Source organism: Vulpes lagopus, chromosome X (assembly GCF_018345385.1).
Source record: "Vulpes lagopus strain Blue_001 chromosome X, ASM1834538v1, whole genome shotgun sequence".
Lineage (NCBI taxonomy): Eukaryota > Metazoa > Chordata > Mammalia > Carnivora > Canidae > Vulpes > Vulpes lagopus.
Genome location: NC_054848.1, coordinates 98,502,753 through 98,574,841, shown reverse-complemented (window position 1 = coordinate 98,574,841; position 72,089 = coordinate 98,502,753). Strand labels below are relative to the sequence as shown.

Genomic DNA, 72,089 nt, shown 5'->3' with positions numbered 1-72,089 from the left:
AAAAACACAATGGTCTAAAATCTTTGGGATGCAGTAAAAGCTGTTCTAAAAAGGTTTATAGCAATAGAGACTTACCTCAAGAAGCAAGAAAATTTTCAAAGAAGCAACCTAACCTTATACCTAACAGAGCTAGAAAAAGAACAATGCACATTCAAAACTTATAGAAATATATATGTATGTATTATATATACATAAATATATATACATAAATATATATACATAAAATATATACATAAATATATATAAATATATGTGTATATATACATAAAGTTATATATATATTATATATATAATATATATATATATAAAACTGAGGATGAAGAGCTAAGATGGTGGCATAAAATTCTTTCTGAATACTCAAGAATTTGACCTGAGTACTGACAGAACAAACTGCCTAACTAGAAGGAGAAAAGGCATCATATTTAGGAAGGTATGAAAGGCAGAGATATGGTTTTGGGGGAGAAATGGATCCCTGATGCTGTGGAAGAGAGGAAGCCTTGGTCACAGAGAGGTGATAGTGTAGCACAAAGGGGTATGCACAAGGAGAGTACTTCCCCAAACCCACTGGCTGGTAAAAATGAGAGGGGCTGATTTTTGTGTTTTGGGAGCCAATGGAGCTCAAAGACTGCAGTTTTAAATATTGGTGGGCTTGGCTATGATAGGCCTTGAGGGTGCTACCCTACTCCTGGAAAGAAGGCAGGAAAAAAAAAAACCCAGGGCAAAAGGTACAATCTGAGGATCACTTAAGGCACATGGGTGAGAGACCGTTAACTCTTTTAGGAATGCATTTATGAGAGGTAGCATTCACAGAGATGTCTCTCCTGGGACAAAAGACCTGGGGGCACCATTTCCCTCCTCTGCCCCTCAGCATAGGCAGACACACCTGCTGAGGGCAGTTAACCTGGATACTGGCTGTTTAGCTTGCTTTGCTCCAAATCTCATGCTTCTGCATTCTGATGTGACTACCCTTCTCAGTCAAACTTGCATCAGTCCCAGTGAGGTGAGACCCTCTCTCAGACGACCAGCACAGGACCATATCACAGCATGTCCCTAAAGTTTGGAGTTTTAAAAGTCGGCAGGCTTGGCTGGGATACAGCCCATAGTGCACTGAGCTGCTCCAAGCAGGTAAGCACCTGGAGACAAACAGTGTGAAAATGGTGTTCTGAAAAATGCTTGAGATGCAAGAGAAGACATTATTCGCACTTATAGGAGTGCTTTCCTGAGAACAGCAAACACAGAGATCCATCTCCGGGGACAATGGAGCTAGCTGTTGCCCATTTCCCTCCTCTTCACTCTGCCCTCAGGATAAACCAACTTCAGTAAACAGCACAACACCAACATTGGCTGTTTAACCTGCTGACAACTAGTCCCGGCCCCCTGCGCTTTGCTGGTACTGCATTTCTCAGGCAAGGACCAGTAGAAACCCCTCACACACCATGTCTACTGACCAAAGTTCTCCAAGGCTTCAGTTTTAGTGGAAGTAGCACCAGGTCTCATTTAATAAGCAGAACAGAGCACACCCAGATAAAACCCATCACACTCTGGCCAAGGTCCAAACACTGCCTACTGCAGGTAAGGAGAGCCTTTGCAGATCACTGGCCTAAAGGGATAAGGGAGTCAAAACACAGCAAGAAAGTGCACATAGTGCATACCAGAGATAATCCCTAAAGAACCAGACCCTGGAGGCTATATGACCTCTTCCTCATACAGCTATTACTTGCAAGACCAAGAAACATAATGAAATGTTCTAACACAGAAAAAGACAGAGATTTAGACAAAATGCTAAGATGGAAGAACTCATCCCAAAAGGAAGAACAAAAAAGCCATGACCAGAGATCTAACTAAAACAGATTTAAGTAATATGCCTGATGGAGAATTTAAAGAAATAATAATAAGGATATTCACTGGGCTTCAGGAAAATCATAAAATACATTTTGGAGATCATTACTGCAGAGATAAAAGAATTAAAAATGAATCAATCAGAAATTAAAAACTCCAAAACTGAAATTTGAATCTGATCAGATCCATGTATCCTTGTATTGACCAAGGATGGAAGAAGCAGAAGAATGATTAAGTGATATAGAAGATAGAATAATAGAAAATAATAAAGCTGAAAAAAAGAGAAAGATAATAATTATGAAACATGAGAATAGACTTAGGGAACTCAGTGACTCCATCAAATGTAAAAAGAAGAAGGAGGGAGAGAAAAGAGGGTATAAGAATTATTTGAAGGAATAATAGATGAAAATTTCTCTAAAAAAAAAAGAAAAAGAAAACTTCTCTAATCTGGGGAATGAAATAGACATTCAAATCCAGGAAGCACAGTGAATTACCATCAAAATCAACAAAAGAGGGCCAACACCAAAACATATTATAATTGAATTTGCAAAATAGAGTGATACAGAAAAAATCCTAAAAGCAGAAAGACAAAAGAAATCCCTAACTTACAAGAGAAAACTCTTAAGGTTAGTTGCAGATCTATCCACAGAAACGTGGGAATCCAGAAGAAAGTGACATGATATATTCAATTTTCTAAATGGGATAAGTTCGCAGTCAAGAATACTCTATCCAGGGATCCCTGGGTGGCGCAGCGGTTTGGCGCCTGCCTTTGGCCCAGGGCGCGATCCTGGAGACCCGGGATCGAGTCCCACGTCGGGCTCCCGGTGCATGGAGCCTGCTTCTCCCTCTGCCTGTGTCTCTGCCTCTCTCTCTCTCTGTGACTATCATAAATAAAAAAAAAAAAAAAAGAATACTCTATCCAGCAAGGCTCTCATCCAGGAGAAAAGGAGAGATAGAGTTTCCCAGACAAGCAAATATGAAAAGAGTTCAGGATCCCTAAATCAGACCTGCAAGAAATATTGAAGGGGACTCCTTGAATGGGAAAAAAAGACCAAAAGTGGCAAAGACTGGGAGGGAACAGAGAAAACATCTAGAAACAACAATAAAAGAAGTAATAAAATGGTACTGAATGCATATCTATCAGTAATTAACTTTAAAAATAAATGGACTAAATATGCCAATCAAAAGGCATAACGTGTCAGAATGGATAACAAAGCAAGACACATCTATATGCTACCCACAAGAGACTCATTTTAAACCTAAAGTTAGTTTTGTTGACTTTATCCTTTGCTGTGCAAAAGCTTCTTATCTTGATGAAGTCCCAATAGTTCATTTTTGCTTTTGTTTCTTTTGCCTTTGTGGATGTATCTTGCAAGAAGTTACTGTGGCCAAGTTCAAAAAGGGTGTTGCCTGTGTTCTCCTCTAGGATTTTGATGGAATCTTGTCTCACATTTAGATCTCTCATCCATTTTGAGTTTATCTTTGTGTATGGTGAAAGAGAGTGGTCCAGTTTCATTCTTCTGCATGTGGATGTCCAATTTTCCCAGCACCATTTATTGAAGAGACTGTCCTTTTTCCAGTGGATAGTCTTTCCTCCTTTATCGAATATTAGATGACCGTACATTTCAGGGTCCACTTCTGGGTTCTCTATTCTGTTCCATTGATCTATGTGTCTGTTTTTGTGCCAGTACCACACTGTCTTGATGACCACAGCTTTGTAGTACAACCTGAAATCTGGCATTGTGATGCCCCCAGCTATGGTTTTCTTTTTTAAAATTCCCCTGGCTATTCGGGGTCTTTTCTGATTCCACACAAATCTTAAAATAATTTGTTCTAACTCTCTGAAGAAAGTCCATGGTATTTTGATAGGGATTGCATTAAACGTATAAACTGCCCTGGGTAACATTGACATTTTTACAATATTAATTCTGCCAATCCATGTCAACAAAACTAAAAGACAACCTACAGAATGGGAGAAGATATTTGCAAATGACATATCAGATAAAGGGCTAGTTTCCAAAATCTATAAAGAACTTATTAAACTCAACACCAAAGAAACAAACAATCCAATCATGAAATGGGCAAAAGACATGAAGAGAAATCTCACAGAGGAAGACATGGACATGGCCAACAAGCACATGAGAAAATGCTCTGCATCACTTGCCATCAGGGAAATACAAATCAAAACCACAATGAGATACCACCTCACACCAGTGAGAATGGGGAAAATTAACAAGGCAGGAAACCACAAATGTTGGAGAGGATGCGGAGAAAAGGGAACCCTCTTACACTGTTGGTGGGAATGTGAACTGGTGCAGCCACTCTGGAAAACTGTGTGGAGGTTCCTCAAAGAGTTAAAAATAGACCTGCCCTACGACCCAGCAATTGCACTGTTGGGGATTTACCCCAAAGATTCAGATGCAATGAAACGTCGGGACACCTGCACCCCGATGTTTCTATCAGCAATGGCCACAATAGCCAGACTGTGGAAGGAGCCTCGGTGTCCATCGAAAGATGAATGGATAAAGAAGATGTGGTTTATGTATACAATGGAATATTACTCAGCAATTAGAAACGACAAATACCCACCATTTGCTTCTACGTGGATGGAACTGGAGGGTATTATGCTGAGTGAAATAAGTCAATCGGAGAAGGACAAACAGTGTATGTTCTCATTCATTTGGGGAATATGAATAATAGTGAAAGGGAATATAAAGGAAGGGAGAAGAAATGTTGGGAAATATCAGGAAGGGAGACAGAACATAAAGACTCCTAACTCTGGGAAATGAACTAGGGGTGGTGGAAGGGGAGGAGGGCGGGTGTTGGAGGGGAATGGGTGACGGGCACTGAGGTGGACACTTGACGGGATGAGCACTGGGTGTTTTTCTGTATGTTGGTAAATTGAACACCAATAAAAGTTAATAAAAAAAATAAATAAATAAACCTAAAGTTACCTGCAGATTGAAAGTGAAGGATGATGGAGTACCGTTTATCATGCAAATGAATGTCAAAAGAAAGCCATAGTAGCAATACTTATATCAGGCAAACTAGATTTTAAACCAAACACTGAAACAAGAGATGAAGAAGTATACAATAGAATAATAAAAGGGACAATTCAACAAGAATATCTAACAATTGTCAATACTTATGCTCTCAACTTGGGAGCAGTCACATATAGAAAACAAATAACAAACATAATGTAACTAATAGATAATAATACAAAATAGTATAAGACTTTAACATCCCACTTGCATCAATAAACAGATTAAGCAGAAAATCAACAGGGAAACAATGGCTTTGAAAGACACACTGGAGCAGTTGGAGTTAACAGATAAATTCAGAACATTTCATCCTAAAGCAGTAGAATGCACATTTTTGCAAGTGTGCATGGGACATTCTCCGCAATAGATCAAATACTGGGTCACAAATCAGGTCTTAACTGGTACAAAAAGATTGCAACCATATCATCCATATTTTTCGGACACAATACGATGAAACTTGAAGTCAATCACAAGAAGACATTTGAAAGGACCACAAATACATGGAGGTTAAAGAATAATATAAATATAATATAATATATATAAATATATATAAAATATATAAAATATATATATAAAATATATAAAATAATATAAATATAAATATAAAGAATGAATGAATCATCCAGAAAATCAAAGAAACAATAACAAAAAGCATGGAAACAAATGAAACCGAAAACATACTGGTCCAAAGCAAAAGCAAAAACAGTAGTAAGAGAAGTATATAGCAATACAGGCCTTCCTCATGAAACAAGAAAAATCTCAAATTTAACCTTACTCCTAAGAGAGCTAAAATAAGAACCAAAAATGAAGCCTGAAGCAAGCAGAAAAAGAGAAATAATAAAGATTGGAGCAGAAATAAATGTTATAAAGAAAAACAAAAAAGCAAAAACAAAACAAAAACCAAAAAGAGCAGACTAGATCAATGAAATGAAGAGTTGGTTCTTTGAAAAAAATTAATAAAATTTATAAACCTCTAGCAAGACTTACCAAAGATAAAAGAGAAGGGACCCAAAATAACTAAAATTACAAATGATAAAGGAGAAATGTCAATCAATAACACAGAAATACAAATAAATAGAATATTATGAAAAATTATATGTCAACAAATTGGACAATCTGGAAGAAATAGATACATTTTTAGAAATATATTAACCACCAAAACTGAAACTGGAAGAAATAGAAAATATGAACAGACTTATAACCAGCAAATAAGTTGAAAAATTAATTTTAAAATCTCCCAATAAACAAAAGTCCAGGGCCAGATGACTTTCAGGGGAATTATAACAACCATTTAAAGGAGAGTTAATATATTTTCTTCTCAAACTGTTCCAAAAAATAAGACTGGAAATAAAACTTCCAAATTCATTCACAAGGCAGTATCACCCTGATTCTAAAACCAGAGAAGATTACACTAAAATAGAGAATTACAGACCAATATCCCTGATGAACATGAAAGCAATAATTCTCAACAAAACACCAGCAAATTGGATCCAGCAGTACAATAAAAAAAATCATTCACCATGATTAAATGGGATTTATTCTTTGGCTGCAAGGCTGTTTCAATATTCATAAATCAATCAACATTATATTCCATGTTAATAATACAAAGGTTAAGAACTATGTAGTCCTTTCAGTAGATGCAGGAAAAGAATTTGAGAATGTATAGCATCCATTCCTATAAAATACTCAACAAACTAGGGATAGAGGGAACATACCTCAACATCATAAAGGCCATATATGAAAAACTAACAGCTAGTATCATCCTCAATACTGAAAAACTGAGAGCTTTTCCTGTAATGTCAGGCACAATACAGCAATATCCAATCTAAGCATTGTTATTTAGCATCATTCTGGAAGCCTTAGTAATCAGACAAGAAACAAAAGACATTCAAATCATCAAGGAAGAAGGAAAACATTCAATATTTTCAGATGGCATGATACTCTATATAGAAAACCCAAAGACTCCACCAAAAAATTGCTAGAACTAATAAATGAATTCTGTAAAGTAGCAAGGTACAAAATTAACATACAAAAATATGTTGCATTTCTGTACACCCATAATGAAGTAACAGGAAGAGAAATCAAAGAATCAATCCCATTTACAAATGCACCAAACACTATAAAATACCTAGAAATAAACCTAACCAAAAAGCTTAAATATCTATATTCTGAAAATATAGAATACTGATAAAGAAATTGATGACACAAAGAAATGGAAAAACATTCCATGCTCATGGATTAGGAGAACAAATATTTGTTAAAATGTGTATATTACCCAAAGCAATCTACAGATCCCTATTTGATAGGGATCCCCATCAAAACACCAAGATTTTTCACAGAGCTAGAATAAACCATCCTAACATTAATAAGGAAACACAAAAGACCCCAAATAGTCAAAGTGACTTTGAAAATGAAGAGCAAAGCTAGAGGCATCACAATTCCAGAGATCAAGTCATATTAAAAAGCTGTAGTAATCAAGACAATATGGTACTGGCACAAAAATAGACAGATCAATGGAACAGAAAATAAATCCCAGAAATGAACCCAGTACTATATGGTCAACTAATCCTTGACAAAGCAGGAAAGAATATCCAATGAGAAAAAAAAGTTTCCTCAGCAAATGGTGTTGGAAAAACTGGACAGCAACATTCAAAGGAATGAAAGTGGACCACTTTCTCACACCATGAATAAAAATAAATTCCAAACAGTTGAAAGTTCTACATATGAGACAGGAAGCCATTAAATTCCTAGAGGTGAACACAGGCCATAACCTCCTTGACATCCGTCTTAAGGAACTTCTTGCTAGATATGTCTCCTGAGGCAAAGGAACAAGAACAAACAAACAAACAAACTACTGGGATTTCATCAGGATAAATAGTTTCTGCAGGTGAAGAAAAAAAAAAAAAAAAAACCTAAATGGTAACCTGTGGAATGGGAGAAGATATTTGCAAACAACATATCTGATATAGGGTTAGTAACCAAAATATATAAAGAACTTATAAAACTCAATGCCTCAAAACCAAATAATCCAATTTAAAAATGGGAAGAAGACATGAATAGACATTTCTCCAAAGAAGACATCCAGGTGGCTAACAGACCTATGAAAGGATGTTCAACCTGATCACTCATCATCAGGGAAATGCAAATCAAAAACATCATGAGATATCATCTCACATCTGTCATAATGACTAACAACAGGAAACAAGTGTTTGCAAGGATGTGGAGAAAGGGAAACCCTCTTACACAGTTGATGGAATGCAAAGTGATACAGCCACTCAGAGAAATGGAATAGAGGTTCCTCAAAATGTTAAAAATTAAATACCTGCGATCCAGCAATTGCAGTACTAAGTATTTACCCAAAGGATACAAAAATACTGATTCAAAGGTATACATGCACTCTGATGTTTATAAACAGCATTATCAACAATAGCCAAATTATCGAAGGAGCCCAACTCTTGATTGACAAATGGATAAGAAGATGTGATATATATATATATAAAGCAATCTTAGACATAAAATGAATTAAATCTTGTCATTTGCAATGATGTGGATGGAGCTACAGGGTATTATGTTAAGTGAAATAAGTCAGAGAAAGACAAATATATGAGTTCACTCATGTGTGGAATTAGGAAACAAAACCAATGAACATGGGGGGAAATAAAATAGAGGCAAACCAGGAAACAGAATCTTTACTAAAGAGAATAAACTGATGGTTACTGGAGGGGAGGTGGGCAGGGGAATGGGTTAAATAGGTAATGGGTATTAAGAAGGGCACTTGTGATAAACACTGGTGTTGTATATACAAAATGAATCAGTAGATTTTACACCAGAAACCAGTATTACACTCCATGTTAACTAACTGAAATTTAAAAAGAAATTTGGTGGAACTTAAAAAAAATAAGTAACATAAAACTTGTACCTTCATAAAAAACAAATATGCTAATTTTCCAAAGTTATTACTATCTCTCTAAATTAGACCTAGTTTACCTTTATGGTGTCCTTATCTTTACTATAAACATGAGTATAGGTTTATCTACTCTTTTTTGACAGCTCATAATTTAAATTTCCCATTTTTGTCTTTGAGAACTAAGCCATGCCATGATCCAGGTTATAACATAATCAGGGCAAGTTTCAGCTTCCTTCCACTTCGACTGCAACTTGTTTTTCTCTGATTTTTACCTCATAATAAAATAAATTTTTCTGTAAGTCTCTATATGCAGGGTATTCAACATACAGAAGCTTTATTTTTCCCTCAGAAGGGAATTATCTAGATGTCCAACAACACTTTCTCCTCACATGCCAAGTTTAGAGAAAACAGTACTGCCTTCAAATCAACATTTAGGTCAAAAGCCCCAAAGAGAGGAAATTTTGTTATGAGTACAAGTACAAGGACACAAATTAATTGAAATCAAGGAATATATTAAAGTAAGCATTGTGGTAAATGCACTTTCTTTTCTGTTGTTAGCTAAATGCATTAGAACAACAACAAAAATGATGACCTTCATTGATAAGACTGAACTGAAGTAAAAATGCTTTCATTTCCTTTTCACCTTGAAGGTTGATTTTTATCAAAGCACTTAAATGCATTTGTAAATGATGTCTATAGACAGGGTGAACTTTTGCTTTCATTTTTTTCATATCTCAGCTTTACTGGTCAATTTGGTGATACATAGATAGATGATAGATAGATAGATAGATAGATAGATAGATAGATAGATAGATAGATGATAGATAGACAGATAGATGATAGATAATTTTCACCTAGCACTTTTTTTATTAGTTTTAATATTTAATTAAAAAATAATTTAACTAGTAAACCACAGTTCCATTATTTAATAAGGCATAGATGTGTTAGTGTTTGGGTAGTGTATATAACTATAAAAATGTGTACTCTCTACTGGATTGTGTTAATATATTCATTTTTATATAAAGCTTTCCATTTAATTAATTTTAAATATTTATTTTAATTTTAAATATGCTATTTATCATAGATTTTGCTGATACCCAATCCAACATAATTTGGTTATTATTTTTTTCCAGCATAATTTAGTTCTTTTAGTGTGTGACTAGTGATAACAATAACTAATTTCTTGTGTACTTGCTATGGCTAGACATTGTACTAGGTACTATATTTGCATTACACCATTTAATCTTCACAAAAATCCTGTAAGGTAGATTATATTCAATAATCTCATTTTCCATGAGAAAAACTGAAACTCAGAGAAGTTAGGTAGCTTGTACATGGTCATATAGCCAGCTAGTAAGTAGTAGAGATAGACTGAAACTCAAATTAATCTATTGCCAAAATCTGAGTAGAAATAGTTGGAGGCAGAGAATGGTTGTTTTGATACTTACTGACTGATTCATCAAATATTTATTGAGCATCTAACTCTAGAGTAGCATTGTGTGTGCAAAAGTAATGTAAGTAAAACTATGATTACACAGGGTTGCATATCTCTCAGGTTTCATAAGCACAAGATAGGTAAAGAAATTTCTTTTTGTTGTTGTTAATGCTTCTGAGTAAAGATCTGTGCTGGGTGTTTATATACACCATCTCACTGGAAGCTTAGGAACACCTTTAGGCAGCTATTTTTATCCTCCTCTTATAACTGAGGAAGTAGTGACTCAGAGGAGTTAATAAACTTGTTTTCAGCCACATGGCTCATAAATGCACATATAGGATTTAACTTATTCCTAACTAATTATTATAAACCAACCACTTTCCATGTATATGTCATGCAGCTGATAGTTTTTTGATGCTAGCACTACAGAATCATGTATTTTGAAAACATCTTCATGATAATCAAGTTTAATTCCTTCATAGCACAGTCAGTACTCAAAGCTCCTAATGCTCAGATTAGGGGTAGATCCCTGGCACTGAACTTTTTCTCTACACCAGGCCCTTATATGTTTGATCTATTACTATTCAAGATTGTTGAGTGGAATGTTCTCTACCAACTTGGCTTGTTTGTAATCTACAGTTTGCCTTGATGTTTCCCACAAATGAATATATAAACATTATTTTGCATGTCATGGATCTATTTCATTGTGAAAGTTCATGGAAATCCAAGTTAGCATGGGGTGAGATTCCCTTCAATGTAATCAGAGTAGTATTTTCAGAATTTGCTTATAATGACAGTCAATTGATTTTGTTTTCTCTCTTTATTTGATATAAATTAATAGAAAACTTTTCCTGAAGGTCATATTGTTTCTTACTTGCTTGTAGCTTGCAAAAAATTATCTTATAAAATAAGTTCAGGATTTAAAAAAATACAAACAACTGGGGCACCTGGGTGGTCTAGTCAGTTGAGCATCTGACTTGGCTTTGGCTAAGTCTAGAAGCAAACCTATACCAATACGGTCAATTAATCTATGACAACGGAGTCAAGAATATGCATTGGAAATAGTGAAGCTAAATAAAACTGCACTGTTACATGAAACAGAATGAAACTGGAGCACTTTCATACACCATACACAAAAATAAACTAGAAATAAACACCTAACTGTGAAACCTGAAATTAAAGAAGTACTAAAAGAAAGCATAGGCAGTAATCTTTTGGACATCAGCCTTAACAACATGTTTATGAATATATCTCCTCATGGACACCTGGCTGGCTCAGCAGTTAATCATCTGTCTTTCACTCAGGGAGGGATCCTGGGGTCCCAGGATCGAGTCTCGAATCCGGCTTCCTGCATGAAGCTTGCTTCTCCCTCTGCCTGTGTCTGCCTCTCTCTCTCTCTCTGTTTCTCTCTCTCTCTCTCATGAATAAATAAATAAAATCTTTAAAAAATTATATGTCTCCTCAGGCAAGGGAAACAAAAGTAAATGTTAAACTATTGGGACTACCCCCAAAATAAAAAGTTTTTGCACAGCAAAGGAAATCATTGGCAAAACTAAAGGCAACCTATGAATGGGAGAAAATATTTGCAATGATGTATCCAATAAGGGTTTAATATTGAAAATATATAAAGAACCTACCCAATTCAGTGCACACATAAAAGTCCAATTTAAAAATGAGAAGAAGATCAGCATATTTTTTCCAAAGAAATACAGATGGCCAACAGGCACACATGAAAAGGTGCTCAACATCACAAATCATTAGGGAAATGTTAGTCAAAACCACAATGAGACATCATTTCATATACCAACCAGAATAGCTAGAACAAAAAATACAAGAAATAAATGTTGGCAAGGAAATGGAAAAAAGAGAAACCTCACACACTGTTGATGAGAATGTGAATTGGTGCAACCACTGTGGAAAACAGTATGGGAGCACCTCAAAAATGTAAAATAGAAATATCATATGACCAAGTAATTCCACTACTGGGTATTTACCAAAAGAAAACAAAAACACGTTTGTAAAGATATATGCACCCCTATGTTTATTGCAACACTATTTACGATAGCCAAGATACAGAAGCAACCCAGGTGTCTATTGATATGTGTGTAATCTAAAAAACAAACAAAAAAAAAGAACAAGCAAAAATATACTCTTAAATAAAGAGAACAGATGTGACTGCCAGAAGGGAGTGAAGGGGGGGGGGATGGGCAAAACAAACAAAAGGAATTAAGGGGTAAAACTTCCAGTTATAAAATAAGTCACAGGGATGAAAAGTACAGCATAGGGAATGTAGTTATATATGTTATATATAGCTATAATGTTATATGGTGACAAATGATGACTACTCTTGTCATGGTGAGCATTGAGTAATGTATAGAATTTTTTTTTTTTTTTTTTTTAATTTATGATAGTCACAGAGAGAGAGAGAGAGAGGCAGAGACACAGGCGGAGGGAGAAGCAGGCTCCATGCACCGGGAGCCTGATGTGGGATTCGATCCCGGGTCTCCAGGATCGCGCCCTGAGCCAAAGGCAGGCGCCAAACCGCTGCGCCACCCAGGGATCCCTGTATAGAATTATTAAATCAACAATTATACACCTGAAATTAATATAACATTGTATGTTAATTATACTTAAAAAAAAGGAAATGAATTTAATGTTATCATTTAAATCCTAAACTTGAGGCAAACAGGGGTGAATCTAACATTTTATTATATTTTGCTTTACTATGAATTCCCAATGGATTGTTTCAATAATCAATAAAAAATTAATCTGCATAGTCCTAAATTTTGGTGACTCTTACCATTGCAAGTTTTTTATATCACCTCCTTTCCCCCCAAAAAAATCCACACTTAATAAATACAGAACACCTCTTTAAAAAATTAACTTTTCTTATTAATGAGGAGAAAGGTCTTTTCAATAAAAATCAAAAGTAGGATTATACTTTAATGAAAAATACTATATAGTTAAAAACTAAGAAGTATAATTATAAGGTAATGCTTCATTTCTATGGTGCAGCCTGAATTCATCGATGGAAGTAGCTTTCTGTAACTAGATATGACATGGAGAGAATGGCAAAGAGTACTTGGGGTTTTAGTTGATATCTCAAAGAGAAGATTAAAAAATATTCTTCTTGTGTGTTACATTTTTTTTATGAAAAGGTAATCAACTTTGAGAATTACAGATACAAGAGTGGTGGGATAAGATTCACTTCAAAGAAATTATTTCTGGCTCTGTCAACAGATGACAAGAAAATAAGATTTCACTCTAATACTCAAGCTTTGTCAAAAGCTCTATATTCCCCCATAAGCCTTGAATAGGTAAAAGAAAAAGTGATGCAAATCATAAACATAGAAAATACTACTCTGCTTACTAAAAGAAACATGCTACAAAGTCAACGCTATCTGACAACCTTTGCTGAATTGATATATAAAGGTTTTCCTAAAAAAATAAAAAATAAAATAAAATAAAAAAATAAAGGTTTTCCTATATTTGCTATGGCATGAAAAGCATCTGCTTCACATTCTAATTATTTAGGGTGCTGCTTAACTTTCCCACTAGATCATAAGTTCCTCAAAAGCAGGCATTAGTATCTTATTTGTGTTTTGTATTACTCATACATATTACATAATAGAGCATAGCATGCTATTTAACTCCTGTGTAACAGTTTTCTTTGTTTATAAAACAAAGAGAAAAGATGCCTGGGTGGTTCAATGGTTGAGCATCTGCCTTCAGCTCAGGGCATGATCCCAGGGTCTGGGGATGGAGTCCTACATCAGGTTCCCTGTGAGGAGCCTGCTTCTCCCTCTGCCTATGTCTCTGCATCTCACGAATAAATAAATAAAATATTTTAAAAATATATAAGATGAATGCAAAAAGATAAAGTTCATAATTATTATATGCTGAAAAATTTTAGCACTCTGTTAATAAGTAGGTACTCAGGGGATCCCTGGGTGGCGCAGCAGTTTAGCGCCTGCCTTTGGCCCAGGGTGCGATCCTGGAGACCCAGGATCGAATCCCACGTCGGGCTCCCGGTGCATGGAGCCTGCTTCTCCCTCTGCCTATGTCTCTGCCTCTCTATCTCTCTCTCTATGACTATCATAAGTAAATAAATAAAAATTTAAAAAAAAAATAAGTAGGTACTCAGTATACATTAGTTTCTTTCATCTATGTGTCTCCATATGTGCAGTGATATGCAAACATTTTATGAATAAGTAAAGGAATGATTGAATAAGAGACATCTATGTAAGTTGAGTTTAAAGTTTACTTTAGAAGAAACTAACAAGATTGAATAGGAAAAAAAAAAAACCTCCACAAAGGTATCCAAAATCTTTCATCTTACATATTAGTTTAAAAGGCCATCTCTTCCTAGATGGTGAGAATATGGTCAGGTTTTACTTTAGGAAAAATCAGAGTACTCTGGTCATCTAAAACACCAAGAGAATTACCACTTTCACTTTATTTTTTTAATTTTTTTTTTATTTATTTATGATAGTCACAGAGAGAGAGAGAGGCAGAGACACAGGCAGAGGGAGAAGCAGGCTCCATGCACCGGGAGCCCGATGTGGGATTCGATCCCGGGTCTCCATGATCGTGCCCTGGGCCAAAGGCAGGCACCAAACCGCTGCGCCACCCAGGGATCCCCCACTTTCACTTTATTAAGTCATTGTTCTCAAATATTAGCTCCCTTCATATCATATCTCTATTTAGTATAGTATACCACTTCATTAGCCTTAGCCAATTGCTTTCCTTGACACATGGGATATTTATTGCATTTATAGGTTTCAAGAGTAGCCAAAATACTCTTGGCCAGATAATAATGTCTCCTTTCCATACAGGAGATGGACTAAAACATAGGCAAATTAAAAATACCGAAGTGATGAAAGCATTATTCAAAAGTTACCTCAACAGACTAAGAGAAAGAAGCAATGCACTCCAGAAAGATAGCAATAGGTATCTGTATGCTGTGATAATACTCCTAAAAGCTTAAAGAACATAGTAAATATCAAATTTAATTATTCATAACATACACAAGAAAACAAATTTCTTTGTTTCTGGGTGAGCTTTTATCAATTCACTGATAAAAATCTTGTGTTTAAAACCACACATGTCACATATAAATTACAAGATCCCCATTAAGCATTGAGTGGCTCTGAAACTTCATGAAATTTCAAATTGAAAGAACTTCAATAGTAATATGTTTGACAAATAAAGCAATGCAACAAAAAATGATCACAGTGATTAAACTTCTTTGGCCTTTCAGAATCTTTCTAAATTTAAATTTCCTGTGGGTTTTGCAAGGTTACTATGTCATTTAAAAAGTAGAAATATATATATTAGGTATCTATTTCCTGGGGTCAACTGATCAAATTGCTGTTTTCATTAGGTGCGGTTCTTGAGAGCTTGCATTTAGGATAATGGTAACAAAAGAGTTTGTAACTCTATTTTTTTATGTAATGCTGTGTTAACACTCAGACGAAGAATGAAACTAAGCTGAATATGCTTTTCTATTTAAAAAACATATTTAAATATGGTCATTAGGACAGGCAGCACAGAATGACAAAATCTTTAAACAGACTCTGATAGGACAAAAATGTTTATTTCTACACATTTCTGATGGCTGAGCAGCTCTATTTAAACTCCATTTGGCTCTTCCATGTTATAAAAAGATGTAGAAATTCAAACTTTTGAAATTAGTCAATGTGGGGTTTTTTCATATTTTTTATTGGAGTTCAATTCATAGAATATAAATATAGCATAAAACCTAGTGCTCAACCTGTCAAGTGCCCACATCAGTGCCAGACACCCAGTCACCCCACCCCTCACCCAACTCCCTTTCCAACACCCCTTATTCATTTCCCAGAGTTAGGAGTCTCTCATGTTCTGTCACCCTCTCTGATATTTCCCACTCATTTTCTCCCCTTTCCCCTTTATTCCCTTTCACTATTTTTTATGTTCCCCATATGAATGAGACTATATAATGTTTTTCCTTCTCCGATTGACTTCTCCGATTGACTATTAACTCAGCATAATACCCTCCAGGTCCATCCACATTGAAGCAAATGGTGGGTATTTGTCATTTCTAATGGCTGAGTAATATTCCATTGTATACATAAACCACATCTTCTTTATCCATTCATCTTTCGATGGACTGCGAGACTCCTTCCACAGTTTGGCTATTGTGGACATTGCTGCTAAAAACATCGGGGTGCAGGTGACTTGCCATTTCACTGTATCTGTATCTTTGGGATAAATCCCCAGCAGTGCAATTGCTTTCTTTCGAGGACCATTGGAATGGTAAATAGTTCTCCAACCTTTCATTTTCAGGCTGGAGGTATCCTTTTGTCTAAAGTGAGTCTCTTGTAGACAGAAAATAGATGGGTCTTACTTTTTTATCCAGTCTGAAACCCTACATCTTTGGATGGGATCATGAAGCCCATTCACATTCACAGTTACTATTGAAAGAAATGAATTTACTGTCATCATAATACTTATTCAGTCCTTGTTTTTGTGGATTATATCTTTGGGCTTCCTCTTTTCTTTAGAGTCCCCCTTCATATTTCTTGTAGAGCTGGTTTGGTGGTCACATATTCTTTCAGTTTCTGCCTATCTTGGAAGCTCTTTATGTCTCCTTCTATTCTGAATGAGAGCCTTGCTGGATAGAGTATTCTTGGCTGTCCTAAAATCCTCATTTAGGACCCTGAATATAGGGCAGCCTGTGTGGCTCAGCGGTTTAGCGCCACCTTCAGCACAGGGTGTGATCTGGGAGACCTGGGATCAAGTCCCAAGTCAGGCTCCCTACATGTAGCCTGCTTCTCCCTCTCCCTTTCTCTCTCTCTCTCTCTCTCTCTCTCTCTCTCTCTCTCTGTCCCTCATGAATAAATAAATAAAATCTTAAAAAGAAAAGGACCCTGACTATATCCAGCCCTTTCTGGCCTGCCAGGTCTCTGTGGAGAGGTCTGTGATTAATCTAATACTTCTCCCCCTATAAGTTAGGCATCTCTTTTCACTTGTTGCTTTAAGAATTTTCTTAATCTTTGGAATTTGCAAGTTTCACTATTAAATGTCAAGGTGTTGAACAGTTTTTATTGATTTTAGAGGGGGACCTCTCTGTCTCCTAAATCTGAATGCTTGTTTACCTTTCCAAATTGGGGAAGGTCTCAGCTATGATTTGTTCAAATATGCTTTCTGTTCCTCTGCCCCTCTTAGTGGCATCTGGAACCCCATTTAAATGTCGTTTTTTCCTTCTGAGGCTGTCATTTATTTCCCTTAACCTTTCCTCATCGTCTTTTAATTGTTTTTCTCTTTTTTCCTCAGCTTCCTTCCTTGCCATCAACCTGTCTTCTATGTCACTCACTCTTCCACCTCATTAACCCTCGTCTTTAGGACCTCCAGTTTGGATTGCATCCCATTTAGTTGATTTTTAATTTAGGCCTGATTTGATCTAAATTCTGTAGTCATAAAAAAATAAAAAAAAAATAAATAAATTCTGTAGTCATGAAGTCTCTTGAATCCTTTATGCTTTTTTCCAGAGCCACCAGTAGCTTTATAGTTGTGCTTCTGAATTGGCTTTCTGACATTGAATTGTAATCCAAGTTTTGTAACTCTGTGGGAGAGAGGACTGTTTCTGATTCTTTCTTTTCTGTTTAGTTCCTCTTTCTAGTCATTCTGCTCAGTGTAGAGTGGCTAAAAACGAGTTGTACTGGAAAAAGGAAGAAAAAACAACAACAACACGGAGAGGTATCCTCTGGTTCTATACACTGTAAATCTCTCCACTTCCCCTGGAGCTTTCCAGAGCTGCTCGGCCCAATACTTGCTCTTACCCTTTCTAGCTGGTCTTCTGGGGAAGGGCCTGCTGTGCTGATTCTCAGGTGTATACACCTTGAGGAGGTGCCCCACCCCCTGCCAGGTGCAGGGTTCAGTGGGAGCTGTTTATCCTGTGAGGCCACAGTTCCTTGGCGGCCCTGCTCTGTTACAGGCGCAGGAGGACACCAGGAGGAACAATAACACCGGCAGCGGCCAGGTCTCCAAATCTGGAGTCAGGTCATGCAGTAACTACAGCAGTCTCCCAGTCCACACTGGCCCGGATGCTCCCAGGGTTGGGGGGGGGGGGGCGCTGATCTGCATAGCTTGGGAGTGCCCAGCTGAAGGAGAGTCCTCACCGTCCTGTGTCCTTCCCACCTCCTCCTGACCCAGGGGGAGTGCAGGATCCTGGGATGTGTCCCCCGGCGCCCTGGTACCCGGGGCCTGCACTGCTGGAATTGTGCTCCCGGGCTGCTGCCCCCGAAGGCAGCAGGACAGGCCCCTCTTCCCGGAGCCCCTGCCTGACCGACCAGCTTCTCCTGATGCCCCACCAGGTGCGTGCTCCAGCTCTTTACCGAGCTCGGCCCACAATCTGTGGCACGCTTTCCCCCAGTTGCACTTCTTCTGTTAGTGACTCTGGGAGACTGGAGGCTCCATTGCCCCTCCTGCGGTTCTGCCCAACTTCCCTGCTCTGTGCCTTTCCGTCTGGGAAGATTCCGGTGCAGATTTTTATAGTTCCTGCTTTCCTGGGACTGGGCTTTCCTGTCCTGGAGGCTTTCACCACCTGGCCTTAGCCCAGCTCCTTGCATGGGCCCCTTTGCCAACTGGCTTGTTTTTAATTTTTTTTCTGGCTTCTTAGCTTGTTAGAAGCACAAACTCTTCACTGTAGCATTCCAGCTGTTCTCTCTTTTAAATCTCAGGTAGAATTCATAGGTTTTCAGGATGATTTGATAGTTATTTAGGTAAGTTGGTGAGGACAGAGTGACAGGGACCCTACTCCTCCACCATCTTGCCCGCCTCCTAGTCAATGTGTTTTAACTTACTACTTTCTTTTCCACTTCAGGAACCTACATTGGATGTTATAGTCCAGCAAACCAGGTGCTGTGCTGTATCTTGCCCTTGAGTGGTCTTGCTTTTATATTTTGCAGGTTTATAGCCCTCTTTTTGAAAGCAGATATGTATGCACAAAATAATAGCTTCAAAGATGACAATGTTTTGTTGAGATTTCATGAGCATAGATCCTTTTTATTCAATATATTCCCAGGGTGACAAATTACTTCAGGCACATTATGTTCATTATGGACACAGTTTAAGGAAATATGACAATAATCAGATATGATATATTACACAATCAAGTATCACCTTGAGATATCTAAAGAGACACATTTTTAAAAAAATTAACAGTTGAGAGAGAAAAAACACAAATGACTCAATTTGAGAATGATATTTCAGAGAAAATGAAGTTATAGAAAAAATCAAAAAGTAAAAACAATTTTCTTTTCCTAAGTAAGAAAAATTTGTAAGGTTAATGTATGTGTATGTATGTGTTTGCATATGTGTGTTTGAAGGTGTTGGCAGTGGTGAGCTGTAGTGAGCCTTAGTAATTGGATTCTAGCATTTTAAACTACCTTTAAGGAAGAAAAGGGAAGATTAAAAATAATTTACATAAAAATTAAAGTAGCATCATTATAAAAATATCTTTGCCCAGTGTATAATAAAAGCCATGTAAATTTGGTCTAAAACAATGTTTTATGTAGGCAGGGAAAATATATAATTATGTAGAGTATTTACTGCTGATATTTCCAGTATTACTATTATATTCTATGATTATACCAAGCAAAATGTAACTGATTAAGAAGTTGATACTAATGCCTGGAAATAGGGAATCACTATTAGCTCACTCATAAAGTAGGGTTCCATTTGCTGTTCTATCATTAACCAATAATCATTAGTTAGCTTAATTAACTCTCTGTACTTAGTTGAAAAAACCTGTCACTCAGGGAATATATTGAATAAAAAGAATCCATGCTCATGAAATCTCTACAAAACATTGAGATATGAAGCCTTGAAGCTATTATTTTGTGCATACTTGTGTGTTTTCAAAAAGAAGACTATAAACTCACAAAATATAGAAGCAAGAAGACCACTCAAGGGCTTATGTGATTATGTCGGTGAGATGCTAAATACCTGAAGCAAGACCATGACACTGAAGTAGTGGATCTGAGAGTCATTTTTCTTCTCTTTTGTTTTCTTTTTGTTTTTCGGGTTTTATTGAAGTTCGATTAGCCAACATATAACACCCAGTGCTCATCTCATCAAGTGCCCTCCTCGGTGCCCATCACCCACTTACCCAAACCCCCCACCCACCTCCCCTTCTGCAACCCTTTGTTCATTTCCAAGAGTTAGGAGTCTCTCATGGTTTCTCTCCATCTCTAACTTTTCCCCACTCATTTCCACTTCTTTCCCTTATAATCCCTTTCACTGTTTTTTATATTCCATGTATGAGTGAAAGCATATGATGATTGTACTCCAATTGACTTACTTCACTCAGCGTAATACCGTCCACGTTTATCCACATGGAAGCAAATGGTGGGCATTTTTCCTTTCTAATGTCTGAGTAATATTCCATTGTATATATATATATATATATATATATATATATATATATATACCACATCTTCTTTATCCATTCATCTGCTAAAGGACATTGAGGCTCCTTCCACAGTTTGGCTATTGTGGACATTGCTGCTATAAACAATGGGGTGCAAGGATCCTGGAATTTCAATACATCTGTATCTTTGAGACAAATTCCCAGTAGTGCAATTGCTGGGTCATAGGGTAGCTCTATTTTTAACTCATGGGGAATCTCCACACTGTATTCCAGAGTGGTTGCAGCACTTTGCACTCCCACCAACAGTGCAAGAGGGTTCCCTTTTCTCCACATCCTCTCCAACATTTATTGTTTCCTGTTTGTTAATTTTCGCCATTCTCACTGGTATGAGGTGGTATTTCATTGTGGTTTTGATTTGTATTTCCATGATGGCATGTGATGCACAGCATTTTCTCATGTGCTTGTTGGCCATATGTATGTCTTCTTTGGTGAAATGTCAATTTATGTTATCTACCCATTTTGTGACTGGATTGTTTCTTGGGTGTTGGATTTAATAAGATCTTTATAGATCTTGGATAGTAGCCTATTATCTGATATGACATTTGTAAAATATTCTCCTATTCTGTAGGTTGTCTTTTTTAATACTTTATTTACTTATTCATGATAAACAGAGAGAGAGAGGGGCAGAGACACAGGCAGAGGGAGAAGCAGGCTCTCCACAAGGAGCCTGATGTGGGAATCCATCCCAAATCCCAGAATCATGCCATGAGATGAAAGGAAACACACAACCACTGAGCCACCCAGGCATCCCCTGTAGGTAGTCTTTCAGTTTTGTTGAATGCTTCTTTGGCTGTGAAGAAGCTTTTTACCCTGATTAGGTTCCAATAGTTCATTTTTGCTTTTGTTTCCCTTGCTTTCATAGATGTATCGTGAAGAAGTTACTGTGGCCAAGTTTTAAAAGGGTGCAGCCTGTGTTCTACTCTAGGATTTTGAAGAACTCTTGTCTCACATTTAGATCTTTCATCCATTTTGAGTTTATCTTTGTGTCTGGTTTAAGAGAATGGTCTAGATTTATTCTTCTGTACATGACTGTCCAATTTTGCCAACATAATTTATTGTCCTTTTTACAGTGGATAGTCTTTCCTGCTTTGTCGAATATTAGTTGACTATAGAGTTGGGGGTCCATTTCTGGGTTCTCTATCCTGTTCCATTGATCTATGTGTACATTTTTGTGCCAGTACCACACTGTCTTGATGACCACATCTTTGTAGTACAACCTGAAATCTGGCATTGTGATGCCCCCAGCTATGGTTTTCTTTTTTAATATTCCCCTGGCTATTCGGGGTCTTTTCTGATTCTGTGCAAATCTTATTTGTTCCATCTCTCTGAAGAAAGTCCATGGTAATTTGATATGGATTGCATTGAATGTGTCAATTGCCCTGGGTAGCATAGACATTTTCACGATAATAATTCTTCCAATCCATGAGCATGGAATACTTTCCCATCTCCTTGTGTCTTCCTCAATTACTTTCAGACGTGTATCATAGTTTTTAGGGTATAGATCATTTACCTCTTTGGTTAGGATTATTCCTAGATATCTTATGCATTTGGGTGCAATTGTAAATGGGATTGATATCTTAATTTGTCTTTCTTCAGGCTCACTGTTAGTGTATAAAAATGCCACTGATTTCGGGGAATTGATTTTGTATCCTACCAAATTGTTGAATTGCTATATGAATTCTAGCAATTTGGGTTGGAGTTTTTGGGTTTTCTATGTACAGTATCATGTCATCTTCGAAGGAGAGTTTCACTTGTACTTTGCCACTTTCAATGCTTTTTATTTCTTTTTGTTGTCTGATTGCTGAGGCTACGATTTCTAGTACTATGTTGAATAGCAGTGGTGGCAGTGGACATCCCTGTCATGTTCCTGAACTTAGGGGAAAGCCTTTCAGTGTTTCCCCATTGAGAATGATATTTGTTGGGACGCCTCGGTGGCTCAGCGGTTGAGTGTCTGCCTTTGGCTTAGGGCGTGATTCAGGGGTCCTGGGATAGAGTCCCACATCGGGCTCCCTGCGCGGAGCCTGCTTCTCCCTCTGCCTGTGTCTCTGCCTCTCTCTCTCTATCTCTCTCTCAATATATATCAATATATATATATATATATATATATATATATACCACATCTTCTTTATCCATTCATCTGCTAAAGGACATTGAGGCTCCTTCCACAGTTTGGCTATTGTGGACATTGCTGCTATAAACAATGGGGTGCAAGGATCCTGGAATTTCAATACATCTGTATCTTTGAGACAAATTCCCAGTAGTGCAATTGCTGGGTCATAGGGTAGCTCTATTTTTAACTCATGGGGAATCTCCACACTGTATTCCAGAGTGGTTGCAGCACTTTGCACTCCCACCAACAGTGCAAGAGGGTTCCCTTTTCTCCACATCCTCTCCAACATTTATTGTTTCCTGTTTGTTAATTTTCGCCATTCTCACTGGTATGAGGTGGTATTTCATTGTGGTTTTGATTTGTATTTCCATGATGGCATGTGATGCACAGCATTTTCTCATGTGCTTGTTGGCCATATGTATGTCTTCTTTGGTGAAATGTCAATTTATGTTATCTACCCATTTTGTGACTGGATTGTTTCTTGGGTGTTGGATTTAATAAGATCTTTATAGATCTTGGATAGTAGCCTATTATCTGATATGACATTTGTAAAATATTCTCCTATTCTGTAGGTTGTCTTTTTTAATACTTTATTTACTTATTCATGATAAACAGAGAGAGAGAGGGGCAGAGACACAGGCAGAGGGAGAAGCAGGCTCTCCACAAGGAGCCTGATGTGGGAATCCATCCCAAATCCCAGAATCATGCCATGAGATGAAAGGAAACACACAACCACTGAGCCACCCAGGCATCCCCTGTAGGTAGTCTTTCAGTTTTGTTGAATGCTTCTTTGGCTGTGAAGAAGCTTTTTACCCTGATTAGGTTCCAATAGTTCATTTTTGCTTTTGTTTCCCTTGCTTTCATAGATGTATCGTGAAGAAGTTACTGTGGCCAAGTTTTAAAAGGGTGCAGCCTGTGTTCTACTCTAGGATTTTGAAGAACTCTTGTCTCACATTTAGATCTTTCATCCATTTTGAGTTTATCTTTGTGTCTGGTTTAAGAGAATGGTCTAGATTTATTCTTCTGTACATGACTGTCCAATTTTGCCAACATAATTTATTGTCCTTTTTACAGTGGATAGTCTTTCCTGCTTTGTCGAATATTAGTTGACTATAGAGTTGGGGGTCCATTTCTGGGTTCTCTATCCTGTTCCATTGATCTATGTGTACATTTTTGTGCCAGTACCACACTGTCTTGATGACCACATCTTTGTAGTACAACCTGAAATCTGGCATTGTGATGCCCCCAGCTATGGTTTTCTTTTTTAATATTCCCCTGGCTATTCGGGGTCTTTTCTGATTCTGTGCAAATCTTATTTGTTCCATCTCTCTGAAGAAAGTCCATGGTAATTTGATATGGATTGCATTGAATGTGTCAATTGCCCTGGGTAGCATAGACATTTTCACGATAATAATTCTTCCAATCCATGAGCATGGAATACTTTCCCATCTCCTTGTGTCTTCCTCAATTACTTTCAGACGTGTATCATAGTTTTTAGGGTATAGATCATTTACCTCTTTGGTTAGGATTATTCCTAGATATCTTATGCATTTGGGTGCAATTGTAAATGGGATTGATATCTTAATTTGTCTTTCTTCAGGCTCACTGTTAGTGTATAAAAATGCCACTGATTTCGGGGAATTGATTTTGTATCCTACCAAATTGTTGAATTGCTATATGAATTCTAGCAATTTGGGTTGGAGTTTTTGGGTTTTCTATGTACAGTATCATGTCATCTTCGAAGGAGAGTTTCACTTGTACTTTGCCACTTTCAATGCTTTTTATTTCTTTTTGTTGTCTGATTGCTGAGGCTACGATTTCTAGTACTATGTTGAATAGCAGTGGTGGCAGTGGACATCCCTGTCATGTTCCTGAACTTAGGGGAAAGCCTTTCAGTGTTTCCCCATTGAGAATGATATTTGTTGGGACGCCTCGGTGGCTCAGCGGTTGAGTGTCTGCCTTTGGCTTAGGGCGTGATTCAGGGGTCCTGGGATAGAGTCCCACATCGGGCTCCCTGCGCGGAGCCTGCTTCTCCCTCTGCCTGTGTCTCTGCCTCTCTCTCTCTATCTCTCTCTCAATATATATCAATATATATATATATATATATATATATATATATGATAGATAGATAGATAGATAGATAGATAGATATAGCAACCCTTATTAAAAATAGGAAAAGACTCAAAAAATTTTTTTGAAAAGACTCAAATTAATAAAATCATGAATGAAAGAGGAAAGATCACCACCAATACCAAGGAAATACATTTGATTTTATAAATGTACTCCGAGCAGCTATACATGATATACATGATATATATATATATATATATATTTAATAATAAATTTATTTTTTATTGATGTTCAATTTGCCAACATACAGAATAACACCAGTGCTCATCCCGTCAATGCTCCCCAGAGTGTGCATCACCCATTCACCCCCGCCTCTGCCCTCCTCCTGTCCACCACCCCTAGTTCATTTCCCAGAGCTAGGCGTCTTCATGTTCTGTCTACCTTTCTGATATTTCCCACCCATTTCTTCTCCCTTCCGTTCTATTCCCCTTCACAATCATTTATATTCCCCAAATAAATGAGACCATATAATGTTTGCCGTTCTCCGACTGCCTTCTTTCACAGCATAATAACCTCCAGTTCCATCCACATTGAAGCAAATAGTGGGTACCTGTCATTTCTAATGGCTGAGTAATATTCCATTGTATACATAAACCACATCTTCTTTATCCAGTCATCTTTCAGTGGACACCACGGCTCCTTCCACAGTTTGGCTACTGTGGACATTGCTGCTAGAAACATCGGGGTACAGGTGTCCCGGTGTTTCATTGCATCTGAATCTTTGGGGTAAATCCCCAACAGTGCAATTGCTGAGTGGTAGGGCAGGTCTATTTTTAACTCTTTGAGGAACCTCCAAGCAATTTTCCAGAGTGGCTACACCATTTCACATTCCCACCAACAGTGAAAGAGGGTTCCCTTTTCTCCGCATCCTCTCCAACATTTGTGGTTTCATGCCTTGTTAATTTTCCCCATTTTCACAGGTGTGAGGTGGTATCGCATTGTAGTTTTCATTTGTATTTCCCTGATGGCAAGTGATGCAGAGCATTTTCTCATGCGCATGTTGGCCATGTCTATGTCTTCCTCTGTGAGATTTCTCTTCATGTCTTTTGCCCATTTCATGATTGGATTATTTGTTTCTTTAGTGTTGAGTTTAATAAGTTCTTTATAGATCTTGGAAACTAGCCCTTTATGTGATACGTCATTTGCAAATATCTTCTCTCATTATGTAGGTTGTCTTTTAGTTTTGTTGACTGTATCCTTTGCAGTACAAAAGCTTCTGATCTTGATGAAGTCCCAATAGTTCATTTTTGCTTTTGTTTCTTTGCCTTCGTGGATGTATCTTGCAAGAAGTTACTGTGGCCGAGTTCAAAAAGGGAGTTGCCTGTGTTCTCCTCTAGGATTTTGATGGAGTCTTGTCTCACATTTAGATCTTTCATCATTTTGAGTTTATCTTTGTGTATGGTGCAAGAGAGTGGAGTAGTTTCATTCTTCTGCACGTGGATGTCCAATTTTCCCAGCACCATTTATTGAAGACACTGTCTTTCTTCCAGGGGATAGTCTTTCTTCCTTTATCGAATATTAGTTGACCATAAAGTTGAGGGTCCACTTCTGGATTCTCTATTCTGTTCCATTGATCTATGTGTCTGTTTTTGTGCCAGTACCGCACTGCGTTGATGACCACAGCTTTGTAGTACAACCTGAAATCTGGCATTGTGATGCCCCCAGCTATGGTTTTCTTTTTGAAAATTCCCCTGGATATTCGGGGTCTTTTCTGATTCCACACAAATCTTAAAATAATTTCTTCTAACTCTCTGATGAAAGGACATGGTATTTTGATAGGGATTGCATTAAACTTGTAAATTGCGGAGGGAGGGGCAAGATGGAGGAGGAGTAGGGTCTCCAAGTCACTTGTCCTCAACAAATTACCTAGAAAACATTCAAATCATCCTGAAAATCTACGAATTCGGCCTGAGATTTCAAGAGAGACTAGCTGGAACGCTACAGTGAGAAGAGTTCTCGCTTCTATCGAGGTAGGAAGACGGGAAAAAAGAAATAAAGAAACAAAAGGCCTCCAAGGGGGAGGGGCCCCACGAGGAGCAGGGCTGAGGCCAGGGCGAGTGTCCCCAGGACAGGAGAGCCCCGTCCCGGAGGAGCAGGAGCTGCACCAACCTTCCCCGCGGAAAGGCCTCCCGGGGAATTGGAGCAGGATCCCCAGAAAGGCGGGGATGCCCTCGGGCTCCCTGGGACAGTAACAGAGGAACTGCGCCCCGGGAGATGCCCCGAGCTCCCTAAGGGCTGCAGCGCTCCGCGGGACCCGGAGCAGCTCAGAGGGGCTCGGGCAGCGCCTCCGAGGAGGGGATGCGGGGCTCCGGGAGCAGCTCAGCGGCGGCGGCTCGGGCGGAGGAAGAAGCTCCGCGGAGGGGGCGGCGCGGCTCCGGGAATAGCTCGGAGGGGCTCGGGCGGAGGAAGAAGCTCCGCGCGGAGGGGGCGGCGCGGCTCCGGGAGCAGCTCCAAGTGACTCGGACGGCGGCTCCGCGGAGGGGGCTGCACCGCCGGGAGCACGAATCCAACAGCGCAGGCCCCGGAGCACAGGGCGCCGGGACACAGCCCAGGATCTGGCTTCCCCCCGGGACAGGCAGAGGCTGGGAGGGCCCAGGACACTGAGGACGCTCCTGCCCCGAGCTGAGCAGATCAGCGGCCCGCCCGGGAGCCCCCAGGCCCTGCAGACGGAGAGCCCCGGAGCTACTGCGGGAGCTGACGCCAGGGTCCCAGAGCTGCCGCCCCGCCACTGTGGCTTCCCCCAGGGGGCCTCACGGGGTGAACAACCCCCACCGAGCCCTGCACCAGGCAGGGGCAGAGCAGCTCCCCCAAGTGCTAACACCTGAGAATCAGCACAGCAGGCCCCTCCCCCAGAAGACCAGCGACACGGACCAGTTCCAAGGGAAGTCAAGGGACTTAAAGTATACAGAATCGGAAGATACTCCCCCATGTTTTGTTTTTTTGTTTTGTTTTGTTTTGTTTTGTGCTTTTTTTTCTTTCTTTCTTCTTGATTTCGGATTGCTTCCCCCACCCCACCCCACCCCACCTTTTTTTTCTCCTTTCTTTCTTTTTCTTTCTCTTTTTCTTCTCTTTTTCACCTTTTTTTTCTTCTTTCTCTTTTTTCTTTTCTCTTTTCTTACCTTCTCTCTCTTTTTCGCCTTTTCCCAATACAACTTGTTTTTGGCCACTCTGCACTGAGCAAAATGACTAGAAGGAAAACCTCACCTCAAAAAAAAAAGAATCAGAAACAGCCCTCTCTCCCACAGAGTTACAAAATCTGGATTACAATTCAATGTCAGAAAGCCAATTCAGAAGCACTATTTTACAGCTACTGGTGGCTCTAGAAAAAACCATAAAGGACTCAAGAGACTTCATGACTGCAGAATTTAGATCCAATCAGGCAGAAATTAAAAATCAATTAAATGAGATACAATCCAAGCTAGAAGTCATAACGACGAGGCTTGACGAGGTGGAAGAACGAGTGAGTGACATAGAAGACAAGTTGATGGCAAAGAGGGAAACTGAGGAAAAAAGAGACAGGCAATTAAAAGACCATGAGGATAGATTAAGGGAAATAAATGACAGCCTGAGGAAGAAAAACCTACGTTTAATTGGGGTTCCCAAGGGCGCCGAAAGGGACAGAGGGCCAGAATATGTATTTGAACAAATCCTAGCTGAAAACTTTCCGAATCTGGGAAGGGAAACAGGCATTCAGATCCAGGAAATAGAGAGATCCCCCCCTAAAATCAACAAAACCCGATCAACACCTCGACATTTAATAGTGAAGCTTGCAAATTCCAAAGATAAGGAGAAGATCCTTAAAGCAGCAAGAGAAAAAAAGTCCCTGACTTTTATGGGGAGGAGTATTAGGGTAACAGCACAACTCTCCACAGAGACCTGGCTGGCCAGAAAGGGCTGGCAGGATATATTCAGGGTCCTAAATGAGAAGAACATGCAACCAAGAATACTCTATCCAGCAAGGCTCTCATTCAAAATGGAAGGAGAGATAGAGCTTCCAAGACAGGCAGGAACTGAAAGAATATGTAACCTCCAAACCAGCTCTGCAAGAAATTTTAAGGGGGACTCTTAAAATTCCCCTTTAAGAAGAAGTTCAGTGGAACAATCCACAAAAACAAGGACTGAATAGATATGATGACACTAAACTCATATCTATCAATAGTAACTCTGAACGTGAACGGGCTTAATGACCCCATCAAAAGGCGCAGGGTTTCAGACTGGATAAAAAAGCAGGACCCATCTATTTGCTGTCTACAAGAGACTCATTTTAGACAGAAGGACACCTACAACCTGAAAGTAAAAGGTTGGAGAACCATTTACCATTCAAATGGTCCTCAAAAGAAAGCAGGGGTTGCTATCCTTATATAAGATAAATTAAAATTTACCCCGAAGACTATAGTGAGAGATGAAGAGGGACATTATCTCATACTCAAAGGATCTATCCAACAAGAGGGCTTAACAATCCTCAATATATATGCCCCGAATGTGGGAGCTGCCAATATTTAAACCAATTAATAACCAAACTGAAGAAATACTTTGATAATAATACACTTATACTTGGTGACTTCAATCTAGCTCTTTCTATACTAGATAGGTCTTCTAAGCACAACATATCCAAAGAAACGAGAGCTTTAAATGATACACTGGACCAGATGGATTTCACAGATATCTACAGAACTTTACATCCAAACTCAACTGAATACACATTCTTCTCCAGTGCACATGGAACTTTCTCCAGAATAGACCACATACTGGGTCACAAATCGGGTCTGAACCGATACCAAAGATTGGGATAGTCCCCTGTATATTCTCAGACCATAATGCCTTGAAATTAAACTTAATCACAACAAGAAGTTTGGAAGGACCACAAACACATGGAGGTTAAGGACCATACTGCTAAAAGAAGAAAAGGTTAACCAGGAAATTAAGGAAGAATTGAGAAGATTCATGGAAACTAATGAGAATGAAGATACAACCGTTCAAAATCTTTGGGACGCAGCAAAAGCAGTGGTGAAGGGGAAATACATCGCAATACAAGCATCCATTCAAAAACTGGAAAGAACTCAGATTCAAAAGCTCACCTTACACATAAAGGAACTAGAGAAAAAGCAACAAATGGACCCCACCCCCAGCAGAAGAAGACAGTTAATTAAAATTCGAGCAGAACTAAATGATATCGAGACCAAAAGAACTGTGGAACAGATCAACAGAACCAGGAGTTGGTTCTTTGAAAGAATTAATAAGATAGATAAACCATTAGCCAACCTTATTAAAAAAAAGAGAGAGAAGACTCAAATTAATAAAATCATGAATGAGAAAGGAGAGATCACTACCAACACCAAGGAAGTACAAACGATTCTAAAAACATATTATGAACAGCTGTATGCCAATAAATTAGGAAATCTAGAAGAAATGGATGCATTCCTGGAAAGCCACAAACTACCAAAACTGGAGCAGGAAGAAATAGAAAACCTGAACAGGCCAATAAACAGGGAGGAAATTGAAGCAGTCATCAAAAACCTCCTGAGACACAAGAGTCCAGGGCCAGATGGCTTCCCAGGGGAATTCTATCAAACGTTTAAAGAAGAAATCATACCTATTCTACTAAAGCTGTTTGGAAAGATAGAAAGAGATGGAGTACTTCCAAATTCGTTCTATGAGGCCAGCATCACCTTAATTCGGAAACCAGACAAAGACCCCACCAAAAAGGAGAATTACAGACCAATATCCCTGATGAACATGGATGCAAAAATTCTCAACAAGATACTAGCCAATAGGATCCAACAACACATTAAGAAAATTATTCACCATGACCAAGTAGGATTAATCCCCGGGACACAAGGCAGGTTCAACACTCATAAAACAATCAATGTGATTCATCATATCAGCAAGAGAAAAACCAAGAACCATAGGATCCTCTCATTGGATGCAGAGAAAGCATTTGACAAAATACAGCATCCATTCCTGATCAAAACCCTTCAGAGTGTTGGGATAGAGGGAACTTTCCTCGACATCTTAAAAGCCATTTACGAAAAGCCCACAGCAAATATCATTCTCAATGGGGAAGCACTGGGAGCATTTCCCCTAAGATCAGGACCAAGACAGGGATGTCCACTCTCACCACTGCTGTTCAACATAGTTCTGGAAGTCCTAGCCTCAGCAATTAGGCAACAAAAAGACATTAAATGCATTCAAATTGGCAAAGAAGAAGTCAAACTCTCCCTCTTCGCCGATGACATGATACTCTACACAGAAAACCCAAAAGCCTCCACCCCAAGATTGCTAGAACTCATACAGCAATTTGGTAGCGTGGCAGGATACAAAATCAATGCCCAGAAATCAATGACATTTCTATACACTAACAATGAGACTGAAGAAAGAGAAATTAAGGAGTCAATCCCATTTACAATTGCACCCAAAAGCATAAGATACCGAGGAATAAACCTAACCAAAGAGGTGAAGGATCTATACCCTAAAAACTACAGAACACTTCTGAAAGAAATTGAGGAAGACACAAAGAGATGGAAGAATATTCCATGCTCATGGATTGGCAGAATTAATATTGTGAAAATGTCAATGTTACCCAGGGCAATTTACACGTTTAATGCAATCCCTATCAAAATACCATGGACTTTCTTCAGAGAGTTAGAACAAATTATTTTAAGATTTGTGTGGAATCAGAAAAGACCCTGAATAGCCAGGGGAATGTTAAAAAAGAAAACCGTAGCTGGGGGCATCACAATGCCAGATTTCAGGTTGTACTACAAAGCTGTGGTCATCAAGACAGTGTGGTACTGGCACAAAAACAGACACATAGATCAATGGAACAGAATAGAGAACCCAGAAGTGGACCCTGAAATGTATGGTCATCTAATATTCGATAAAGGAGGAAAGACTATCCATTGGAAGAAAGACAGTCTCTTCAATAAATGGTGTTGGGAAAATTGGACATCCACATGCAGAAGAATGAAACTGGACCACTCTCTTTCACCATACACAAAGATAAACTCAAAATGGATGAGAGATCTAAATGTGAGACAAGAGTCCATCAAAATCCTAGAGGAGAACACAGGCAACACCCTTTTTGAACTCGGCCACAGTAACTTCTTGCAAGATACATCCACAAAGGCAAAAGAAACAAAAGCAAAAATGAACTATTGGGACTTCATGAAGATAAGAAGCATTTGCACAGCAAAGGATACAGTCAACAAAACTAAAAGACAACCTACAGAATGGGAGAAGATATTTGCAAATGACATATCAGATAAAGGGCTAGTTTCCAAAATCTATAAAGAACTTATTAAACTCAACAGCAAAGAAACAAACAATCCAATCATGAAATGGGCAAAAGACATGAAGAGAAATCTCACAGAGGAAGACATGGACATGGCCAACATGCACATGAGAAAATGCTCTGCATCACTTGCCATCAGGGAAATACAAATCAAAACCACAATGAGATACCACCTCACACCAGTGAGAATGGGGAAAATTAACAAGGCAGGAAACAACAAATGTTGGAGAGGATGCGGAGAAAAGGGAACCCTCTTCCACTGTTGGTGGGATTGTGAACTGGTGCAGCCACTCTGGAAAACAGTGTGGAGGTTCCTGAAAGAGTTAAAAATAGACCTGCCCTACGACCCAGCAATTGCACTGTTGGGGATTTACCCCAAAGATTCAGATGCAATGAACCGTCGGGACACCTGCACCCCAATGTTTCTATCAGCAATGGCCACAATAGCCATACTGTGGAAGGAGCCTCGGTGTCCATCGAAAGATGAATGGATAAAGAAGATGTGGTTTATGTATACAATGGAATATTACTCAGCAATTAGAAGCGACAAATACCCACCATTTGCTTCAACGTGGATGGAACTGGAGGTTATTATGCTGAGTGAAATAAGTCAATCGGAGAAGGACAAGCAGTGTATGTTCTCATTCATTTGGGGAATATAAATAATAGTGAAAGGGAATATAAAGGAATGGAGAAGAAATGTTGGGAAATATCAGGAAGGGAGACAGAACATAGACTCCTAACTCGGGGAAACGAACTAGGGGTGGTGGAAGGGGGGAGGAGGGCGGGTGTTGGAGGGGAATGGGTGACAGGCACTGAGGTGGACACTTGACGGGATGAGCACTGGGTGTTTTTCTGTATGTTGGTAATTTGAACACCAATAAAAATTAATTAAATAAAATAAAATAAACTTGTAAATTGCCCTGGATAACATTGATATTGTCACAATATTAATTCTGCCAATCCATGAGCATGGAATATTTTTCCATCTCTTTGTGTCTTCCTCAATTTCTTTCAGAATCGTTCTATAGTTTTTAGGGTATAGATCCTTTACATCTTTGGTTAGGCTTATTCCTAAGTATCTTATGCTTTTGGGTGCAATTGTAAATGGTATTGACTCCTTAATTTCTCTTTCTTCAGTGTCATTATTAGTGTATAGAAATGCCACTGACTTCTGGGCATTGATTTTTTATCCTGCCAGACTGCCAAATTGCTGTATGAGTTCTAGCAATCTTGGGGTGGAGGCTTTTGGGTTTTCTATGTAGAGTATCATGTCACGGCGAAGAGGAAGAGTTTGACATCTTTGCCAATTTGAATGCCTTTTATTTCTTTTTGTTGTGTGATGCTGAGGCTAGTACTTCCAGTACTATGTTGAATAGCAGTGGTAAGAGTGGGCATCCCTGTCTTGGTCCTGATCTTAGGGGAAAGGCTCCCAGTGCTTCCCCATTGAGAATGATATTTGCTGGGGGCTTTTCGTAGATGGCTTTTAAGATGTTGAGGAATGTTCCCTCTATCCCAACACTCTGAAGAGTTTTGATAAGGAATGGATGCTGTGTTTTGTCAAATGCTTTCTCTGCATCTAATGAGAGCATCATATGGTTCTTGGTTTTTCTCTTGCTGATATGATGAATCACATTGATTGTTTTATGAGTGTTGAACCAGCCTTGTGTCCCGGGAATAAATCCTACTTGGTCATGGTGAATAATCTTCTTAATGTATTGTTGGATCCTATTGGCTAGTATCTTGTTGAGAATTTTTGCATCCATGTTCATGAGGGATATTGGTCTATAATTCTCCTTTTTGGTGGGGTTTCTCTTTGCTTTTGGAATTAAGGTGATGCTGGCCTCATAGAACAAATGTGGAAGTATACCATCTGTTTCTATCTTTCCAAAGAACTTTAGTAGAATAGGTTTGGTTTCTTCTCTAAACGTTTGATAGAATTTCCCAGGGAAGCCATCTGGCCCTGAACTTTTGTGTCGTGGGAGGTTTTTGATGACTGCTTCAATTTCCTCCCTGGTTATTGGCCTGTTCAGGTTTTCTATTTCTTCCTGCTCTAGTTTTGGAAGTTAGTGGCTTTCCAGAAATGCGTCCATTTCTTCTACATTACCTAATTTATTGGCGTATAGCTGTTCATAATATGTTTTTTAAATTTTTTGTATTTCCCTGGTGTTGATAGTGATCTCTCCTTTCTCATTCATGATTTTATTAATTCGAGTCTTCTCTCTCTTCTTTTTAATAAGGTTGGCTTATGGTTTATCCATCTTATTAATCCTTTCAAAGAACCAACTCCTGGTTCTGTTGATCTGTTCCACAGTTCTTCTGGTCTCAATTTCGTTGAGTTCTGCTCGAATCTTTAGTAACTCTCTTCTTCTGCTGGGAATAGGATCTATTTGGTGTTTTTTTCTGTAGCTCCTTTTGGTGTAAGGTCAGCCTTTGTATGTGAGTTCTTTCCAGTATTTGGATGGCTGCTTGTATTGCGAAGTATTTCCTCCTCAGGACTGCTTTTGCTGTATCCCAAATATTTTGAATGGTTGTATCATCATTCTCATTAGTTTCCATGAATCTTTTTAACTCTTCCTTAATATCCTGCTTGACCCTTTCATCTTTTAGCAGGATGGTCCTTAACCTCCATGTCTTTGAAGTCCTTCCAAACTTCTTGTTCTGATTTAGTTCTAATTTCAAGGCATTACTGTCTGAGAATATGCAGGGGACCATCCGAATCTTTTGGTATCAGTTAAGACCTCATTTGTGACCCAGTATGTGGTCTATTTTGGGGAAAGATCCATGTTCACTTAAAGAATGTGTACTAAGTTGAGTTTGGATGTAGAGTTCTGTAGAAATCTGTGAAATCCATCTGGTCCAGTGTATCATTTAAAGCTCTCGTTTCTTTGGAGATGTTGTGTTTTGAAGACCTATCGAGGGTAGAAAGAGCTAGATTCAAGTCACCAAGTATAAGTGTATTATTATCTAACTATGTCTTAATTTTGGTTGTTAATTGATATATTTGGCCGCACCCTCTTTCGGGGCATATATATTGATGATTGTTAAGTCCTCTTGTTGGATAGATCCTTTAAGTATGATATAGTGTCCTTCTTCATCTCTCACTACAGTCTTCAGAGTAAATTTTAGTTTATCTGATATAAGGATGGCTACACCTGCTTTCTTTTGAGGACCATTTGAATGGTAAATGGTCCTTCAACCTTTTATTTTCAGGCTGTAGGTGTCCTTCTGTCTAAAATGAGTCTCTTGTAGACAGCAAATAGATGGGTCCTGCTTTTTTATCCAGTCTGACACCCTGAGCCTTTTGATGGGGTAATTAAGCCCATTCATGTTCAGAGTTACTATTGAAATATATGAGTTTATTATCATCATAATATCTATTCAGTCTCTGTTTTTGTTGATTGTTCCATTGGACTTCTTCTTCAAGGGGAATTTTGAGAGTCCCCCTTAAAATTTCTTGTAGAGCTGGTTTAATGTTCACATATTCTTTCAGTTCCTGCCTGTCTTGGAAGCTCTTTATCTCTCCTTCCATTTTGAATGAGAGCCATGCTGGATAAAGTATTCTTGGTTGCATGTTCTTCTCATTTAGGACCCTGAATATATCCTGCCAGCCTTTTCTGGCCTGCCAGGTCTCTATGGAGAGGTCTGCTGTTACCCTAATACTCCTCCCCATAAAAGTCAGGGATTTCTTGTCTCTTGCTGCTTTAAGGATCTTCTCTTTATCTTTGGCATTTGCAAGCTTCACTATTAAATGTCGAGGTTTTGAACGGTTTTTCTTCGTTTTAGGGGGCGATCTCTCTGTTTTCTGGATCTGAATGCCTGTTTCCCTTCCCAGACTAGGAAACTTTTCACCTAGGATTTGTTCAAATACATATTCTGGCCCTATGGCCCTTTTGGCGCCCTCGGGAACCCCAATTAAACATAGGTTTTTCTTCCTCAGGCTGTCGTTTATTTCCCTTAATCTGTCTTCATGGTCTTTTAATTGTCTGTCTCTTTTTTCCTCAGTTTCCCCCTTTTCCATCAGCTTGTCTTTTATGTCACTCACTCGTTCTTCCACCTCGTTAACCCTGGTCGTTAGGACTTCTAGTTTGGATTGCATCTCATTTAATTGATTTTTAATTTCTGCCTGATTGGATCTAAATTCTGCAGTCATGAGGTCTCTTGAGTGCTTTATGCTTTTTTCTAGAGCCACCAGTAGCTTTATAATAGTGCTTCTGAATTGGCTTTCTGACATGGAATTGTAATCCAGATTTTGTAACTCTGTGGGAGAGAGGACTGTTTCTGATTCTTTCTTTTGAGGTGAGTTTCCTTTTGACTAGGAAACTTATAGTCATTTTGCTCTGTGCAGAGTGGCCAAAGACAAGTTGTATTCGGAAAAGGTGAGAAAGAGAGGGGAGAAAGAAGGAAAGAAAAGAAAAAAAAGAAAAAAGGAAGAGAGAAAGAAAAAAATAGATGAAAAAGAGAAAGAGAAAGAAAGAAAGGGGAAAAGGTTGGGGGAAGCAAACAGAAATCAGAATGAAAAAAAAAAAAACAGTGGAGTATCCTCTGATTCTGTATACTGTAAGTCCCTTGACTTCCCCTGGAACTTTCCAGTGCTGCTTGGTCAATAATTTGTTTTTCCCGTGTCCCTCTAGCTGGTCTCCTTTGGGAGGAGCCTGTTGTGCTGATTTTCAGGGGTTAGCATTTCGGGGAGCTGCTCTGTCTCCTGCCTGGTGCAGGTTTCAGTGACTGTTGTTTATCCCGTTTATCTGATGAGGCCTCTGTGAGGCTCAGTGGGGTTCTTTACCCCGTGAGGCCCCAGGAGGAACAACCGCAGTGGCGGGGCCAGCTATGGAGCCCTGGAGTCAGCTCCCGCAGTAACTACAGAGCTCTCCGTCTGCAGGGGCCTGGATGCTCTGGGCCGGGCCGCTGATCTGCTCAGCTTGGGGCAGGAGCATCCTTGTGGTCCTGGGCCCTCCCATCCTCTGCCTGTCCCGGGGGGAGGTCGAATCCTAGGCTGTGTCCCTGGTGAGCTGTGCTCCTTGGCCTGCGCTGTTGGATTCGCACTCCCCACCGGGCAGCCCCCTCTCCACGGAGTGGTGGCCTGAGCCCCTCGGAACTGCTCCCGGGGCCAGGCAGCCCCCTCCGCACGTGGAGCCTCTGCCCGAGCCCCTCCGAGCTGCTCCCGGGTCCAGCTATGCACGCTGCAGCCCTTAGGGAGCTCGGCCCACTCTCCTGGGCGTGCAGGTGTCTGTTAGTGTCCCAGGGAGCCTGAGGGCTTCCCCGCCCTCCTGGGGTCCTGGTCTAAACTCCCTGCAGGCGCCTTTCTGCCCGGGAAACTTGGTGCAGCTCCTGCTTCTCTGGGACGGGGCGCTCCTGTCCTGGGGACACTCGCCACGGCCTTAGCCCGGCTCCTTGCGGGGCCCCTCCCCCTTGGATGCCTTTTGTTTCTTTATTTCGTTCCCCCCCCCCCCCCGTCTTCCTTCCTTGACAGAAGCGTGAACTCTTCCCACTGTAGCATTCCAGCTGTTCTCTCTTTAAATTTCAGGCCAAATTCATAGATTTTCAGGATGATTTGAAGGTCATCTAGGTAATTTGGTGGGGGCAGGTGACTTGGGGACCCTACTCTTCTTCCATCTTGCCCCTCCTCCTCATATATATGTATATATATATATATATATATGTATATATATATAATGAATAAATAAATGAAATCTTAAAAAACATAAAATATTTGCTATGGGCTTTTCATAGATGGCTTTAAAGATACTGAGGAATCTTTCCTGTGTCCCTACACTCTGAAGAGTTTGATCAGAAAAGGATGCTGTATTTTGTCAAATATTTTCTCTGCATCTTTTGAGAAGATCATATGTTTCTTATTTATTGTATTTTGATATAATCTATCACACTGATTTCTTTATGAGTGTTGAGCCAGCCTTGCATCCTGGGGATAAATTCCACTTGCTCATGGTGAATAATCTTCTTAATATACTGTTGGATCCTATTGGCTAGTATCTTGTTGAGTATTTTTGCATCTGAGTTCATCAGGGATATTGATCTATAATTCTCCTTTTTGATGGAGTCTTTGGTTTTGGAATTAAGATGATGCTGGCCTCATAAAACAAGTTTGGAAGAATTTAGTCCCTTTCTATCTTTTGAACAGCTTTAGTAAAATAGGTATTGTTTCTTCTTTAAATGTTTGATAGAATTCCCCTGGGAAGCCATCTTGCCCTGGACTTTTGTCTTGGGAGGTTTTTGATGACTGCTTCAATTTCCTCTCTCATTATTGGCCTGTTCAGGTTTTCCATTTCTTCCTGTTCTAGTTTTGGTAATTTGTGCCTTTCCAGAAATGCATCCATTTCTTCTAGATTGCCTTATTTATTGGTGTATAGCTGCTCAGAGTACGTTTATAAAATTGAATATATTTCCTTGGTATTGGTCGTGATCTTTCCTATTTCATTCATGATTTTATTAATTTGAGTCTTTTCAAAAAATTTTTTTGAGTCCTTTCTTATTTTTTTAATAATTTTTATTTATTTATGATAGGCACACAGTGAGAGAGAGAGAGAGGCAGAGACACAGGCAGAGGAAGAAGCAGGCTCCATGCACCGGGAGCCCAACATGGGACTCGATCCCGAGTCTCCAGGATCGCACCCTGGGCCAAAGGCAGGCGCTAAACTGCTGCGCCACCCAGGGATCCCGAGTCCCTTCTTATTTTTAATAAGGGTGGCTAGTGGTTTATCTTTTTAATTTATTCAGAGAACCAACTCCTGTTTTGGTGATCTGTTTTACCATTCTTCTGGTCTCTCTTTCATTGAGTTCTGCTCAAATCTTTATTAACTCTTTTTCTTCGTGGTGTAGGCTTTATTTGTTTTTCTTTTTCTAATTCCTTTAGGTGCAAGGTTATCTTGTGTATTTGATTTTTTTCCAATTTTTTGAAGGATGCTTGTATTGTGATGTATTTCCCTCTTAGGAATGCTTTTGCTGTATCCCAAAGATTTTTGAGTGTTTGTATCTTCACTTTCATTAGTTTCCATGTATCTTTTTTAATTCTTTTCTAATTTCATCGTTGAACCATTCATCTTTTAGCAGGATGCTCTTTAACCTCCATGTGTTTGAGTTTCCTCCAAATTTCTTCTTGTGATTGACTTAGTTTCAAAGCATTGTCGTCTGAAAATATGCAGAGGACGGTTCCAATCTTTTGGTATTAGTTGAGACCTGATTTGTGACCCGCTGTGTAGTCTATTCTGGAGAAAGTTCCATTTCCACTTGAGAATAATATGTATTCAGTTTTGTACGGATGGTACGTCCTGTATATATCTGCGAAATTTGTTTGGTCCAGGGTAACATTTAACGCCCTTGTTTCTTTGGTGATGTTGTGCTTAGAAAATCTGTCATTCCCAGAAACTGCCGTGTTGAAGTCTCCCAGTATTAGTGTATTATCATCTAAGTTATCTCTTTAGTTATTAATTAATTGATATATTTGGCAGCTCACAAATTAAGGGCATAAATATTCATGATTGTTAAGTCTTCTTCTCTGATAGATCCTTTAATTATGTTATAGTGTCCCTCATCATTGTTTACTACAGTCTTTGGGATAAACTTTAATTTATCTGATATGAGGATTGCTACTCCTGCTTTCTTTTGAGGGCCATTTCAATGACAAATGGTTCTCCAACCTTTCATTTTCATGCTCTTTGTGTCCTCAGATCTAAAATGGTCTGCCAGTTTCTTGTAGACAGCATAGAGATGGTTCTTGCTTTTTTATCCAGTCCAAAACCCTCAGTCTTTTGATGGGATCATTTAGCCCACTCATGTTCAGAATAACTATTGAAATATATGAATTTGGTGTCATTGTATTACCTATTCAGTCCATGTATTTGTGGATTGTTTCTTTGTGCTTCATCTTTGTTTTACAGCCCCCCCCCCTTAATATTTCTTGCAGAGGTGGTTTGGTGGTTGCATGTTCTTTCAGTTTCTGCCTATCCTGGAGGCTCTTTATCTCTCCTTGTATTCTGAATGAGAGCCTTGATGGATAAAGTGTTCTTGCCTGCTTGTTCTCATTTAGTACTCTGAATATATTATACCAGCCCTTTCTAGCCTGCCAGGTCTCTGTAGAAACATCTGCTGTTAATCTGGTATTTCTCTCCATATAATTTAAGAATCTCTTGTCTCTCACAGCTTTAAGTATTTTCTCTTTATTTTTAGAATTTGCAATTTTCACTATTAAATGTCACATTGTTGAATGGATTTTATTGATTTTTGGGGCGTCCTCTCATTGTTCTTGATATGAATGTTTGTTTTCTTCCCCAGATTAGGGACATTCTCAGCTATGATTTGTTCACATATACTTTATGGTATTCTCTCCCTCTCAGCCTTTTCTGGAACCCTAATTATATGTAAATTCTTCTTTGTCAGGTTATCATTTATTTCCCTAAGCCTTTCCTCATGGTCTCTTAATTGTTTTTCTCTTTTTTCTTCAGCTTCCTTCCTTACCATTAATTTGTCTTCTATGTCACTCACTCTCTCTTCCATTGCATTAACTTTAGCAGTTAGGACATCCAGTTCAGATTGCATCTCATTTAATCTATTTTTAATATTGGCCTGATTAAATCTCAATTCTGCAGTAATAAAGTCTTTAGAGTCCTTTATGCTTTTTTTTCCAGAGCCACCAGTAACTTTATAATTGTGCTACTGAATTGACTATTTTTTGGTGCCAATTTTAAATACAGTTTTATTTAAGACATTGCATTTTCTACTTAACAATACAGTGCTTATAAAGTGCAATATTTATTTCCTTTCTCTGTGCACATATTCCATATTCAAGTATTAATAATGCCCAGTATATGTTCTATAGCAACTTTACTTTAAAAGTGCCATGGAGGGATCCCTGGGTGGTGCAGCAGTTTAGCGCCTGCCTTTGGCCCAGGGCGCGATCCTGGAGACCCGGGATCGAATCCCACGTCAGGCTCCCGGTGCATGGAGCCTGCTTCTCCCTCTGCCTGTGTCTCTGCCTCTCTCTCTCTTTCTCTCTCTCTCTCTCTGTGACTATCATAAATAAATGAAAATTAAAAAAATAAATAAATAAAAGTGCCATGGAATTTGCTGTAAATTTGGGTCCTTCAAATGTTGTGTGGAACAATGCTAGAACCCTCGTCAGGTTGGTTTAATCAACCTCTTCAATGGTAGGCCCAGAGAAGCACCATGAGAGGGAGGAGCTCCACCACCAGGGAAGCCTCCAGGCATTCCTCCCAGCATGTCTCCTGCACTCTGGTATAGCTTCGTAATGATGGGGTTGCAGACTTTCTCCAGCTCTTTCTGCTGATGTTCAAATCCTTCCTTCTCTGCAGTCTGGTTCTTATTGAGCCAATTGTTGATTTCATTGCACTTGTCAAGAATCTTTGTCTTCATCATTGATTTTGCCGTGACCTTTTTCATCTTCAACAGTTGCTTTCATGTTGAATGCATAAGACTCAAGTGAATTCTTGGAAGACATCTTGTCCTGCTGCTTATCATCTGCAGCTCTGTACTTCTCAGTTTCCTGGACCATGCACTCAATGTCCTCCTTGCTCAAGCAGCCCTTGTCATTAGTGATGATAATCTTGTTCTCTTCCCATGTGCTCTTATCCACAGTAGAGACATTGAGGATACTGTTAGCATCAATATCTAAATTGACTTCAATCTGAGGAATGCCATGTGGGGCAGGAGGTATGCCTGTAAGTTCAAACTTGCCAAGTAGGTTGTTATCCTTGATCATAGCATGCTTACCTTCATATACCTGAATAAACACACCGGGCTGGTTGTCAGAGTAAGTAGTAATGTTTTCTGTCTGTTTGGTAGGAATGGTAGTATTGTGCTTGATAAGCACAGTCATTGTATTGAAATCCATATTCTGTAACTCGGGGGTAGAGAGTACTATTTCTGGTTCTTTCTTTTGCGGTGAATTCTTCCTTCTAGTCATTTTGTTCAATGCACAGTGGCTGTATTAGTGGGCTGAGTCAAAAATATCAACCACTACCAAAGTAATATACACCCTAGATTATTGCAAAGAGGGCAGAGACCAGAAAATGAAAAAGAAGAACAGAGGAAAAAAGGACCACTAAAGTGAAAACAGATTTTAAGACAAAGTAGTAAAGATAAGAGGCCAAATACCACAAAGAAGAAGAAAATAGAAAAGAAAAAAAGAAGAATACAGTAAAGAAAAAAGAAAAAAAGGGGGGACTGGGGGATGGTTGTGGTGAAGCCCTGGTAGTGGAGAGAGAATATAGTCTGCCTGAGGGGTCCAAGAGGGTGATCCTCTTGGTTTTGAGTTTATTTTGTTCTGTATGTTAGAAGATGCTCAATCCCAAGTTTATATAAATAAGAAACACTTTTAGAAACCTCAATATTGACCACTAAAACATAAACAAGATAAAAGAGGGAGGCTGAATGGGAATGAAGAGAGAATATAATCTCATAGAATGAACCATCACAATATTCTACTTGGTTCTGGTTGTATGTTTGTTGTGTTTTAGAAAGTATAAACTTCTAGCATTGTAAAAAAAAAAAAAAAACTAGGCAGAAAAAAACAAACAAAAAACACAGAACAAAAACCCATATCTCATATATCTACCCAAATTAAATTGAATACGTTGAAGGGAATCCAGAAGTGAAAAATATATCTAAGACATGTCATTGTAGAAATATGAAAGTCAAATAGGAAATTACTTAAAAATGAGGAGCTGGTAAAATATTGTAGTTAATGTTGGAAAAGAGAAAAAATATTGGAAATTTTTAGTCTGATATAAAAATTGTCACAATGGAAAAAGGGGAAAACAATGGGACCCTCAAGTTTTATAGACTGTTTTCCCTTGATTTTCCCTCAGTCCTGGAGCTTTCCAGCCCTGCTTGGTCAAAAACTTGCTCTTCCCTTGTTCTTCCATCTGGTTTTCTTGGGGAGGGGTCTGATGTGCTGATTTTCAGGTGTTTGTGTCTGGGTGGAGATGCCATGCCCCCTGCCAGGTACTGGGCTCAGTGTGAGCTGTTTATCCTGTGAGGCCTTTGTTCCCTGGTGGCCCCACCTCTCCCAGGCACATGGTGAAATAAAGAGGAAAAACAACAATGGCAGTGGCCAGGTTTCCAGCTCTGGAGTCGAGTTCCCTGCAAGTAACTAGCCAGTGTCTCCCAGTCTACACTGGCCTAGATACTCCCTGGGGCCTTGTAGGTGCACAGGTCTGAACAGCTTGGGGGTGCTCAGCGATAGGAGAGTTCTCACTGTCCTGTGCCCTCCCACTTCCGCCAGTCCTAGGGGGAGTTCAGCATCAACGGCTTTGTCAGCTTGGGTGCCCTGGGATATGGGGCCTTGTGCTGCTGGAACCATGCTCCCAGGGACTGCCTCTCCCAAAGGGAATGGGGCACAGCCACCTCCGTCCAGAGCCAGCTCACCTAATCAACTGGCTTCTCCCAAATACCCCAGAGGGCTGCGGTGCTCCAGCCATTTACTAATTTTGGACCATGGTTTGTAGTGAGATTTTCTATATGTGCTCTCCTCGGATTGTGACTCCGGGAATCTTCATTTTTCTTTAATTTTTCTTTTTTCTTTCTATTTTTTTATTAGTTTCAGAAGTAGACTTTAGTGATTCATTAGTTGCATATAACACCCAGTGCTCATTACATTAAGTGCCCTCCTTAATGCCTATCACCCAATTATCCCTTCCCCCCACCTACCTCCTCTCTAGCAAAACTTAGTTTGTTTCCTAGAGTTTTGCATCTCTTATGATTTGTCTCCCTTTCAATTTTCATATTTTATTTTTCCTCCCCTTTCTCTATGTTCATGTTTTGTTTCTTAAATTCCACATATGAGTGAAAGCATATGGTATGTCTTTCTCTACCTAACTTACTCTCTAGTTCTATCCACATCATTGCAAATGGTGAGATTTCATTCTTTTTGATAGCTGAGTGATATATATATATATAGAGAGAGAGAGAGATAGATATAGATACATTACTATATACCTATATAGATATATATATTTCATTCTTTTTGATGGCTGAGTAATAGATATAAATGACAGATATCTGTCTATCTATCTATCTATCTATCTATCTATCTATCTATCTATCATCTATCTATCTACATAGAGAGGCAGTTTAGCTACTATGGACATTGCTGCTATAAAAATTAGGGTGCATGTGCCTCCTTAAATCACTATGTATCCTTTTAATAAATACCTATAGTGCAATTGCTGGCTGGTCTCAGCTTCCCAGGGGAAGTTCTACTTTCAACTTTTTGAGGAACTCCATCCTGTTTGCCACAGTGGCTGCACAAGTTTGCATTCCTACCAACAGTGTCCCCTCCCCATCCACACCAACAACTGTTGTTTCCTGAGTTGTTCATTTAAAGAAACATTTGTTTCATACATTGTTATGCCAATATATTTTTCCTGAAATTAAAAAAGGCCTTGAATTTTTAATTTCCTTGATTATCTCTGAACCTACAGATAATCCATAACTACCCTCTCTTTAACAATGAAAAATATATTTACAAAACATTCAGACAAAGCAAATAATCTGTTTATTAATTTCTCCTCTTTTTCCTTCTCCTCTTTTCTTCTTCTTCTTCTTCTTCTTCTTCTTCTTCTTCTTTCTTCTTCTTCTTCTTCTTCTTCTTCTTCTTCTTCTTCTTCTTCTTCTTCTTCTTCTTCTTCTTCTTCAAAATATGGAAGGCAGCCTTTTTTGATCCTTCTGTCCTCTGCTACAATCTGAATTACAACATAGCATTTATGAAGTTCTCTTTGCCACCATCCTGGAAACCCATTTCAGAATTCACTTTATTCCCCTGTCATTACACTTCCATAAGAATGTGTTTCTTAACTTGTTTTACATATTGAAATGTCCTTATTCCAATGTTATTTCCAAATGATAGTACAATATAGAATTCTATATTGCAAATCATATTTACTTTGAATCTCAAAAGTTATAGTCCTTTTTCTGGTTTTCAGTACTGCTATTGAGAGGTCTGATGCCATTATGGTTTATTATCTTTTGAGTGTGACCAGAATGTAGTTCTATTTCTGGAAGCTTTAAGGATTATATCTTTATCTTTATTACTTAAATGTAATAATGATTTCCTTGGTGTGGCTAAGTTTTCATTCATTGTAATGAGTATTCAGAATGAGCCACTTTAGTCTAGAAACTCATATTCCTAAGATCTACCAAATATTCTTAACTTATTCCTTTGATTATTTTTCCTTCTATTTACTTTATCATTTTAATCTTTCCTTCCTTCTTTTATTTCATGTTTCCTTTTCTAAGTTGTAAAGAATTACTCTAATTTTTCTCTCCTTCTCTCTCCAATATAATATAGAAGTTAGGTGTTTCTTAATCTGAGAAACAAAAATGAGATAATATCCATATATCTTTTATTTTCCACAGATAATTGGTAGTTTTTAATTTTTTAAATTATGTTACGTCTTTTCTGCAATGATTTGTTAATTCTTGGATGTTCTTTCATAGTTTAGATGAGGTCCTGAAAACTTGATTGGAAGGAAAATGTACACAGCTGAGACTTATCGCTTATAATAATTCAGTGTATGGTGATCTTCTGAGATGGTTTCATTGATAGATCTCCAAAAGCCAGATCCTCAGGCTCTTCTTTTCCTTAATATATGGGTTTGCATTATTAGTTTACATTTTTTGTAGCCAACTATGACCTAGCCTTTTGGTTTCTAAATGATATTGAAAACAATATGGAGGGGGGAGGGGCAAGATGGCGGAGGAGCAGGGTCTCCAGGTCACCTGTCCTCAGCAAATTACCTAGAAAACCATCCAATCATCCTGAAAACCTACGAATTCGGCCTGAGATTTAAAGAGAGACCAGCTGGAACGCTACAGTGAGAAGAGTTCGCGCTTCTATCAAGGTAGGAAGACGGGGAAAAAGAAATAAAGGAACAAAAGGCCTCCAAGGGGGAGGGGCCCCGCGAGGAGCCGGGCTGAGGCCGGGGCGAGTGTCCCCAGGACAGGAGAGCCCCGCCCCGGAGGAGCAGGAGCTGCACCAACCTTCCCCGCGGAAAGGCCTCCCCGGGAATTGGAGCAGGACCCAGGAGGGCGGGGACGCCCTCGGGCTCCCTGGGACAGTAACAGAGGAACTGCGCCCCGGGAGATGCGCCGAGCTCCCTAAGGGCTGCAGCGCTCGGCGGGACCCGGAGCAGCCGGAGGGGCTCAGGCGGCGGCTCCGCGGAGGGGGCTGCGGGGCTCCGGGAACAGCTCGGAGGGGCTCGGGCGGCGGCTCCGCGGAGGGGGCTGCGGGGCTGCGGGGCTCCGGGAACAGCTCGGAGGGGCTCGGGCGGCGGCTCCGCGGAGGGGGCTGCGGGGCTCCGGGAACAGCTCAGCGGCGGCGGCTCGGGCGGAGGAAGAAGCTCCGCGCGGAGGGGGCTGCGCGGCTCCGGGAACAGCTCAGCGGCGGCGGCTCGCGCAGAGGAAGAAGCTCCGCGCGGAGGGGGCTGCGCGGCTCCGGGAACAGCTCGGAGAGGCTCGGGCGGCGGCTCCGCGGAGGGGGCTGCACCGCCGGGAGCGCGAATCCAACAGCGCAGGCCCCGGAGCACAGGGCGCCGGGACACAGCCCAGGATCCGGCCTCCCCCGGGACAGGCAGAGGCCGGGAGGGCCCAGGACAGCAAGGACGCTCCTGCCTGGAACTGAGCAGATCAGCGGCCCCGCCCCGGAGCCCCCAGGCCCTGCAGAAGGAGAGCCCCGGAGCTACTGCGGGGGCTGGATCCAGGGTCCCAGAGCTGCCCCCGCCACTGTGGCTTGCTCCCGGGGCCTCACGGGGTCAACAACCCCCACCGAGCCCTGCACCAGGCAGGGGCAGAGCAGCTCCCCCAAGTGCTAACACCTGAGAATCAGCACAGCAGGCCCCTCCCCCAGAAGACCAGAGAGACGGACCAGTTCCAAGGGAAGTCAAGGGACTTAAACTACACAGAATCGGAAGATACTCCCCCGTGGTTTTTTTTGTTTTTTGTTTTTTTGTTTTTGTTTTTGTTTGTTTTTTTTGTTTTGTTTTGTTTTGTGCTTTTTTTTTTTCTCTCTTTCTTCTTGATTTCTGATTGCTTCCCCCACCCCCCCTTTTTTTCTTTTTTCTCCTTTCTTTCTTTTTCTTTCTTTTTCTTCTCTTTTTCCCCTATTTTTTTCTTCTTTCTCTTTTTTCTTTTTCTCTTTTCTTTCCTTCTCTCTCTTTTTCTCCTTTTCCCAATACAACTTGTTTTTGGCCACTCTGCACTGAGCAAAATGACTAGAAGGAAAACCCCTCAAAAAAAAGAATCAGAAACAGCCCACTCTCCCACAGAGTTACAAAATATGGACTACAATTCAATGTCAGAAAGCCAATTCAGAAGCACTATTTTACAGCTACTGGTGGCTCTAGAAAAAACCATAAAGGACTCAAGAGACTTCATGACTGCAGAATTTAGATCTAATCAGGCAGAAATTAAAAATCAATTAAATGAGATGCAATCCAAGCTAGAAGTCCTAACGACGAGGCTTGACGAGGTGGAAGAACGAGTGAGTGACATAGAAGACAAGTTGATGGCAAAGAGGGAAACTGAGGAAAAAAGAGACAGGCAATTAAAAGACCATGAGGATAGATTAAGGGAAATAAATGATAGCCTGAGGAAGAAAAACCTACGTTTAATTGGGGTTCCCGAGGGCGCGGAAAGGGCCAGAGGGCCAGAATATGTATTTGAACAAATCCTAGCTGAAAACTTTCCGAATCTGGGAAGGGAAACAGGCATTCAGATCCAGGAAATAGAGAGATCCCCCCCTAAAATCAACAAAAACCGTTCAACACCTCGACATTTAATAGTGAAGCTTGCAAATTCCAAAGATAAGGAGAAGATCCTTAAAGCAGCAAGAGAAAAAAAGTCCCTGACTTTTATGGGGAGGAATATTAGGGTAACAGCAGACCTCTCCACAGAGACCTGGCAGGCCAGAAAGGGCTGGCAGGATATATTCAGGGTCCTAAATGAAAAGAACATGCAACCAAGAATACTTTACCCCGCAAGGCTTTCATTCAAAATGGAAGGAGAGATAAAGAGCTTCCAAGACAGGCAGGAACTGAAAGAATATGTAACCTCCAAACCAGCTCTGCAAGAAATTTTAAGGGGGACTCTTAAAATTCCCCTTTAAGAAGAAGTTCAGTGGAACAATCCACAAAAACAAGGACTGAATAGATATGATGACACTAAACTCATATCTATCAATAGTAACTCTGAACGTGAACGGGCTTAATGACCCCATCAAAAGGCGCAGGGTTTCAGACTGGATAAAAAAGCAGGACCCATCTATTTGCTGTCTACAAGAGACTCATTTTAGACAGAAGGACACCTACAACCTGAAAATAAAAGGTTGGAGAACCATTTACCATTCAAATGGTCCTCAAAAGAAAGCAGGGGTTGCCATCCTTATATCAGATAAATTAAAATTTACCCCGAAGACTATAGTGAGAGATGAAGAGGGACACTATCTCATACTCAAAGGATCTATCCAACAAGAGGACTTAACACTCCTCAATATATATGCCCCGAATGTGGGAGCTGCCAAATATTTAAACCAATTAATAACCAAACTCAAGAAATACCTTGATAATAATACACTTATACTTGGTGACTTCAATCTAGCTCTTTCTACCCTGGATAGGTCTTCTAAGCACAACATCTCCAAAGAAACGAGAGCTTTAAATGATACACTGGACCAGATGGATTTCACAGATATCTACAGAACTTTACATCCAAACTCAACTGAATACACATTCTTCTCAAGTGCACATGGAACTTTCTCCAGAATAGACCACATACTGGGTCACAAATCGGGTCTGAACCGATACCAAAAGATCGGGATAGTCCCCTGTATATTCTCAGACCATAATGCCTTGAAATTAGAACTTAATCACAACAAGAAATATGGAAGGACCACAAACACGTGGAGGTTAAGGACCATCCTGCTAAAAGATGAAAAGGTCAACCAGGAAATTAAGGAAGAATTAAAAAGATTCATGGAAACTAATGAAAATGAAGATACAACCGTTCAAAATCTTTGGGATGCAGCAAAAGCAGTCCTGAGGGGGAAATACATCGCAATACAAGCATACATTCAAAAACTGGAAAGATCTCAAATTCAAAAGCTCACCTTACACATAAAGGAACTAGAGAAAAAGCAACAAATAGACCCCACCCCCAGCAGAAGAAGAGAGTTAATTAAAATTCGAGCAGAACTCAATGATATCGAGACCAAAAGAACTGTGGAACAGATCAACAGAACCAGGAGTTGGTTCTTTGAAAGAATTAATAAGATAGATAAACCATTAGCCAACCTTATTAAAAAGAAGAGAGAGAAGACTCAAATTAATAAAATCATGAATGAGAAAGGGGACATCACTACCAACACCAAGGAAATACAAACGATTTTAAAAACATATTATGAACAGCTGTACGCCAATAAATTAGGAAATCTAGAAGAAATGGACGCATTCCTGGAAAGCCACAAACTACCAAAACTGGAGCAGGAAGAAATAGAAAACCTGAACAGGCCAATAACCAGGGAGGAAATTGAAGCAGTCATCAAAAACCTCCCAAGACACAAGAGTCCAGGGCCAGATGGCTTCCCAGGGGAATTCTATCAAACGTTTAAAGAAGAAATCATACCTATTCTACTAAAGCTGTTTGGAAAGATAGAAAGAGATGGAGTACTTCCAAATTCGTTCTATGAGGCCAGCATCACCTTAATTCCAAAACCAGACAAAGACCCCACCAAAAAGGAGAATTACAGACCAATATCCCTGATGAACATGGATGCAAAAATTCTCAACAAGATACTAGCCAATAGGATCCAACAACACATTAAGAAAATTATTCACCATGACCAAGTAGGATTTATCCCTGGGACACAAGGCTGGTTCAACACCCGTAAAACCATCAATGTGATTCATCATATCAGCAAGAGAAAAACCAAGAACCATATGATACTCTCATTAGATGCAGAGAAAGCATTTGACAAAATACAGCATCCATTCCTGATCAAAACCCTTCAGAGTGTTGGGATAGAGGGAACTTTCCTCGACATCTTAAAAGCCATCTACGAAAAGCCCACAGCAAATATCATTCTCAATGGGGAAGCACTGGGAGCCTTTCCCCTAAGATCAGGAACAAGACAGGGATGTCCACTCTCACCACTGCTGTTCAACATAGTTCTGGAAGTCCTCGCCTCAGCAATCAGACAACAAAAAGACATTAAAGGCATTCAAATTGGCAAAGAAGAAGTCAAACTCTCCCTCTTCGCCGATGACATGATACTCTACATAGAAAACCCAAAAGCCTCCACCCCCAGATTGCTAGAACTCATACAGCAATTTGGTAGCGTGGCAGGATACAAAATCAATGCCCAGAAATCAATGGCATTTCTATACACTAACAATGAGACTGAAGAAAGAGAAATTAAGGAGTCAATCCCATTTACAATTGCACCCAAAAGCATAAGATACCTAGGAATAAACCTAACCAAAGAGGTAAAAGATCTATACCCTAAAAACTATAGAACACTTCTGAAAGAAATTGAGGAAGACACAAAGAGATGGAAAAATATTCCATGCTCATGGATTGGCAGAATTAATATTGTAAAAATGTCAATGTTACCCAGGGCAATTTATACGTTTAATGCAATCCCTATCAAAATACCATGGACTTTCTTCAGAGAGTTAGAACAAATTATTTTAAGATTTGTGTGGAATCAGAAAAGACCCCGAATAGCCAGGGGAATTTTAAAAAAGAAAACCTTAGCTGGGGGCATCACAATGCCAGATTTCAGGTTGTATTACAAAGCTGTGGTCATCAAGACAGTGTGGTACTGGCACAAAAACAGACACATAGATCAATGGAACAGAATAGAGAACCCAGAAGTGGACCCTGAAATGTACGGCCATCTAATATTCGATAAAGGAGGAAAGACTATCCATTGGAAGAAAGACAGTCTCTTCAATAAATGGTGCTGGGAAAATTGGACATCCACATGCAGAAGAATGAAACTGGACCACTCTCTTTCACCATACACAAAGATAAACTCAAAATGGATGAGAGATCTAAATGTGAGACAAGAGTCCATCAAAATCCTAGAGGAGAACACAGGCAACACCCTTTTTGAACTTGGCCACAGTAACTTCTTGCAAGATACATCCACGAAGGCAAAAGAAACAAAAGCAAAAATGAACTATTGGGACTTCATCAAGATAAGAAGCTTTTGCACAGCAAAGGATACAGTCAACAAAACTAAAAGACAACCTACAGAATGGGAGAAGATATTTGCAAATGACATATCAGATAAAGGGCTAGTTTCCAAAATCTATAAAGAACTTATTAAACTCAACACCAAAGAAACAAACAATCCAATCATGAAATGGGCAAAAGACATGAAGAGAAATCTCACAGAGGAAGACATGGACATGGCCAACATGCACATGAGAAAATGCTCTGCATCACTTGCCATCAGGGAAATACAAATCAAAACCACAATGAGATACCACCTCACACCAGTGAGAATGGGGAAAATTAACAAGGCAGGAAACAACAAATGTTGGAGAGGATGCGGAGAAAAGGGAACCCTCTTACACTGTTGGTGGGAATGTGAACTGGTGCAGCCACTCTGGAAAACTGTGTGGAGGTTCCTCAAAGAGTTAAAAATAGACCTGCCCTACGACCCAGCAATTGCACTGTTGGGGATTTACCCCAAAGATTCAGATGCAATGAAACGTCGGGACACCTGCACCCCGATGTTTCTATCAGCAATGGCCACAATAGCCAAACTGTGGAAGGAGCCTCGGTGTCCATCGAAAGATGAATGGATAAAGAAGATGTGGTTTATGTATACAATGGAATATTACTCAGCAATTAGAAACGACAAATACCCACCATTTGCTTCAACGTGGATGGAACTGGAGGGTATTATGCTGAGTGAAATAAGTCAATCGGAGAAGGACAAACAGTGTATGTTCTCATTCATTTGGGGAATATGAATAATAGTGAAAGGGGATATAAAGGAAGGGAAAAGAAATGTTGGGAAATATCAGGAAGGGAGACAGAACATAAAGACTCCTAACTCTGGGAAACGAACTAGGGGTGGTGGAAGGGGAGGAGGGCGGGTGTTGGAGGGGAATGGGTGACGGGCACTGAGGTGGACACTTGACGGGATGAGCACTGGGTGTTTTTCTGTATGTTGGTAAATTAAACACCAATAAAAGTTAATTAAAAAAAAAAAAAAAAAAAAAGAAAACAATATGGAATCAAATAAATAAATGAATAATAAATAAATAAATAGAATTTGTTCCTTAACAACCATTAAATATTATTTTAAAATTATTTACATATGTTTCTATGTATATGAACATTTAATTCATCATCATGACACAGAACTAGAAGAGATCTTAGAAAGATACAACTTTCTAATTTTACAGAGAATTAAACCAAAGGCAAGAGAAATGCAATGACTTTTTTAGGTCACACTTAGTTCATCTGGCACCTCATTCAGTATTTAGTCAAACATGATTAATTAAATGTTAATTAATTAATTAAATGTACTATATAAGACCATGACATTGGGTATACAAAATAAATAACTAGATTCATAAAGATTAACATCCCAAATTATATTCACTGCATTCATATTTCCTATTTTGAATAAAAATAATATATTATAATAAAGCATTTATTTTATTGCACATTAATATGAGCTAGGGGGAAAGAAATTCACTTGAGAAGTAAAGATTTTAGCCGTTTTTCTTTAAAAGGCAGAGACTTATGATATATTAAACATTTATTAAGCTGCTTTTAGGAACATGATACTGTTTAGGGTTCTAGAAAGTTATCCAAAAAGTGGAGGTATGTCCTCTGACCTAAAGAAGCTCAACCTATTAATTGTAAGCAATCTTTTAGCACTGTAATGTGCACTTATAGAAAGATTGCTTTATATGTGACTTCCCTTTCTCATGTAAATAAGTCTTGAGAATTCTCATTCATTATCCTCTATTTTTACATAGATTACAGAGCCAAGACACTTCCTGTGATTAGTAAATAACTCTCTCTCCCATATCATCTCCCGGGCATTTTTCAAACAGCCCCTTCAATGCTGTATCTTCTCATGCTATTTATTATCCTGTCTTTTTAAGATTGGAGACTCAATTTCATATTACCTTCCAGAGTCTTCCAGAGTCTAGCCCACTGATTTTTTAAATTCCAGGCTTTAAGTCCTCTGGTTGTAAGAATTCATGAAATTATCCCCCTCTGATTTCAAAACCAAATTCTATGGTGATTCATCTTCCTAGTGTGAGCCCCATGGAGTGATTTTTTTCTCCCCTCTCCATGCCCAGAGCTCCCTCTAGCATATGGCTCAAAAATCCATTTAGCTTCCCACCTCATCTCTGCCCTTTATATCCTCTTCAGTGTGGTCTGTTCTCTACATTTTATTGTGGAGTTTGTTTTTCCAGTGTTTGAGTCATTTTCTGAGTTATTTACACAGAGATGAGTGTTATCTAATTGTATCCACATAAGAGGTGAGCTTTGGGTCCTCCTACTCTACAATATTCCCCTGAAGTCTCTAATATACCCAAATTTTTAATTGAATTTGCCCATTGGCTTTTACGACTTTATTTCTATATGAAACTTTGAGGTTAAACTGCTAAAAGGCATACATGAAAAAAAAAACAAAAACAAAAACAAAAACAAAAAAAGGCATACATGAAATACAATAGTTATAACCAGTCTTTGGTCCAATTACCCACTGTTGTGTGCAACAATTCTGGTACACAATCAAGAGAAATTGAGCTATTTTTCTGTTCTTATCTCTTGTAACCATGTTATTTGCAACTGAAGAGTAACTTAAATTAGATAAATAAGCAAGTTTGACCAATGGCAGCTAAGAAATTTTTCATAAATGAAGTTCATCAACAAGGTGCAGAGTGTTGGGTAGCTCCGGTGGCACAGCAATTTGGCGCCGCCTGCAGCCTGGGGTGTGATCCTGGACACCCGGGATCAAGTCCCACATCGGGCTCCCTGCATGGAGCCTGCTTCTGCCTCTCCCTCTGCCTGTGTTTCTGCCTCTCTCTCTTTCTATGAATAAATAAATAAAATCTTTAAAAAAAGGTGCAGAGTGTTAAGAAAAAAAATTGGAAGGAGAGTTTTTTTTATTAATCATGGAGTATGTTCTAGAAGGACAGATTTCACTGGAAGGCTTCTCCAGGAACAAAGGAGCTGGCAGGTTCTGTTTCCCTCCCTTGAAGCTAAGATAAACACACAACCACCTGCAGTAACCAGCATAGTGCTGGCATTAAACACCTAACCTGCTTACAATGTGTTCTGCTTCCTCAAGCTGGACCTTCTTTAGTACTGGCTCTGTGTGTCACTCTCCCACCAGAAGGCCATCACAAACCATGCCAACACCAATCTCCCACTGGGTACTTTGTCAAACCTTGGTATTTGCAGCAAGGGCAGCTTGTCACCTCCACCAGAGAACATACAACCTTTATTAAAACTGCATTCCCCACCATACATGCTTTCAGATTGCACCATTGCAGGCTCTAGTCTCAGGGGTGCCACTTTATTAAATGTGAACAATCTACTCACTACTTTCAAGAGCAAGAGACATAGCTGACTTTCCAAACAGAGCAACAGACACAGAGATAAATAAAATGGGAAGACAGAGGAATACATCCCAAATAAAAGAACAGGACAAAACCATAGCAGGGCACCTAGTCTGATAGAGAATTTAAAGTAATGATCATAAAGACACATATTGGACTTGAGGAAAATGTGGAGAAAGTCAGTGAGATCATTAATAAAGATGGAAACCCCAAAAAGAACCAGTTAGAGATGAAGAACCCAATAAAATAAATTAAAAATACATCAGATGGAATAAATAGAAGGCTACAGGAAGCAGAACTAGCATGATCTAGAAGACAGAATAATGGAAAGTAAGCTGAAGAGGGGAGAGAAAATTATGCAAAATGAGAATAGGCTTAGGGAACTCAGTAACTCCATCAAGCATAATAACATTTACATTATAGGGATCCCAGAAGAAGAGAGAGAAAAGGGGGCACAACATGTATTTGAAGAAATAATGGCTGAAAACTTTCCTAATCTGGAGAAAGAAACATATATCTAGACCCAGTAGGCACAGAGATCATCCAACAAAATCAGCCCAAGGAGGTCCACACCAAGATACATAGTAATTAATTCAGCAAAAGTAGTGAGAATTTTAATAGTAGTAAGAGAAAAGGAAACAACATACAAGGGGAACCCCATAAGGCTATCACTGGAATTTTTTAGCAGAAACTTTACAGAACAGAAGAGAGTGGCATGATATATTCAAAGTGCTGAAAGGAAAAAAAAATCTACAACAAAGAATATTCTATCCAGCAAGGTTATTTTCCAGAATAATAGGAGAGATAGTTTCCCAGAAAAACAAAAGGGATAGGAGTTCATGACCACTAACTAAGTCAGCCCTAGAAAAAATGTTAAAAGGGACTCTTCAAGTGGAAAGGAAAAGCCAGAAGTAAGAGTAAGAATAGTAGGAAACACAAAAGCAGTAAAAACAAACAATCCCAAATATATCTGTTAAAATTAGTCAAGGGACTCACAAAATAAAAAAAATATAAAGTATGACACCATATACCTAAAATTTTGGGGTGATAGTAAAGAATAGGTTCAAATTTAAAAACTATAAAGTTAATATAAACTTCTATATGCAGAAGATGTTATATAGAAACATGGTGTAACAAATCAAAAACCAGTGATACATACGCAGAAATGAAGGGAAAGGAAGCCAAGTATATCACTAAAGATAATAAACTTAGAGTGAGAGAAGAGAGCAAGAGAAGAAAGGAACAGGGGAAATCTACAAAACAATTATGAAACAAGTAACAAAATGGCAATAAATAATACCTATAAATAATTACTTTGAATGAAGATGGACTAAATGCTCTAATTAAAAGACATAGGGTGATGGAATGGATAAAAAAAGAAGACCCATCCATATGCTTGCTGCCTACAAGTGACTCATTTCAGACCTAAAGATACATGCAGATTGAAAGTGAGTGGATGCACATTTATCATGCAAATGGATGTGAAAAGAAATTCAGGGTAGTAACACTTAGAGACAATATATTTTAAAACAAAGACAGACTTTGGGGTGTGTGGGTGGCTCAATCAGTTAAGCATCTATCTGTCTTTGGCTCAGGCCATGATCCTGAGGTCCTAGGGTCATGCCCCACATTGAGCTCCCCACTCAGGGGAAGTCTACTTTTCCCTCTCCCTCTGACCCTCCCCCTTGTTCATCTTTTCACTTTCTCTCTCTCTCTCAAATGAATGTTTTTAAAAAAAAATATAGCAAAAAATTAAAAAAAATAAAACAAAGACTAACCGGAATCAAAGAAGGATACTATATAATGATTAAAGGGAAAACCAAAGAAGACATAACAATTGTAAATATGTATGCATCCAACATGGGAGCACCTAAATACATTATATAGTTAATAACAGATATAAAAAATACTTTATAATAATACAGTAATAGTAATAGACATTAACACCTCTTTTACATCAATGGGAAGATCATCTAAATAGAAAATTGACATGGAACAGTGGCTTTGAATGGTACCCTGGATGGACCAGATGGATTTAATATTCAGATGGATCTGAATATCCATATTCAGAACATTCCATCCTAAAAAGCAAATTACACATTCTGTTTAAATGCACATGGAAAATGTCCAGACTACATCACATATGAGGCCACAAGTCTCAATAAATTCAAAAAAATCAAAGTAATGTCGAGCATCTCTCCTGAACATGACACTATGAACCTAGAAGTCAGCTATAAGAAAAAAGTCTGAAAGTACCACAAATGCATGGAGTTTAAAAAAATATGATATGAAGAATGAATAGGTCAACTAGGAAATCAAAGCAGAAGTCAAAAATTGCATGGAGAGAAGTGAAAATGTACACACAATAGTCCAAAATATTTGGGATGAAGCAAAAGTAGTTCTAAGAAGGAAGATTATAGCAACACAGGCCTACTTCAAGAAGCAAGAAAAGCCTAAATAAATAATCTGACCTTACACCTAAAGGAGCTATAAAAAGAACCAATCCAAAACCAGCAGAAAGAAAGGAATAATAAATAAGAGAGCAGAAATAAATGATATAAAAACAAAAACCCAAATAAAATAGAACAGATATGAAATGTTGGGAAATATCAGGAAGGGAGACAGAACATAAAGACTCGTAACTCGGGGAAACGAACTAGGGGTGGTGGAAGGGGGGAGGAGGGCGGGTGTTGGAGGGGAATGGGTGACGGGCACTGAGGTGGACACTTGACGGGATGAGCACTGGGTGTTTTTCTGTATGTTGGTAAATTAAACACCAATAAAAGTTAATTAAAAAAAAATAAAAAATAAAAAAAAAATAAAAAAATAAAAAAATAAAAAAAAAAATAAAAAAAAAATTAATTAAAAAAAATAGAACAGATAAATGAAACCAGGAGCTGGTTCTTTGAAAAGATCAACAAAATAGATAAACTTCTAGCCAGACACATCATCAAAAAGAGAGAGGGAAAAAGAGGTAGAAATAGAAAGAGATAGATAATACTTAAAAACTCAAAATCAGAAACCAAAAAGGAAAAATAACCAATACCACAGAAATACAAAGGATTTTAAGAGAATATTGTGAAAAATTATATGCCAACAAACTGGATAACCTAGAATAAATGGATAAATTCCTAGAAACATAACCTACCAAACCTGAAAAAGGAATAAATAGAAAATTTGAATGGACCAATTACCAGCAATGAAATTGAATCAGAAACAAACAAACAAACAAACAAACAAAAAACCTCTCAACAAGCAAAAGCCCAGGACCAGATGACTTCACAGGTGAATTCTATCAAACATCTAAAGAAGTGTTAATATCTATTCTCAAACTTTTTCAAAAAGGAGAAGAGGATGGAAAACTTTCAAATTCATTATTTGAGGCCAGTATTATCCTAATACGAAATCAGATAAAAACACCACAAAACAAAAACAAAAACTACAGGCCAATATCTCTGATAAACATAAATGTAAAAATTCCTCAACAAAATATTAGCAAACTGAATCTAACAATACATTAAAAAATCATTCACCAGTATTAAGTAGGATTTATTCCTGAGAAACAAAGGTGGTTCAATATTCACAAGTAAATCAAGGTGATACATCACATCAATATGAGAAAGGATAAAATCCACAAAATCAGTTAAGTAGATACTGAAAAAGCATTTGACAATGTACAACATCCATTTATCATAAAAATCCTCAACAAAGTAGGATTAAAGGGAACATACTCCAACTTACTAAAGGTCCTTATGAAAAATCCACAATTAACATTATACTAAATAGTGAAAAAATGAGATCATTTCCGTAAGGTCAGGAACAAGACAAGAATGTTACTCTCACCACTTTTACTCAACCTAGCACTGCAAGTCCTAGCCATAGTAATTAGACAAAAGAAAGTAATAAAAAACATCCAAAATGGTAAGAAAGAAGTAAAAGTTTGACTCTTTGCAGATGACATGATACTATGTATGGAAAACCCTAAAAATTCCACCAAAAAAACCTTATAAGAACTGATAAATGAATTCAGTATGATTACAGGATACAAAATGAATGTATAGAAATCCATTACATTTCTATATATTAATAATAAAGCAGAAAGTTAAACAATTCCATTTACAATTGCACCAAAAATAATAAATACCTCCATGTCCCCTGGTCTGCCCAAGTAAACTCCTTGGGAAAACAAAACAAAACAGTATAGTACTGGACCAAAAGTGGATCCTTAGATCAATAGAACAGAAAAGAAAGACCAGATATAAATCCACAATTATATGGTGAATTAACCTTTGTCAAAGGAGGCAATATGCAATGGGGAAAAGATAGTCTTCTCAATAAAGTTGCAGGGAAAACTGGATAGCTATATGCCAATGAATGAAGCTGGACCACTTTCTTATGTCATACACAAAAATAAACTCAAAATAGGTTAAGGACCTATATATTAGACCTGAGGCCATAAAAAATCTTTAAAAAGAGCATAGGCAGCAGTTATTTCTCTGACATTGACTATAACATCCTCTAGATATATCTTCTGAGGCAAGCAAAACAAAAATAAAAATAAACTATCTGGACTACATCAAAATAAAAAGCTTCTGCACTGCAAAGAAAACAACCAACAAAACTAAAACAATCTACATAATGGGAGAATATATTTCCAAATGGCATATCTGATAAAAGGTTAGTATCTAAAATACATACAGAACTTATATAAGTCAACACCACAAAAACTAAATAATACATTAAAAATGGGAAGAAGATATGAATAGATATTTCTCCAAAGAAGATATACAGATGGCCTACATACACATAAAAAGAAGCTCACCAATACTCATCACCAGCAACATGCAAATCAAAACCACAATGAGGTATCAAAGGAGCAAACAACAGGTGTTGGCAAGGATGCAGAGAAAGGGGAACCCTCTTAGACTGTTTCCTGGAATGCAAACTGGTGCAGCCACTGTGGCAAGCAGTATGGTACCTCAAAAAATTAAAAACAGAACTACTCTATGACCCAGTAATCATACTACTGGGTATATACCCAAAGAATACAAAAACACTATATATATATATATATATATATATATATATCTGTATGTTTATTGTAGCATTATTTACAATAGACAAATTATGGAAGTCACCTAAGTACCCACTGATAGATGAACAGATGAAGAAGATACGGTATTCAGTAACAAAAAAGAAAGAAATCTTGCCATTTGCAATGGCATATATGGATCTAAAGAGTATAATGCTAGTGAAATAAGCCAGTCAGAGAATGGCAAATCCCATATGATTTCATGAATATATGGAATTTAAGAAACAAAATAATAAAGGTAATAAAAGAGAGAGACATACCAAAAAAACCCAAACTTTTACCTATAAAGGAGAAACAGTTACCAGAAGGGAGATGGGTGTTGGGGATGGGTTAAATAGGTGAAGGTGATTTAGAGTACACTTAGCATGATGAACACTAAGTAATATATGGAATTATTGAATCACTATATTGTACACTTGAAACTAATACAATACTGAATGTTATCTATTCTGGTATTAATAAAATAAAGTGAAATAATAAATTTTAGAAAGATGCATAAAGTAATTTGTAATTCAGAAAAATTTATTCATATTAAATATCTCTTATTTTAGGATATATTGATGAGAATATAAATGGTTCAAAAACCAGAAGAGGTGTCAGAGATATAGGTGGCAAATATAGAGTTGATGAGTAATTACTAGAAAGCAGAATCTAAATAATAACAGAAATCCAAGTAATATGTAGTGTGAGGCAAGAGAACAAAACAATTAAGTCCAAGGGGGAAGGCTTCAAAGAGGATATATTTTTGGAACCAGTTTTGATAAATTGGTATGTCCTTGACAGTCAGAGATTGAGCAGAGGATATTACAGGGTGACAGAACAGCATGACCCAAAGCAAAGAGTCAAACAAGTACTGGCCAAAGTGCCTGGAGCAGAGGAGATAATGATCAGAATATAGGCTGAATAGGTAGGCTGAAATAATGGAGATTTCAAATAACATGATTAGGAATTTAGATATTATTCAAAAAGACATTGATAATTTATTTTAAAGATTTTATTTATTCATTTGAGAGAGAGGGTGCACAAGCAGGGGGGAGGGGCAGAGGGAGAGGGAGAAACAGACTCCCTGCTAAGCCAGGAGCCTAACATATAGCTTGACCCACAGACCTGGAGATCATGACCTGAGCCAAAGGCAGACGCTTAATCATCTGAGCCACTCAGGTACCCCAGAACTTGATAGTTTTAGATAAAATGAATAGCATGATAAATCTTGAAGTTTAGGACAATTACTCTGATAGAAGAATAATGATTTAGAACAAATAGAAACTGGAGACAAAGGGAAATAGTGTTATAGTCCTCAAGCATGAAAGAAGGACATGATTAGGGCAAAAAGAGATGCAAAAAACATTATGCAGTTGAAATCACTAGAGGAATATAAACAGAAATCAATACCAACAGGTCTAACATAGGAAATGGAAACAGAGAATGCAGGAGAAGGAACTGTATTAGATGTCAAAATATTGTGGGTTGGCTTAATGTAATGGAACTGAACATATTGTATAAAGGCTCAGGTGGAAGAAGAAAAAAAATCACTAAATATCAGTGCTTATAGAGGTGCCACATCAGTAGTGCAGTCAGTTAAGCATCTGACTCTGGGTTTTGGATCAGGTCCTGATCTCAACGTCATGGGACTGAGCAATGCATTAGGCTTCACGCTCAGCACAGTCTGTTTAAGACTCCCTCATGGGGCACTTGGGTGGCTCAGTGGTTGAGCATCTGCCTTTCACTCAGGTCATGATATCGGGGTCCTGGGATCCAATAACATACGGGGCTCCCTGCAAGGAGCTTGTTTCTCCCTCTGCCTGTGTCTCTGCCTCTCTCTCTGTGCCTCTCATGAATAAATAAAATGTTTAATAAATAAATCATACCTTTTAAAAAAGACTCTCTCTCTTTCTGCCCCTCCATTCCTCTCAGATACATACATACATACATACATACATACATACATACATACATAAATAGGGGCAAGGCAAGATGGCGGAAGAGTAGGGTCCTCAAGTCACCTCTCCCCAGCAACTCACCTAGATAACTTTCAAATCATCCTGAAAACCTACGAGTCTGGCAGGAGATTTAAAGAGAGAACAGCTGGAACGCTACAGAGAGAAGAGTTTGTGCTTCTAACAAGATAGGAAGACTGAAAAATAAATAAATAAATAAATAAATAAATAAATAAATAAATAAATAAATAAATAAATAAATAGATAGATAAATAAATAAAAATCCATTGGGGGAGGACCTCCACGAGGAGCCGGGCTAAGGCCAGGTGGCAGCCTTCAGGACAGGAAAGCCCAGTCCCAGAGATGTAGGAACTTTAAAAATCTTCCCAGACAGAAAGGTGCTCGCAGGGAACTTGGGCAGGATCCCAGAGGGACAGTGGAGCCTCCAGTATCCTATGGTCACTAGCAGAGAAGGGGCACCCCAAGGGAGAGCCGGAAACACACCTTGAGAGGAGCGCCATAACAGGATGGAGTGCACACCTGGCACTCCCTCGGGGGAAGGTCAGAGAGTGGCTCTGGGCGGAGAGGACTGCATGGCCCCCGGAGCATGATTCTACCAGCACAGGCCCTGGATCCCAAGGCGCGGGGAGACACAGCCCAGGATCCTGCACTCTCCGGGGAAAGGCAGAGGCAGGGAGGGCACAGGACAGCGAGGATGCTTCTTCCGCCGGGCGCCCCCAGCTGTGCAGATCAGCGCCCCCTACCCCTGGGAGAATCCAGGCCAGTGCAGACTGGAAGACTGCAGTAGTTACTATGGGAGAAGAATCTAGGTCTGGAGAGCTGGCCACAGCCACTGTGGTTGTTCCTCCTTGTGTCACCCTGTGCCTGGGAGGGTCGGGGCTGCCAGGGAACAGAGTCCTCACAGGATAAACAGCTCCAACTGAGCCGTGCACCTGGCAGGCGGCGGGGCAGCTCCCCCAGGGGCATACACCTGAGAATCAGCACAGCAGGGCCCTCCGGCAGAAGACCAGCTGGAAGGACAGGGGAAGAGCAAGTTATGGACCAAGCAGCACTGGAAAGCTCCAGGGGAAGTCAAGGGATTTACAGTATATAGAACCAGAGGATACCCCCCGGCTTGGTCTTTTGTTTTCGTTTTTGTTTTTTGTTTTGTTTTTTTCTTTGTTTGTTTCTTTTTCCCTTTTTTTTTTATTTTTTTCCTTTACAACTCATTTTTAGCCTCTCTGCACTGAGCAAAACTACTAGAAAGAAGAACTCACAACAAAAGAAAGAATCAGAAACAGTACTCTCTGCCACAGAGTTACAGAATGTGGATTACATTTCGATGTCAGAAAGCCAATTCAGAAGCACAATTATAAAGCTACTGGTGGCTCTGGAAAAAAGCATAAAGGTTTCAAGAGACTTCATGACTGCAGAATTTATATCAAATCAGGCCTAAATTAAAAATCAACTAAAAGAGATGCAATACAAACTGGAGGTCCTAAAGATGAGGGTTAATGAGGTGGAAGAAAGAGTAAGTGACATAGAAGACAAATTGATGGCAAGAAAGGAGGCTGAGGATAAAAGAGAAAAACAATTAAAAGACCATGAGGAAAACTTAAGGGAAATAAATGACAGCCTCACGGTGTCACGGTGAATAATCTTCTTCATGTACACGTGGATCCTATTGGCTAGTATTTTGTGGAGAATTTTTGCATCTGTATTCATCAGGGATACTGCTCTATAATCTTCCTTTTTGGTGGGGGCTTTGTCTGGTTTTGGAATTAAAGTGATGATGGCCTCATAGAACGAGTTTGGAAGTATTCCATCTCTTTCTATCTTTCCAAACAGCTTTAGTAGAATAGGTATGGTTTCTTCCTTAAACGTTTGATAGAATTCCCCAGGGAAGCCATCTGGCCCTGGACTTTTGTGTCTCAGGAGGTTTTTGATGACTGCTTCAATTTCCTCCCTGGTTATTGGCCTGTTCATGTTTTCGATTTCTTCCTGTTTCAGCTTTGGTAGTTTGTGGTTTTCCAGAAATGTGTCCATTTCTTCTAGATTGCCTAATTTATTGGCATATAGCTGCATATAATATGTTTTTGAAATTGTTTGTATTTCCTTGGTGTTGGTAGTGATCTCTCCTTTCTCATTCATGGTTTTATTAATTTCAGTCTTTTCTCTCTTCTTTTAATAAGGCTGGCTAATGGTTTATATATCTTATTAATTCTTTCAAAGTACCAACTCCTGGTTTTGTCGATTTGTTCCACAGTTCTTCTGGTCTCTATTTCATTGATTTCTGCTTGAGTCTTTATTAACTATATTCTTCTGCTGGGTGTAGGATCTATTTGCTGTTTTTTTTTTTCTGCAGCTCCTTTAGGTGTAAGGTTAGCCTTTGTATTTGAGTTCTTTCCAGTTTTTGGATGGATGCTTGTATTGCAATGTATTTCCCCTCAGGACTGCTTTTAGTGCATCCCAAAGATTTTGAATGATTGTATCCTCCTTCTCATTAGTTTCCATGAATCTTTTTAACTCTTCCTTAATTTCCTGGTTGACCCTTTCATCTTTTTGCAAGATGGTCTTTAACCTCCACGTCTTTGAAATCCTTCCAAACTTCTTGTTGTGATTTAGTTCTAATTTCAAGGCATTATGGTCTGAGAATATGCAGGGAACGATCCCAATCTTTTGGTATCAGTTCAGACCTGATTTGTGACCCAGTATGTGGTCTATTCTGGAGAAAGTTCCATGTGCACTTGAGAAGAATGTGTGTTCAGTTGAGTTTGGATGTAAAGTTCTGTAGATACCTGTGAAATTCATCTGGTCCAGTGTATCATTTAAAGCTCTTGTTTCTTTGGAGATGTTGTGTTGTGAAGACCTATCGAGTGTAGGAAGCCCTAGATTGAAGTCACCAATTATAAGAGTATTATTAGGTAAGTATGTCGTAACTTTGGCTATTAATTGATTGGCAGCACCACATTCGGGGCATATATATTGATGATTGTTAAGTCCTCTTCTTGGATAGATCCTTTAAGTATGAGATAGTGTCCCTCTTCATCTCTCACTACACTCTTTGGGATAAACTTTAGTTTATCTGATATAAGGATGGCTACCCCTGCTTTCTTTTGAGGACCATTTGAATGGTATATTGTTCTCCAACCTTTTATTTTCAGGCTTTAGGTGTCCTTCTGTCTAAAATGAGTCTCTTGTAGACAGCAAATAAATGGGTCCTGCTTTTTTATCCAGTCTGAAACCCTGCGCCTTTTGATGGGTTCATTAAGCCCGTTCACTTTCAGAGTTACTATTGAATGATATGAGTTTAGTGTCATCATGATGCCTATTCAGTCCCTGTTTTTATGGATTATTCCATTGGACTTCTTCTTAAAGAAGAATTTTCAGAGTCCTCCTTAAAATTTCTTGCAGAGCTGGTTTAATGGTCACATATTCTTTCAGTTCCTGCCTATCTTGGAAGCTCTTTATCCCTCCTTCTATACTGAATGAGAGCCTTGCTGGATAAAGTATTCTTGGCTGCATGTTCTTCTCATTTAGGTACCTGAATATATCCTGCCATCACTTTCTGGCCTGCCAGGTCTCTGTGGAGAGGTCGGCTATTAATCTAATATTTCTCCACATACAAGTTAGAGATTTCTTGTCTCTTGCTGCTTTAAGGATCCTCTCTTTATCTCTGGAGTTTGCAAGCTTCACTACGAAATGTCAAGGTGTTGAGCGGTTTTTATTTATTTTATGGGGGGGATCTCTCTATTTCCTGGATCTGAACGCCTGTTTCCCTTGCCAGATTAGGAATATTTTCAGGTATGATTTGTTCAAATTCATATTCTGGACCTCTGTCCCTTTCGGCACCCTCAGGAACCCCAATTAAAGGTAGATTTTTCTTCCTGAGGCAGTCATTTATTTCCCTTAATCTATCCTCATGATCTTTTAATTGTCATTTTTTCCTCAGTTTCCCTCTTTTTCATTAACTTGTGTTCTATGTCACTCACTCATTCTTCCACCTCGTTAACCTTCGTCGTTAGGACCTCTAGTTTGGATTGCATCTCATTTAATTGATTTTTAATTTCTCTCTGATTAGATCTAAATTCTGCAGTCATGAAGTCTCATGAGTCCTTTATGCTTTTTTCTAGAACCACCAGTGGCTTTATAATAGTGCTTCTGAATTGGCTTTCTAAGATTGAATTGTAATCCAGATTTTGTAACTCTGTGGGAGAGAGGACTGTTTCTGATTCTTTCTTTTGAAGTGAGCTTTTCCTTCTAGTCATTTTGCTCAGTGCAGAGTGGCTAAAAACCAGTTGCATTGGGATAGGAGAAAAAGAGAGAAGAGAAAGAAGAAAAGAAAAAGAAAAAAAAGAAGGAAAATAAAAGAAAAAAAGAGAGGAGAAAAGAAAATAAAAAAAAACGGGGGGAGGGGGGAAGCAAACAGAAATCAGAAAACAAAAAACAAGGGGGAGTATCCTCTGATTCTGTATACTGTAAATCCCTCGACTTCCCTTGGTACTTTCCAGTGCTGCTTGGTCAATAATTTTTTTCCCCTGTCCCTCTATCTGGTCTTCTGGAGGAGGGGCCTGCTGTGCTGATTTTCAGGTGTTAGCACTTGGGGGAGCTGCTCAGTCCCCTGCCTGTTGCAGGGCTCAGTAAAAGTTGTTTAACCTGTTTATCCTGTGAGGCCACTGTGCAGCTCAGTGGGGATTGTTTATCCTGTGAGGCCCCAGGAGGAACAACTACAGTAGCAGCAGGCAGGTCTCCAGGCCTGGAGTCAGCTCCTGCAGTAACTACAGAGCTCTCAGTCCACAGGGGCCTGGATGCTCCATGGGCGAGGGCTGCTGATCTGCTCAGTTTGGGGCCGCCCAGAGCCTGGAGCGTCCTTGCTGTCCTTTGCCCTTCCGGCTTCTGCCTGTCCCGGGGATCCTATGCTTTGTCCCCGGGCGCCCTGTGCTCCCGTGTCTGGCTTTTGGAATCGAGCTCCCAGATGCGCAACTCCCTCTGCGCGGAGCCCCTACCGAGCTACTCCCGGGCCACGCAGCTCCCTCAGTGCAGAGCAGCGGGAGCCTGAGGGCATCCCCGCCCCTCCTGGGATCCTGCTCCAACTCCCTGCGAGCGCCTTTCCGCCCAGGAAGATTGGTGAAGCACCTGCTTCTCTGGACGGGGCTTTCCTGTCCTGGGGATACTCGCCCCGGCCTTATCCCAGCTCCTTGCAGGGCCCCTCCCACTTGGATGCCTTTTGTTTCTCTATTTAGTTTTTGCCTGTCTTCCTACCTTGATAAAAGTGTGAACTCTTCTCACTGTACCAGTCCAGTTGTTCTCTTTATAAATCTCAAGCCAAATTCATAGATTTTCAGGATGATTTGTAGGTTATTTAGGTAATTTGGTGGGGACAGGTGACTTGCGGACCCTACTCTTCTTCCATCTTGCCCTGATTCCTACAAGAGACTAATTTTAGACCCAAGGACACATTCAAATCATCCTCCAAAGAAAGCAGGGGTAGCATCCTCATATCAGATAAATTAGAGTGTATCCCAAAGACTTTAATAAGAGATAAAGAGGGACACTATATCATACTTAAAGGATCTATCCAACAAGAGGAATGAACAATCATGAATATTTATGCCCCTAATGTGGGAGATCCCAAGTATATCAATCTATTAATAACCAAAGTAAAGACATACTTAGATAATAATACACAAACTGGGAGACTTCAACATGGCCCTTTCCGTAAATGATAGATATTCTAATCACAATATCTCTAAAGAAACAAGAGCTTTAATATCATTTTTTATTTTATTTTATTTTATTATTTTTCTTTCTTTCTTTCTTTCTTTCTTTCTTTCTTTCTTTCTTTCTTCTTTCTTTCTTTCTTCTTTTTTTTGAAATAAGAGCTTTAAATGATACACTGCACCAGATAGATTTCACAGATATTTATAGAGCTTTACATCCAAACATAACTGAATACACATTATTCTCAAGACACACGGAACTTTCTCCAGAATAGACCACATACAGGGTCACAAATCAGGGCTTAACGTATACCAAAAGATTGGGATTATCACCTGCATGTTTTCAGACCATAGTGCTTTGAAATTACAACTAAATCACAAGAAGAAATTTGGAAGATATTGAAACACGAGGAGTTAAAGACCATCGTGCTAAAAGATGAAAGGGTCAACCAGGAAATCAGAGAAGAATTAAAAAATGTCATGAAAACTAATGAGAATGAAGATACAACATCTCATAATCTTTGGGATACAGCAAAAGCAGTCCTAAGAGGGAAATCCATTGTAACACAAGCATTCCTCAAAACACTGGGAAAAAAACTCAAATACAAAAGCTTACCTTGCACCTAAAGGAACTGGAGAAAGAACAGCAAATAAAACCTACACTAAGGAGAAGAGAGTTAATAAAGATTTGGCAGAATTCAATGAAATAGAGACCAGAAGAATTGTAGGACAGATCAACAAAACCAGGAGTTTGTTCTTTGAAAGAATTAATAAGATAGATAAACCTTTAGCCAGCCTTATTAAAAAGAAGAGAAAAAAGACTCAAATTATTAAAATCACAAATAAAAAAGGAGACATCACAACCAATACAAACGAAATACAAACGATTTTAAAATCATATTATGAGCAGCTCTATGCCAATAAATTAGGCAATCTAGAAGAAATGGACGCATTTCTGGAAAACCTCAAACTACCAAAACTGGAACAGGAAGAAATAGAAAACCTGAACATGCCAATAACCAGGGAGGAAATTGAAGCAGTCATCAAAAACCTCCCAAGACACAAAAGTCCAGGGTCAGATGGCTTCCCAGGGGAATTCTATCAAATGTTTCAAAAAGAAACAATACCTATTCTATTCTATTCTATTCAGGCTGTTCGGAAAGATGTCCGGCATTTCTTTACGCTAACAATGAGACTGAAGAAATGCTAATTAAGGGACCAATCCCATTTACAATTGCACCCAAACGCATAAGATAGCTAGGAATAAAACTAACCAATGAGATAAAGGATCTATATCCTAAAAACTAGAGAACCCTTCTGAAAGAGATTGAGGAAGACACAAAGAGATGGAAAAATATTCCATGCTCATGGATTGGAAGAATTAATATTGTGAAATGGTCAATGCTACTCAGGGCAATTTACACGTTTAATGCAATCCCTATCAAAATACCATGGACTTTCTTCAAAGAGTTCGAAAAAAGCATCTTAAGATTTGGTGGAACCAGAAAAGACCCTGAATAGCCAGGGGAATTTTAAAAAAGAAAACCATATCTGGGGGCATCACAATGCCAGATTTCAGGTTGTACTACAAAGAAAGTGTGGTCATCAAGACAGTGTGGTACTGACACAAAAACATACACATAGATTAATGGAACAGAATAGAGAACCCAGAAGTGGACCCTGAAATGTGTGGTCAACTAATATTCGATAAAGGAGGAAAGACTATCCACTGGAAGAAAGACAGCCTCTTCAATAAATGGTGCTGAGAAAATTGGACAGTCACTTGGAGAAGAATAAAATGAGACCATTCTCTTACACCATACACAAAGATGAACTCAAAATGGATGAAAGATCTAAATTTGAGACAAGATTCCATCAAAATCCAGGAGGAGAACACAGGAAACACCCTTTTTGAACTTGGCCCCTGTAACTTCTTGCAAGATACATCCATGAACACAAGAGAAACAAAAACAAAAATGAACTATTGGGACTCTATCATGATAAAAAGCTCTTTACAGCAAAGGAAACAGTCAACAAAACTAAAAGACAACCTACATAATCAGAGAAGATATTTGCAAATGGCATATCAGGTAAAGGGCTAGTATCCAAGATCTATAAAGAACTTAATAAACTCAACAGCAAAGAAACAAACAATCCAATCATGAAATGGGCAAAAGACATGAACAGAAATTTCACCAAAGAAGCCATGGACATGCCAACAAGCACATGAGAAAATACTCCACATCACTTGCCATCAGGGAAATACAAATCAAAACCTCAGTGAGATACCACCTCACAGCAGTGAGAATGGGGAAAATTAATAAGACAGGAAACCACAAATGTTGGAGAGGATGTGGAGAAAGGGGAACCCTCTTGCACTGTTGGTGGGAATGTGAACTGGTACAGCCACTCTGGAAAATTGTGTGGAGGCTCCTCAAAAAGTGAAAAATAGATGTGCCCTACGACTCAGCAATTGCACTGCTGGGGATTTACCCTTAAAATACAGATGCAGTGAAATTGCAGGTCACCTGCACCCCAATGTTTATAGCAGCAATGTTCACAATAGCCAAATGTGGAAGGAGCCTCAGTGTCCATCAAAAGATGAACGGATAAAGAAGATGTGGTTTATGTATCCAATGGAATATTACTCAGCCTTTAGAAATGACAAATACCCACCATTTTCTTCAACATGGATGGAACTGGAGGGTATTATGCTGAGTGAAGTAAGTCAGTGAGAGAAGGACAAACATTATATGGTCTCATTTATTTGGGGAATATGAAAAGTAGTGAAAGGGGAAAGGAGAGAAAATGAGTGGGAAATATCAGTGAGGGTGACAGAACATGATAGTTACCTAAGCCTGTTCAACTAGCAAGGGGTATTGGAATAGTAGGATGGGTGGGCATTGGGGTGACTGTGTGATGAGCACTGAGGGGGGCACTTGACGGATGAGCACTGGGTGATATTTTATATATTGGCAAACTGAAGTCCAATAAAAATTAATAAATATATTAATAATAAATAAATAAATAAATAAATAAATAAATAGTCTTTTAAAAAGTATCAGGGCACATAATTCCAGGACAAACCCCTAATCAAGGACTGGTGATTTAGTGATTTTCCCTGCATAGATATTTTAAATGGATAGTATCCTACAACATTACCTAGACTAATAGCTTTACATTTGGAGGATAATTGTGCTTGAGAAATATCTTTAAAAATATCAGTGAATTAATGAGAAAATGCATGAAAAATATTTTCCATATAAATTTAAACCTTTTAACTTAATTAAATAAGTGAAATGCAAATCATCCCGGGTTCTTTATGTGCAAAAATTTACTAGTGGGCATGGCTGGGAAATTTTGTCAAGGAATTAGAAATATGGCAGTAAATTCCCGATATACTTAAGTGTTTTTCACTTTTCAAGTGTAAGTTATCCTATGTGTAAAATTAGAAAAATAATGTTTTCAAAATCAAAATGTTTCCTTTTTGCTATGTACCAAAAAATCAGAAATTTTTTTGTAATAATGCACATATTTCCAGGCATAGCTGCTATTTGAACAGAATTCTGAGGAATATATGGGGATTTTCAAGCAGAATGAAAGATTGGGTCCCTTTGGTTAGATTCTGAGGAATATATGGGAGTTTGCCAGGCAGAATGAAGGATTGGGACACATGCAGAATGAAGTATATGCAAATGCAGTAGGTGTTTATAATTACATTATAATCATAATATTAGTTGCTGGGGCACTTCTGTGGCCTATTCCCTGGTTTTTAAAATTACACAAATTAGAATTCACTCTTGCAGGCTATGGTGTCAAAGCAAGAGGAAATTTAACTGTAGCACCTACAGTTTCAGGGAATTATAGTTCTAACTGTAGTGAATATATGTGTTTTTTGGGGGGGAGTGAGGGGAAAACCATGTAGTATGATTAGAAGGCAGTAAAAAAAGGGCAATATTTACCCTGCCATAGTCAGTCTGATGAAAATTGACATTGGAAAGGGTTACATTTCTCTTCTAGGCAAGAGTGATTTTCAGTAAAACATGACCATCAAATTTTATGTTTCTAATGCATATCTACTCAATCATAGGGACTCGGAAGGAAAAACCTACATTATTAGGTAATTAATGCTTATTAAATATACAAAACTATGCCAAAATCTCAGTGCCTCCATGCAAAAGCAGGTGTTCCTGAATAACCTCTCTTCCACAACTCTCCTCCAAGCAGTGACTGTAACTCAGATATCCTTTTATTTAGTGGTTCTGCTATCTCAGATGTCCTCCTCAGAAAACTGTGGCGTTCATCCCTATCCACATTCCATTGGCCAAAACTAGTTGCATACTACTACTTAGAAAAAAGAGAGCAAGGAAATGTAGTCTTTTTGTATGTAGAGGAGGACAATGAAATGGTGTAGAAACAGGATTCCCAGCATAGGACATGGTTTACATGTCAAATGAGGACACTGGACCAGGAGTTTAGATACTT

General features: G+C 39.0%; 1 pseudogene; it reads right to left on the bottom strand.

Annotated features, from left to right (window-relative positions):
- Positions 1-41,369: 41,369 nt before the first annotated feature.
- On the bottom strand, positions 41,370-42,077 carry LOC121483548 (annotated as a pseudogene).
- Positions 42,078-72,089: the final 30,012 nt, after the last annotated feature.